The sequence below is a fragment of the Benincasa hispida genome, chromosome 11 (genome assembly GCF_027475165.1).
Source record: "Benincasa hispida cultivar pf3 chromosome 11, pf3_genome.v1.1, whole genome shotgun sequence".
NCBI classification, from domain to species: domain Eukaryota; kingdom Viridiplantae; phylum Streptophyta; class Magnoliopsida; order Cucurbitales; family Cucurbitaceae; genus Benincasa; species Benincasa hispida.
The window spans coordinates 273,371-345,459 of NC_143488.1; the positions used below are offsets into that span (position 1 = coordinate 273,371).

Below are 72,089 nucleotides of genomic sequence, written 5' to 3' on the forward strand. Positions count from 1 at the left end.
TCGACCTTAGCAGCACCCTGGAACTCCTCACCTTTCGCTACTTGGGAAGAAAGACATGAAAGAAAAGAATGAGCTTCAAGAAGCTCAGTGATTGGTAAGCAACTTCTAGAGTCTATTTCAATTCATAATAAAATAAGCATATCATAACTACGAGGTTAACATTCAAACCTCAGCCTTGAACGAGTCTGTTCTCAATTCTATCTACACGCATGGTAGATAGTTAAACCGATACTACTCATAATGAGTTTCTCAAACTCTACCTACACACACACTAGACAGTTAAACTAATACTAACGTTTACTCGCTTGCGTTCCCCATGTTTTCTATGTGCACATAGCTCCCCGCTTATAGGCTCAGAAGCTAGGCATGCCAGCCCTCTAACCATCCCATACGAGGTTCCTCCTACAGACTCAGGAACTAGTCCTCTCAATCCCCTGATCATCCCGTGAGGTTTCGCTCGGGGCTCAGGAATAAGGTCTATTGACCCCCTGATCATTCCGTTCACATATTCTCATTCTCATGATATTTACTCATCCACAATATAAGCATATACACATATACTCTAAAAGATATGCTTAAAGACTTGAAGGAAAATACCGCTCACCTTGGTAAGGTAGTGTCACACCCCGTCCCAGACCACCCTCTTAGCCTAGAGAAGGGCGTGACTACAGCAGTTATCAACCCTTTGGCTGACACTTACTGCCTAATAACTCTTGCGGAATAATTCTGATACCAAAATATAAACTACATACAGCGGGATGTCTTTAGGCCAATAATTTATTAATTTAGAAATATAACATATTTAGAGTCATTACAACACTAGATTTACAAGTCCCCAAAACCCAAAACTCTAGTCCCTATATGAACAACAGTAACATGTGCACAATATTAACAGTAACCACCTAAACAGACGGGTTACAAATCTCTTTATCCTTTAGTGGCGGAGCAGATGCATAGTTATCTTCAGAGGATTTGATCGCTACCTATGGGGGGGAAAGGAAAACATTTGAAAACGGGGTGAGCTTGCGCCCAGTGAGTGACTTAAGAAAGATAATTGATTCTCATGCAAAATCTCAATAAAGAGTTTAACTGAAATATAAGCTTCTACAGTACTTGTATTGCAGCATAAACATTTTCCAAGCATAAAACATATAAAGCTGTTTTAATCATAAAACAGTAAAACTATTTCTCAGTTGAGAATAACCCTTACTGTGAATAAAATAATCCCAACACCAACTGCTAGTCAAGAGAGAACCCTTTTGCTCAATCTCTGACTCTAACTACCTACGTGCACGTGGTCATATTAAGTACCGTCATACCTTGGGTACTTCTGTTCAGACACCTTCTCAAACGTCCTTCAGTATCTGGTTAGTTTGGTACCTTCTCAAACGTCCTTCAGTACCAATAAATACCTTCTCAAATGTTCTTCAGTATCTAGTTGGGCGGATACCTTCTTAAATGTCCTTCGGTATCGTGTTTTAAGTAAAATTAGTCATAAATGACTTTCTCTTTAAAGCATGTAAAGTATAACACATATAAAACATGGCTTTAAAGGTGCTAATGCATGCTGAGTATATTTAACAAATATAAATCGCTTTTCAACAATTTCTCACACATGCATGCGTTTAAAACATAGCTCATGGTTTGCTTAGAAATCACTTTGTAAAACTAGTTGGCATGAGAATAATTTTCTTTAAAACATACTTTCTATAACACATTGTAATCAAACATTTAAGCAAATATTTTAGTCAAAACGTTTTAGCCACTCACCTTGATTTCTTAGGAGCTTTTCACTCTAGTAGCTCCCTTTTCTACCTCGGGCTCCCTTTTCACCCTTAGAATCCAGATTCAATTTATAGCTTAGATTACTCATAGTTCTAAACCTTATTTTGAGATACTTCCTTCTAAAAACATGTTTTAAAATGTCTCAGGAAGCTTACCCTAACATTTTAGCTCATAATTCCTCGTGGTTTGGCCGGAATCACAGAATCTTCAAGACTGGCCCAAGCTTATCCGACAGCCTGACCCTTCTGTCTTCTTATCAGTTTCCAGCCCAATCCCTTCGAGCTTTTCTTCCGGCAGCCCTACCCTAAAAACTAGACTTTTAGAAATTTCATGTGGCTTTGGAATCACTCCAAACGCACGAGTAAATTGGGAGAACTTCTCGTCCCAAATTGATGCGTCCTCTTCAGACCTCATTGTCCAATGCGTCCTCTATGACTAACGTATGGATTTGGCTCCAAAGCAAGGCTTACTCAACTCTCCTACTCTTTTTACGGTATTTCTGAATTGTGATCTAAAAAGGAAGTCTCTTGGCTCTATTTATAAGCGTCCAAACCTTCTCCAGAGTTGACACCACCTACTTGGCTGCATGGCCAAGTGTCTCCTTCTCACCTCATCAACGCAATGTTGTGATCATCGCAAGCTAACTATCTTCCTCCCACGTTGCCAATGCATGAGCCTCCAATCTGATGCCACCACCTCAAATTCTTAAGGCTTAAGGCTTTCCTCCCAAGAAGACACATGGTTTTGATGATGTTCTCTTGCTGATCTCATCCTTTGTGTGCGTCCAACTCTTGGATGTTCAACACATAATCCATACTCAATGCATAGCCTATCATCAACGCATAGCAAACCAATTCACTCTCATTACAATTCAACTTAGTCATCGCAAGAAGTTAACCATCACTAACGCATAGGGTGACCGTCCATCCTCGACACATGGCTCACTAGGTAGCATCGCACGGCTTGCTTGGCATGGGCGCATGGTGCTGGCCACCAACGCATAGGCGCGCTGCATAGGCTGGTCGCTCGACGCATGGGTGTGCAGCATAGGCTGGCCATCGCTCACTCGCTCGGTGCATGGGCGTGCTTGGCCACATGGGCTGCATGCGACGCTTTGATGCTTGGTCGAGTGCTTTGGCACATGGGCGTGGCAGCTCGGCAAGCTCAACGCACGGACGTGGCCGTTCGTCGCATGGCAGGGGCGTCTGGCCGAGGCTGTTCGATGCATTGCAAGGGCACTGGCCAAGGCTGCTTGACGCATGGCAGGGGTGCTAGCCGAGGCTACTCGATGCATGGTAGGGGTGCTGGCCGAGGCTGCTCGACGCATTGCAAGGGCGCTGGCCGAGGTTTCTCGAAGCATGGGCTGCCTTCCAACGCATCACCTCCATCTTTCTTCATTCAGCCGCATGCCATCCCCAACCACTCTTCCAACACATCAACACCACCCTTCTAACGCATCAATACACAAAATTTATACTTAGCCAAATTTCCAAATTTTTCCCCAAAAGTTAAGCTTCCAAATTCCCTCTTTTCTTCAAATCTCCACTTTTTCTTCTACCATTCCACACTAGTTTCCACATCAACCTATTCATCACACTTGTCTTAGTAAGGAACATACTCAAGTAGAGAAATTAGGATTCGGGGTTCACAGGTAGGAACCTTTCTCTCTAGAAGTTCCTTGATTTCCTCGGGCTCCCTTTTGAACCCTAAATTCCATATTCAATTTCAATCTTAGATTACTCATATTTTTAAGCCTTATTTCGAGATACTTCCTTCTACAAACATGTTCTAAAATGTCTCAGGAAGCTTACTCTAAAATTTGAGCTCATAAATTCTCGTGGTTTTGCCGGAATCACAGAATTTTCAAGACTGGCCCAAGCTTATCCGACAGCCTGACCCTTTTGTCTTTTTATCAGTTTCCAGCCCGATCCCTTTGAGCTTTTCTTCTGACAGCCCTACCCTGAAAACTAGACTTTCAGAGCTTTCAGGTGGCTTTAAAATCACTCCAAACTCACGAGTAAATTGGGAGAACTCCTCGTCCTAAATTGATGCGTCCTCTTCAAACCTCACTCTCCAATGCGTCCTCTATGACTAACGTATGGATTTGGCTCCAACGCAGGGTTTGCTCAACTCTCCCACTCTTTTTACGGTATTTCTGAATTGTGATCTAAAAATGAAGTCTCTTGGCTCTATTTATAGGCGTCCAAACCTTCTCCAGAGTTAACACCACCTACTTGGCTGCATGGCCAAGTGTTTCCTTCTCACCCCATCAATGCAATGTTGTGATCATTGCAAGCTAAGTGTCTTCCTCCCACGTTGCCAACGCATAACCTCCAATCTGATGCCACCACCTCAAATTCTTAAGGCTTAAGGCTTTCCTCCCAAGAAGACATGGTTTTGATGATGTTCTCCTGCTGATCTCATCCTTTGTATGCGTCCAACTCTTGGATGTTCAATACATAATCCATACTCAATGCATAGCCTATCATCAATGCATAGCAAGCCCATTCAAATCTCATTAAAATTCAACTTAGCCATCGCAAGAAGCTAACCATCACCAATGCATAGGGTGACCGTCCATCCTTGACGCATGGCTCACTAGGTAGCATCCCACAGCTTGCTTGGCATGGGCACATGGTATTGGCCACCAACGCATTGGCGCGCTGCATATGCTAGTTGCTCGACACATGGGCGTGCTGCTTCGACGCATGAGCGTGCAACATAGGCTGGCCATCGCTCGCTCGGTGCATATGCGTGCTTGGCCGCATGGGCTGCGCGCGACGCTTTGATGCTTGGTTGGGTGCTTTGGCGCATGGGCGTGGCCGCTCGACAAGGGCTCAACGCATGGGCGTGGCCACTCGGCAGGGCACTCAACGCACGGGCATGGCCGCTCGGCGCATGGTAGGGGCATCTGGCCGAGGCTGTTTGATGCATTGCAAAGGCATTGGCCGAGGCTGCTCAACGCATTGCAAGGGCGCTGGCCGAGGCTTCTCGTCGCATGGGTTGCCTTCCAATGCATCACCTCCATCTTTCTTCCTTCAGCCGCATGCCATCCCCAACCACTCTTCCAACGCATCAACACCACCCTTCCAACGCATCAATACACAAAATTTATACTTAGCCAAATTTCCAAATTTTCCCCTAAAAGTTAAGCTTCCAAATTCCCTCTTTTCTTCAAATCTCCACTTTTTCCTCTACCATTCCACACTAGTTTCCACATAAACCTATTCATCATACTTGTCTTAGTAGGGAACATACTCAAGTAGAGAAATTAGGATTCGGGGTTCACAGGTAGGAACCTTTCTCTCTAGAAGTTCCTTGATTTCCTCGGGCTCCCTTTTGAACCTTAAATTCCATATTCAAATTCAAGCTTAGATTACTCATAGTTCCAAGCCTTATTTCGAGATATTTCTTCTACAAACATGTTCTAAAATGTCTCAGGAAGCTTACCTTAAAATCTTAGCTCAGAACTTCTCGTGGTTTGCCCGAAATCCTCAGATCATCAAGACTGGCCCAAGCTTACCCGAGAACTCGATCCTTCTGTCTTTTCCTTACTCTCCAGCCTGATTCCTTAAAGTTTCTTCTCGACTCTCATAGCTTTCAAGTGGCTTTGAAATCACTCAAAACACACGAGTAGTCTAGGAGAACTCCTCGTCCTAATTTGATGCTACTTCTATTCCTCAATGTTCGACAACATCTCCTCCTCTTGGAACCGCATAGCTTCCTTCGAATCTGCTCTCAAACACTATTCCTACTGTTCTTTGAAGAGAATTTGTGTTATGGACTAAAGACTAGACTTGTGGTGGTATTTATAGGTCAAAGGAACTGATCCTTCTCATTTCTTAAGGCTTCCAATGCAAAACACCTCCTACTTTAGCAACTTTTGGAGTGTTTGCACCAAGCTTTGCCACCACCTACTTCCTTGTCATTCACCTACTTCCATGCCATTCACCTACTTGCATGAAGTTGAGTTGCCTTCCTCATGCATAAATCTTCCTTGCATGAAACTCTATTCTTCCACCTCCTACTAACTAACTCAAGCTCAACCTTCTCTTGGTATAGCCATTTGTCCGGATGAAGCCTTCATCCTTGCGTACCGCAAGCCTCAGCAACGCATAAGCACTTGGCCCATCGTTTAGTCCATCGTGCAGCTCTTACACTTCATCGTATGGCTCCATCATTTAGTTAATCTCTCACTGTCTGTGAAACCCGGATTTCCATTTTTCCTACTTAAGCAGGTGTTAAAAGGAATTAACTAAGTGGAAGTTAAATCCTATGTTGAAGTGAAGGAAATTTCTAAGTGTTGAATAGATTTTCCTTGAGTAGTTTTGAGTTAAGTTTTAATTGATGAAATTTGGCTAAGTGTAAGGTCAAAAAGACCCATGCATTAAGAGTTAGGAGACATTAATGCATAAGTTGAAAAGGCAACCATGCGTTTGTAAGGTTAGACGCATGATTGGCCAAAATATTGGCAAGAGGCATTGCCAAGAGTTATCATGCGTTGGAAGCCAAGGAGGAAAATGGCCAAGTGTTAGACAATGCGTTGGTGTGGTGCCATGCGTTGACCATGAAGTTTTGAGAGGTTACTTGGGCATGGAGAGAGATTGAAGTATGGCCAAGAATAACACATGCGGCAGCCACTGTTTTTGGAGGTTAGATCAACGCATGGGGTGCGACGGCTGCGATGAACACGATGGATGCAATGGTTGCATTGGTAGCATGCGGCGATGGATGGCATGCAGTGATGGAGTATGCGGCCGATGGTTTGCGACCGAAGGGATGCACTGCGGCGATGGATGGCATACGGCGATGGGGGTATGCGTCGATGGTACACAGCAGCACTATGCGTTGGTGTCACACGGTGATGCTATGTGTTGATGTTATGCGGCAACGCTATATGTTGATGACATGCGGCGGTGCTATGCATTGATGACATGCGGCGGTGCTATGCGTTGATGACATGCGACGGTGCTATGCATTGATGTTATGCGACAGTGATATGCGTTGAAGGCATGCGGCCGAAGGAATGCATTGGTAGTATGCATTGGAGGCATGCGGTAGAAGGAATGCGTTGGAGGCATGCGGCCAAAGGAATGCATTGGTAGTATGCGATGGCATGCGGTGATGGATGCGATGGATACGATGGATGCGGGAGCCTTGCTAAGGTATGAGCTATGCGATGTAACGAGCTAAGGTGAACGCATAGTGATTTGTCCTTGCGTTGTTAAGGCTTACGGTAACAAGGTTAATGAGGTGGGTTGCGTTGGTCATAAGGGATGCATTAGAACCTAGGCGATGGTGAGCTATGCCTTGAAGTGTTAAGTTGAGAACCAAGTCGACCCAAAGGTTGCTATACGTTGGTGATGCGTTATGCGTTGGTGATGTGCTATGCATTGGTGATGTGCTATACGTTGGACATGTGCTATGCATTGGACATGTGCTATGCGTTGGACATCCAAGGGCATGTGGGCGCATAGGACAAGCTAGTAGTATGCATTGAAGGAGTGTTGGTCATTATCCTAGTTGAACGATATTAAGTTGGATGGACGCATTCAAGAACGTCATCCAGACATGTGGCTAGTTAGGAGGAAATCTTAAGCCTTAAGCAAATGAGGTGGATGCATAAGAAGATATGCAAAGTTGAAGGCTATGCGTTGGTAAAAGGGGAGCAAGACACCTTGGGTTGCGCTGATGCAAGATTGCGTTGATAGTATAAGGAAAAGACACTTGGACATGCGGCCAAGTAGGAGGTGTCGGCCTTAAAGAAATCTTGGACACCTATAAATAGGGCCAAGGACTTCAGCCTATAACTCAAATTCTCCTTAAAGGACATTCAGAAGAGTGTATGAAGGCTGATTAGAAAGAGACTATGCGTTGATAGAGGAACGCATGTGTTGGTAGCAAGACCATGTGTCGGTCATGAAGTTCCAAGAGAAGGAGATGCTGTTGGACAGGAAGGTCTGGAAGTAGCATCAACTTGGAATGAGGAGTTCTCCCAGAATACTCATGCGTTTGGAGTGATTTCAAAGCCACCTGAAAGCTACGGGAGTCTAGTTTTCATAGTAGGGCTGCCAAAGAAGAAGCTCCAAGGAATCGGGCTGGAGAATGAGGAAAATACAGAAGGGTTGATCTGTCGGGTGAGCTTGGGCCAGCCTTGATGTTTTGATGATTCTGGTCAAACCATGAGAATTTCTTAGCTAAGATTTTATGGTAATATTTCTGAGACATTTTAAAACATGTTTGAAGAAGGAAGTATCTTAAAATAAGGTCTGGAACTCTGAGTAATCTAAACTGATAATTGAATCTGAAATTTAGGGTTCGAAAGGGAACCAAGGAAACCTAAGGAACTTCGGAAAGGAAAGTTCCTAACCAACCAATGTGAGTGGTTATTGTATTGTCATATTGTTGATGTAAATTCTATATATAGGTAAATATATATAGGGTATAATGTTAAGTTGGCATGATCAGGAATATATGTTTATCTTATTACTATGCTTGTTAAGATATTGCTTGTATGTTTGTTTTGGAAACTGAAATTGTACCTGGGATGTATAGTTAGCATGCTTGAAAAGGTACTTGACGGGAAAATATAGTCGGCTTCGGTCAGCGGAAAATGATAGTCGGTGACGACCGGCGGGAGATATAGTCAAGTTACCTAAGCATAGCTAGCGGGAAAATAGTCGATGTGCACATTGGCAGGATAATAGGGTACAAAGAAAGTTTCCACGAGAATTGTTGATACATTGCTTTAAGGTACATGTGAAAGTACTAAGGAAAAAGTATGATCATGCCAGGGATAAACAATGGTAAAGCTAGGAATGTTTGCATTATGTGGTAACCAGCGATCAAGCTGGGGTTGATTGTATTAGCCAGCGGTAATTCTGAACTTGTGGTAATGTTCTTGTTGATTGTGTATTAATTTCCAAAAAGGTATATTTTTGAAGTCAAAGTTATTGTTTATTTAAAGGTACTATTCACTAGGCTTTATAGCTCATGTTTTCCAAATTTTTTTCTTTTCCCCCCCAGGTAGTGGAAAGGTGAGGAGTTCCAGGGTGCTGCTAAGGTCAAGGTCTGCCACATGCCACAGTTACACTTCCGGAGGGTTTTACAGTTGTTGTTGTAAACTTTGTTGTTAAGTCTTGGAGTTGTATGAACTTTATATTATTGTAGAAAAATGGGCCTACTTAATCCGTTGTTGTTTTCCTCCTTGACTTAATCAGTTGGTTGTTGAATTTGTTCATTGGTATCAGAGTTATTTTCGCAAGAGTTATTAGGTAGTAAATGTCAACAAAAAGGTTGATAACTGCTGCAGTCACATCATTTCCTAGGCTCAGAGGGTAGTCTGGGACAAGGTGTGACATTGTTGCTTAACATCTAGCCCTCCCGCTATAATTCATCATCCAACCCTCTCGCTGTTGTCAATCGTCTAGCGTCTGCGCCCATCGCATAGCACTTATGCCTCATCGCATAGCTCCATCATCTAGTGATCTCTCATTGCTAACGATCTCGCAATTGCTCATCGGGTACCTCTCGCTGTCGCTTATCGTGTAGCACTGACCCTATCGTCTAACGCATCACGCCCATCGTCTAGCGCTCATGCTTATCATGTAGCACCATCGTCTAGCGTTTATGCTAATATGTAGTCCTATCGTTTAGCGCATAGTTTAGCGTCGTATGTAGCTACAAAATTGTCTGCGCTCACAGCACTTCAACGCCCAATGCCTTGCGCTCATTTTCTAGCCCTCTTGCTCTCGCTCATGCAGTCTTTTATCATCCCAACGCATGAGCAACCTTTGGGCAGCGCCTCTTTACAATGCTTCGGCCAACACCTTTGCCATGCCAACGATTGGGCAAACTTCATAAACTCAATGCATGGTTGTCCTTAGCTTTAAGGTTTAATTTCTTTTAACCTCTACAAACTTAGCCTCATCTCATGCGTTAACGCTTTCTAACACCAAACGCATTTTTTTTACTTCACACTTAGCTAAATTTCACTAGTTAAGGCTTAACTCAAAGCTACTCAAGGAAGATCTATTCAACAGTTAGAAATTTTTCTTCTTTTTAACATAGGATTTAACTTATACTTAGTTAATTCCCTTAATTACCTGCTTAAGTAGGGAAATTGAGATCCGGGTTTCACATAAAGTGTAAGTGAAATGCCTAAAAGTTATCACTAATAGTATATTATCAGTGATAGAAGCTATTAACGATATTGATAACATGGTATTTGATGGTAAAAGAGAATGATAGAAGTTATCTCTGATAGTTTGTTATCAGTGATAGAAGTTGTCATCGATAACTATGATATAAGTGATATAAGTGATATTAGTTATAGAACTTAGGTCATATTCATATATCGATGATATTAGTGCTATAAAAGTCAATTCTATTTGATGAAAGTCTATCATTGATAGCCACTGCTAAAAGTTATCGGTGATAGCCATTGATTAAAGCTATCAGTTATATTTATATATCAGTGATATGACTTAAATATATATTAATAAAATGAATGATATTAATGATATTGACGATATGCCTTTGGTAAATATCAGAGATAGTTACTTATAGATCTCTTATTGATAGACTTCTATCACTTATAGTTTTAAATATTAATCTTTGAAAGATGATGGTTTCATATCAAAAGTTGATAACTACTTATAAAAGTCTATAATTGATATCCATTGATAGCCTTAGGTGTTAATATTTCAAGTTTGATTCAAATTGATCAAAGTGTATCGAGGATAGCCATTGAAAACTGATAGCAAATTGAAAGGTGATATTTCAAGTGTTATTATTTTAAAGTTGTATTAATTTTTTCTCAAATTGAAAGCTATCAGTGGTAGCAACTATTAGTAGCTAATCGTAGTTATCGCTGATAGCTGCTATCAGTGATAGTTTTCAATTTGAGAAAACCGGAAGAAGACGCGTGAAATAGTGTGTTGCATGTGAGTTTTTTTCGTCATTTACCTATATAGCTATCACTAATAGCCGCTATCAATGATAACTGTGAAGGAAACTCACTGAGAAAGAGAGATCCTTGAGCGGAAGCATGATCGTCTCAATTCCCATTTTTATTGAATGTAAGTTTTACAGTAAATCAAGAATAAGATATGCATTTACATAAATTATAGCATGCATTAATAAAGGAAAAACTTAGGGTTTCAGAAACTCTTACCTTTAAAGACTATTCTTCAAGAATCCCTCGAACAAGTCACAAACGGATCTTCTTCTCTAAAAAGGGCATCACCACTTGAGAACCCTTTGTATCCTCTTGGGACAAAAGATTCAAACAAAAGATTCAAGCAAGAGTTGTGGGCTTTGCTTGAATACTTGGAAGAGGGAAGGGAGATGGAGAGGAGGAGAGGGTAGAGCATAACTTTTCTTCTCTATTCGTCTTCTCTTGAGAGAACTATTCTCTCAAGGACAATTGAGGAAGAAGATGAATTCCAACCAACTCATTCTTTTTCAACTCACATAATTAAATGAGAGAAAATAGGGGGAGGAAGTTGTAACTCCTTCCCTTTAACAAATACAACATAACTTATAGATTTATTTTCTCTCAATAATACATGGCATTTAATATAAATCACATTTATATTAAATTCACTTATATGAATCTCATCCATATAATTAATATTTGAATCATATTCAAATATTTAATTCCTCTCAACATATTTATAGTATTTAACATAAATCATATTTATATTAAATTAATTACATGAATCTCATTCATATAATAAGTATTTGAATCATATTTAAATTCTTCTCATATTACCTTATACTATAATGTATCAAATACATTATATTAATTTAATTAATTATATCATATATAATTAATTACCTCAATTAATTTGAACACTTCAAATTAATCCAAAATTAATTCTCAATTAAGTCCCTGTTAAGCTACCAATGAGACCTTATGGACCTGTAGATTGAAGCTCCAACTGTACTCAGATAATTAATTAAACTCTTTAATTAAATTACCCAACATCCGTTAACTGCCAGTCATTTTACTAAAGACCGACAGTTGCACTCTTTGCAATGTAGATAATTTTTTGTGTCCATTGGATATAACCAATCAACAGTGCGATGACCATTTATAAATTGCTCGTAAGTAAAGCTAGGCCAAAATTATCGTTTTTCCCTATAGTTACATCTAACTCCTTAATTACCACTAATCTCTCTAACAAACAATAAGTCATAGTCCAACTATGACCAAGTCCCTCTCGAGCCAGGAGAGGGTGCGACCACTATATTCAAGCCCCAGAATCAACCCTTAAGGGAACAATTTATCTACTTGCCACTACACTGGGGAAAAAGTGAATTTCGTCTTATGTAGCTGTGTTTCCAGCTCCCCAGTGAGACGAATCCCCAAAATGGTAGACTTGTTGAGTCGACAATCTAGCCACTCTCACCCATACAAATCAAAAGACCGCCTTCATGAGCAAGAGTTCACAACTCACTCAGGATTCAGGTCATGTCACCTATGGTCATCCTAGTGAAATGTAAGTCTCTATTATTAACAGTGTTATATAAAGAGACTAATCATTTCATGATTCGGTCTTATACAATCTATTTGTATAGGATATCCACGCTCACATGTCTCTCCATGAATGATCAGGATCAAATCATTTGTAGCACTTTATAACTCTTGTAACACCTACAAAGTGGACCATATCCGTAGTGTCACCAGGATAAGGTACCCAATCTTATCCATCTACTATAGCCTTATCCATCTATTACAGACCGTTTAGGTTATTATTTAAATAAGATCCACTTGTATGTCTCTACATACTTGTTTGAATTACATGAAATAAACTCGGATCTTAATTTATTAGATTGAGTATATGCTGATAAACTAACATTTATTTTATTAACAATAATATGTTCATACAAAGTTTACAAACTACGAGATTAGAAAGAGATATAGGATACCAATCCCAACAAACCGATGCTAATTTTGTGTCATATCCCTAATATGTTTATCTTTTGTTTTTTTTTTTTTTTGGTCTAATTATTATTTGTGCAACTAGCTCATAAATATATCCATTGTTGATTTTTTTTTATTGGTTATTGAATATTCATATTTCAAAAAAAGAAAAGAAAATAAACAGACACCATTTGGTCTCTTTCTCTATGTCTCATTCAATTTGCTGTCAATACTTTTAATAAATAATTTATCGTGTTAATTTATAGTTAAGTTTTCAAAAAAAAAAAAAAAAAAAAAAAAAGAATTTATGAACACTCCTTTATAAAGTTTGTAAACACATTCACAGTTCTCTTTGTCCTTTTTTTTAAAACTAAAATATCAAAATTATTATTTGAATATTCTTCGATAAAAATTAACGTGAAAGAACTTAAATACAAGTACGAGAACTAAATTAAAAAAAAATTAACAATTGTGACCCATGTGTAAAATATGAACTTTAACAATACTATTATTATTATTATTATTATTTTGGGGAATAGCTTTAACGTTACTTGAACGTGCAAGCTTTCACACATATTATCTTAAAAAGCAATTGCTAAATCTAAAAACATTTAATTGATGTACGCAATATGAGCAGAAAATTTTAATTAAGCTTATTTTTCTATTAAATACAATACAAATTGAAAGATAAAAGTGTACCACATTACATGTGACAATCTTTCTGATCCATGTGTAAAATTCCCTAACAATAAGAGTTTTATTTAGTTGGGAATCAAAGCAACTTCACTAAGCACATATTTAGATTGACCAAAGAGAAAAAATATTTTTTGAAAAATCATTTTTATTTAAACTCTTTTGATTAAAAAAAAAAACTTAACATACACTTTAAAAATGCTTGATTCAAACATTTCAAATTTTTTTCAAAATGACTTATTTTCAAAATTAAATACTTGAAAAGTTAAACCCAACACAATTAGATGTTTATAACCTCTAAGTTTAGATTATAATCCTCACTCACATTTAGTGGTAAACTATCAAAAAGTATTGTACAAAAATGAAGTTTGAAATGAAATATTTTGTGATGTAAGCTAAATATGAATGAGATAAAAAAGCCATTTTTGGTCCTTAATGTTGGGTTTAATTTTCATTTAATCCCCATATATTTTAAAACGTTACATTGAGTTTATAAATATTTAGTCCCAATCAGAGGAGAAAAATGCACACCCAAAAACGTACGTACATACAAGAATTATAATGACATTAAGACCTGTAAATTATTCTTAAAAAAAAAAAAAGGCCTGTAAATTACCAAATTGGGAACTGATGGTCTACCAACTTTATCTCAAACTAAACAACCTTTAAAACCTTTCCTAAGGGCAGTTTCGTCCAAATTCTTTCCTATGAAAACCAACTTGTTTATCCTCTTTTCATCAGAGCCCCATGCTTTGCCCGGGGAGCCATCCAAGATAGAGTGCACTCCCTGAAAGATGAAACATGCAAAAGCAACCATTGATTAATTTTTGGAAAAATGTTTGGATCAAACTTTTGATTTCATCTAATTGAACCCTAAAAGTAAATAATCCCAAAATTAGTTAAGTTTCGTTGCACATATGATGAGATTGTTGTTATGCGTATTGACTATTGATTTTGGTGGTCAATTCAAGTATAGCTTAACTTAGTGGATAAGATATCAATTAATTTCGACGGTTTGATCTAACTGTATAATTGAAAAAAGTAATATAAGAAGAAATGAAGTACCTGAAAGACATAGCGCTGCTCGTAACCATTTACACTCAACACTCCTTTCATTCTATACAAGTCATCTCCTTTCTCTTCGATCAATCGTTCAAGCCAATCATCAACCTACAAGATGCATTTTAAGCATTGAATCACAACTAAAACAGTAAAAACCGCACCAATGAACTTCAATAGCAAAGCCGAAGTGATGACAGTAAAATTAGATCAATATCCGGAATAACAGTATTAAAAAAAAAGGTTGATTTAGCTAAGTAAACTATAAACGCCCTCCAAAATTTTCATGGTGTTTGGTTACAAAATAAAAGAAATGTTTTGAAAATTCTATAAGCATTTGAAAAGAATTTTAAAGAAAGCATTTAATTAGCGTTTCTCCAAAGAAAAAAAAAAGGATGTTCAAAACTTAAAAAGTCATACCAAACTCATCGAAACTCTAAGCTCAAGAATTCAGCAGTCCAAAAAAAAAAAAAACTGTCAAATAAAAGGTGTTAGATGGTCCAGATTAATTTTGTGAAATTTGAATGCCAATTATCATCAAGAAATCTCACAAGTGAAATGCGAAAACAGCATACAACAGTAATTAATAATATCAGTACCTCATCAAGGTCAAGTAATCCCTCAGAAACAATGCTGACACTAGACACGGCAGAATCATGTACATGATCGTGATGATGATGATGATGATCGTGTCCCTTATGGTGCTCTGCAAAATTGGCCAAATAATTAAATTATGAAATGTTTAAAAAAGAAATTTGTTCTTGTAATTTTACTCCTATCTTCCCCATGTTAATATTTTGAAAGTAACATATGTTACAGAACATCATACTAAAACAACAAAATACTTTTTGTGCTCTTTGTTCTTTTTTATTCTGAAAAATTGTTTCTAAAAATTATTCTGCCAAACAAGTTTTTATATACAAAAAATATTTTCAAACGTAACTTCCAAAATGCCCTTTATTTTCATGGGATTTTTTATGACAAGTTATTTGTGTTTCAGAAACACACTAGAGCAGAAGAAAACAGAAAAAAGAGCGCAAATGTACCATGTTCAGCTTCATGTTTGCGCTCTCCAGAACAAGAGTTGGCTTCAACATGAGAATCAATTCTGCACAACAAACACAAGGTTCAAAATATTTTTAGAATTGGATGTGTCGTAATACTTAAAATGGGAACAATAAGTAAGAAACAAGAAAACTTTGGCCAATCCCTGCAATTGTTGAACTCGAAAAAGTTTAGTCTCTAAACTTTGAGGTTTGTACCTTTTTAGTTCCTGAACTTTTAAATAATATTTGTAGGCCTAACACTTTAAATTTTCCCAACAATTTTTTAAAATTTTTATGAATTAATTGATCCCCCCAACACACACAAAAAAAAGGAAAGAAAAGGAAAAATCTGATGCAACCAGACTATGACCTGTCAAGATCATATCCACCCACTCCTAATACAAAGTCGATGTCAACAGATCCAAACTTAGTCAGCTTAACTTGGGCCATCGCATTTATTCGCTGCAAGATAGATATAACGTATACAATTTACAAATCATGAAGTCAGGATAAAAAATAGCACAAAATGCATTTTACATGATTTTAGATGTAACGAATATATCATCAACATGAACCTAAAGACATCAAATGAAGATAATTGATTTTTGTTTTTCCAGTGATGTTTTCTCATTGAATCCTAACCAGCTCCACTTGATCATATTTAATCTGTACATATTTACCAATGATTCAAATTATGATGTGCAATGATACCTTAATCTTCCGTGTCAGTTGCTCCAATTCTTCTGGACTTACAAGATCGATCTGCCAATACAATGTCGAAATAATAGCTAGGAGTTAAAAGGGTGGAGTTGGTTTGTAATTGGATTCTTTTAGAATAAAACTTATAATTGAAAGAAAAGTTAAGCCTGAGGGAAAAAAGTCCAGAAAGTAATTCATTACCTTGTTCATTATAATCCTATCAGCATATGCAACTTGTTCTACAGCCTCGTTCACCACAAATCTTGGTTTCACTTCATTCAAGTGTTGCATGGCATGTTTGGAGTCTACTAAAGTTACAACTCCATCTAGTTTGACATAACGTGAAACTAGTTCATCTGTACAAAATGTTTCTATAACTGGACCTGGCTTAGCAAGGCCTGCATCAATAATTCCAGTTTCCAATCATCAGTTCCTACAATTTATCATCAAAACCTATCTATCTGACCCATCAAAATAGATCACTGAACTTCCATGAAGGAAAGAGCCATAAATATTGTTGAAGTTTTTTTTGGCTATAACAAAGGTCCCTATTCTAACAGGGAACAAAAAAAATTATCAAAGAAACAACCAAATGAAAAAGTATGATGTTGCATTTCATCATTCAACTATTTCGGTATAAATTTTATCAATTGACATAAAGGGATTCACTTTCTTTGCTTTTTACTATCCACCTATAATCATCGGAATCTCCCATGTTTCCTTTCAATGCCCACAACTAAGGCCTTCAAGCCGTTCTAAACCGATTATCATCTCTCCCTCAAATGGCTCATTTCATGAGCTTTCTTCAATGCAAAATGTAACAATTTCCCAAAGGTATCCATAAAGAGAAGAGCAGACTGTTATTTGGTTGTTTGAATTTACATCAGTAAGTTTGTCGCATGTTCAAGATAGGCTTCACACTTGAGGAACCTGTCTTCGTATGTGTGAGTTTAATTCTAGCCATCTTTGAACCACTACTTTTCGTCAAGTCTCTCATAATACTTATACTCAGTGAAATAGCACTTACAAGCAACCAATTGGAATTAAATATTTCTTCTCATCGAAGATTGAAAAAGAGGGTTGTGGCTATAATATAAGTGAATGGGAAAAGGATCAATTACTTAGTAAATATGCGATAAACACAAATGCATCTTTCACCATTTTTTTTTTCAAATGACAAGCAAACTTAACAAATATACCTGTGGTTTCAATAACAATATGATCAAACTTGTCTCGTTTTTTCTTGACCAACTCCAAGAGCATTTTAACTAGATCACCTCGCACGGTGCAGCAAAGGCATCCATTATTAACCATAACAATTTCTTCAGCTACGGAAGAGTGACTGGCAACCAAAGATCCATCGATATCCACCTCACCAAACTGTAAAACAGTGATCGGAGCTTGAGCAATCTAATAGATGAATAAAATGCTAAACACAGCATAGTACCATCGTTGAAAAGTGCAGTATATACCTCATTTTCAATGACAGCAATTCGCTTGCCATGTTGAGATGTCAGAATATGATTGAGGAGAGTCGTCTGAAAATAAAGTAGCAAATCAAATCATATCAATCAGAAAAAACAATGAAAGTAGGCAAGTCACGAGCACAAACTTCACTTCTTCCTTCGCTTCTACACCAAAATAATGATAAGAATAAATAATCGATTGAACATTTCCCGTCAAGAACGAAATATTATGGTGAAAGTGTATCTGTATCATCATAGGGAAAATTAATCGCTCATCATTTGTATCAAAATACCTCAGCCCGAGAGACTGTTTGCCGACCGAGGAACTATTCGCAAACAAAATAATCAACTACAATTCTAGCAAGTACTGAAGTTGAAGAGATGCTCATACTTTGCATATCAACAATCACACAAAAAATTAGCGAACATAAGAAGAAAGAAAGAAATGCAACCTTTCCAGAACCGAGAAAGCCAGTGATCACAGTGGCGGGGACGCGAGTATCAGAACCGAGAACAGGGGAACCAGAATCTTCAGGAACAGAGACGAAGCTTCTGGAGTATAAAGGGAAAGAATTTGGACGACTACATGAAGTGGAATCTCGGAAAAGAAGAGAACAGAGGTTTCGGAGAAGCAGAGAAGAAGAAGAAGAAGAAGAAGAAGAAGAAGAATGGAGGCGAGGTTGAAAGAGGTATTTGGATGAAGTTCTGCGAACAAGAAAGGCAGTCGCCATTACTGGAGAAGGAAGTAATGGATACTGTTGGAGTTCATAAACCCTATGCTCTAAACCCCAATCTTAGGAGTTGGTAGAATAGAAAGCACATCACTGTTTGTCCATTTTTAAACCTCTCTCTTCTTTTTCTTTTATTTTAAATAGATATCAATTTTTTTTAGAGGTAATTGTTTTCGCTAAATTATACAAAAAAATATACCTAAACTTATTTGGTCTATATTACAAAAATATCCTTAAACTTCTCTTATCATATTTTGGATGGAAACCATTAATATTCATCTAAAAAATATCCTTGAACTTTTAAAAGTTGTATTAACATTTGTAGCCTTACAAAGAAAAAAAAAAGTTTAAAAATGCTCCTACCGTTAGTAGAGTAATCAATTTGTTTGAAGTTCTTTTGAGTTTAAAAAGAATCGATTTTAAAAAGATAACATAGATATCCTCTTTTTTTCCCTCAGTTTTCTCCCATTTGTCCAATTTTACACTGATTTTCTAACAACAAAATATATACCAAAACATCAAGTTAAAGCACAAAATCTCACAAAATTCTAAATTCAAATTATCCCCTTAAAACTTACCATAGTGATAAATAGCTAAATACAAGAGGAACATATATATATTTAGCTATTAGCACACACTCAACTACTAATGTATGACATTGTTAAAACATATAAGATCTAAGGTCTCCTTAGTATTTCTACTATTATTTTTCTTTTTGTTATAAATATATCTTAATTGAATGGGACAATTGTTTTTTGTAAAGATCAAAAAATTAATAAAAAGGAGAGCAAGAGAGAAATAGAGAAGTGTTAGGTCATAGATTGAAGGGAGCTAGAGGAAATGAATGAGAGAGGTAATGGGATGTTGATAAATGATATATATATATATAAATAATGGTACTAATGTAAATTTTTTAAAGTTTAGAGGTACTTTTGCAATAACATGTTACTGATTTTTGTTTATATATTATAAATAAGAGTTTTTTTTTTTAACTTTTCCGTAGATTCGAGGGTATTTTTTAAATTTTTGAAAGTTTAAGAGTATTTTTTAAACAAAACTTCAACAGTTTTCATAGTTTTCATCCAAAACTAGCGAGGGTATTTTTTAAAACTTTTGAGAATTAAAGGGCATTTTTTACACAAAGTGTAAAGCTCAAGGCATTTTTCGAAATTTATAATTATTTTAAATAGTAAAACTATTGAAAATATTTTCAAATTTAACAAATGTCTGGTTTATCAATGATAGACAATAATAAACACTAATAGACATATATCCGTGTTAATAGATATTGATAGGTGCCTATCAGTGTCGATAAACAGTGACATTTTTGCTATATTTATAAATAAGTGGACTCATTTTCTTATATTTGATAACGACCGTTTTTTTAGTGTTACTAAAAATAAATTAAAATGAAGTTTAAAAGTAGGCATACCTCAGTTAGCATAAAACTTGTAAATAAACGATTTTGAACGTGACAAAAAATGTTTTTAATAATTTTAAAACTAGTCTCAATTAATCTTTCTTTTTCAATTTCCAATTTTTGGTTAAAGAAAACAATTATATGATTGAAAGAAAGGGTTGTGATTTAGTCTCATCATCGGGCCCAAAGTTCAAAGGCCGATCCAAACGCAATCCAAGTTCGATCCAAGTCTAGCCCAAAGTCAACGATCGACCAACCCGACCCAATCCATCTCTTTCATAAATTGGATTGGATATGGATCTATCTTTTTTAAATTAGGCCAGCCAACAAGCCAACTAGTTTGAGTCGTATTTGGATTGACTCATGAAGCTGGTCCAAAAGTCCAATCCAATATAACAATATTTTCTTTTACATATAATAATGAATACTAATTAATAAATAATAATAATTTTAAATTAAAAAAAAATCAATTCAACCATTAACTAAATCTCATGTATACATGCATGAGGACTAAAAATAATAAATAGAAGATTAAATGCAAGGGTCGGTGAGAGTTGGAAAGTGAAAACCATTAAAAAAAGTGAAAGTTGCAAATATAGACATTAGACCTAAAATATTAGTAGATATAACAAAATGTAAAAAAAAAAATACAAATATGGCCAAATTTAAATAGTATATTATCATATTATTGGTAGGAGTCTATTAGTGATAGATCATATCACTAGTAAGAATCTATCAACATAGAAGTATATCGCTAATAGACTTGGGAGTTTATCAACGAAAGAAGTTATCGCTGATAGACTTGACTATATTTACATTTTTTTTTAAATGATGTTATACATTTGGTTATCATTCTTAAAAATACTACTGTTCATACGAGGTTTCCGGAAAAACGTGTTTCATGGAGTTGAACTTAAGTTGGTGTTGATGTTGGAGTTGATTTGATGCGATGTGGTTCGATCTCTAATACTTGATCCTCTGATTCTCTCTCAGTTGGGTGAATATGCTTGACTTGGAGAAGGAAAGCACCAAACGTTCTTGAAGTAGAAGTCTTGGAAGCTTGGAGTAGAAGTCTTGGAAGAGTATTTGTGTCTTCAAAGGTCTTCTGCCTTATAGGAGTGCAGCTTCAGGAGTCTTGGAAGCTTGAAGTAGAAGTCTTGGAAGAGTATTTGTGTCTTCGAAGGTCTTCTGCCTTATAGGAGTACAGCTTTAGGAGTCTTGGAAGCTTGAAGTAGAAGTCTTGGAAGAGTATTTATGTCTTCAAAGGTCTTCTGCCTTATAGGAGTGCAGCTTCAGGAGTCTTGGAAGCTTGAAGTAAAAGTCCTGGAAGAGTATTTGTGTCTTCAAAGGTCTTCTGCCTTATAGGAGTGCAGCTTTAGGAGTCTTGGAAGCTTGAAGTAGAAGTCTTAGAAGAGTATTTGTGTCTTCAAAGGTCTTCTGCCTTATAGGAGTGCAGCTTCAGGAGTCTTGAAAGCTTGAAGTAGAAGTCTTGGAAGAGTATTTGTGTCTTCAAAGGTCTTCTGCCTTATAGGAGTGTTTCTGCCTTATAGAAGTGTAGCTTCAGGAGTCTTAGGAGTCATCTGCTTGTTAGTGAATTCTCTCTGGGTCTTCTAAGTGTAGAAAATGTTGCTCTTACAAATGAAGAGAACTTCTCTATTTATAGAGTTCTCAAGTGGGCTTCGTGGGCTTGGTTGGTCCATGGACCTGACCCTTAGGCCCAAGTAGTTGATTTTGGGTCTGATCTAGAATTTGGGTCCAATTCAACATTTTTTTTTTTTTTGTAGTTTGGACTTTAAGCCCAAATAGTAATATCAAATTGGACCAATTTAATCTCATCTGATTCATCTGCGTGACGTCATCGAAACTTGTCTTCAATTCAATTCGGGACATGTGTCAACTTCTAATTGGACCCAAAGTCAATGATTTAGAAATTCGTCGTTAATTTAGCAAACGTTAATTTAGCAATCTCGAAAAAAAATGTAATTTGAGATCAAAGTATGATTTTTTGACTCATTTAATTTAATGCATCATCATGATCAAAATATGAGAATTTAGCTCAAAATTTTGATTTGAAATCTTGTTCGTTTGACACACTTTCGCTAAGTAAACTTTAATTTGAACTAAAGTAGAATTTATGTTCCACTTTAATTGCAAATTTAATTTAATTCGAATTCGGAATAGAATTTGGGGTGAAATTGAATCTTGATCAATTTTGGTTTGAGATAAAAAATTGGGATATGCTCAATTTTACTTGGAAATGAGTATAGAAACTAAGGTTGATTTAAATTCGAGATAAAATTTGGAATATAGCCAAATTTTGACTCGGCATTTTATTCACAACTCAATATCAAGGTTAACCATTCGAATATTGATAAAATTTGGGATATGGCCAAATTATAATTTGGGACGGATTTGACATTTATCTCACCCGATTTGGCTGGCTTGAATTTAGAATAAAAATTTAGATTAGAAGCTTTAGACTGAGATTTGGAATAACAGTTGATTTTAATTCCAATTTGAATGGAATATGAATTTAAACTTAAATGGAAGAGATTTTGGAGAGCCAATGTATTGGAAGACAACCCTACTAGCGAGATCAGGCATTACCAGCGATACCAAGTCATTACCAGCGAGATCGTGGGAGAGAGCGAGATCAGCGAGAGCATTTTCGAGCGAGATTGTGGGAGATAGCGACACCAGCGAGAGCGAGATTGTGGGAAAGAGCGACACTGGAAAGAGCGAGATCGTGGGAGAGAGCGAGATTGTGAGCGAGAGTGGAAAGAGCGAGATCGTGGGAGAGAGCGAGATTGTGAGCGAGAAAGTGGGAGAGAGCGAGATTTTGGAGAGAGTGACACTGGAGAGAGCGAAATCGGCGAGAGCATTTCGAGCGAGATTGTGGGAGAGAGCGACACCAGCAAGAGGATTTCGAGCGAGATTCTTCCATTTTATTATTATTATTATTATTATTTTATTAAGAATTTTTTTTTCTTTTTTTTTTTATCTCAGGCAGCCGTCTGTTTTGTGGCTAGCGATACAAGCCGTAGCGAGATTTCCTTCTCCATACTATTGGCTTATATGCCAGATTCTCTCAAATCTTAAGCTCAAAACTCCTCGCCGTTGAATCTGAGGATTCAAAACTCCACAGTGACCCCTAACTCAGGCAGCCTCCAATCGAGCATGATTATTTTTTGTTGACTCTTAACTAATTTCAACAAGAATCGAAGTTCCACAACAAAATAAACAGTATTCAGTTCGAGTAACCTGAGATTTTATCAGATTTCAACTGATTAGTAGGAAAAAAATCCCATCGAACTTAGCTATATAAATACTGGCAGGACGCATGCTCTTCTTCATCTTGTAGTGTGATCTCCTTCGTTCTTACGTCCTTTGTAGTTTAAATTGTGATTCTCTTTCGATCTTACATTCTTTACATCCTTTGTCAATCGGACTCGGATTGCAAATCACCCTTGAATTGCAATAGGAAGCTGTAAGTGAGAAGAAGGGAGAAAGAAGGAAAGATGGGGAATTAGAGCTTCCCTTCCTTTTTTGTTTTCATATATATATTTTTTTCTTTTTTTTATTTTGTTGACTTTTCTCTCTTTTTTTTTTTTCCAGAAGTTTCTTTTTTTTATTTATTTTTTTTTTTTTTTGTAGGAGTTACAGTGCAACCAAAGAAGCACAACAAAACAAGTTTTTTTTTTTTAATCTCATCGACCCGTCTTTGGTGCGCTCATGTATCCTGATCTTCATGGGAGGGGCCTTGCAAAGGCTTACAACTCTCCCATTCGATCACCCTAGGTGGATCCCGAAAAGGTCTACTTTGTAGCATCATTCGTACATCCTGATCGTCATGGGAGGGGCCCCGCAAAGGCTTACAACTCTCCCATTTGATCACTCTAAGGAGGATCTCAGAAAGGTCTACCTTGTAGCGCCGCTCGTGTATCCTGATCGTCATGGGAGGGGCCCCGCAAAGGCTTACAACTCTCCCATTCGATCACCCTAGGGAGGATCTCGGAAAGGTCTACCTTGTAGCGCCGCTCGTGTATCTTGATCGTTATGGATGGGGCCCCGCAAAGGCTTACAACTCTCCCATTCGATCACCCTCGGGAGGATCTCGGAAAGGTCTACCTTGTAGCGCCGCTCATGTATCATGATCTTCATGGGAAGGGGCCCCGCAAAGGCATACAACTCTCCTATTCGATCACCCTAGGGAGGATCCTTGAAAGGTTTGCCTTGTTATGTTACTCCTTGATCAAAATTTGAAGATAAGAAAAATATGCCATTGAGTATTTAAAGATGAGGCGGATATGCCATCAAAACTTGAAGATGAGAAGAATGTGCCATCAAGATTTTGAACGGAGTCAAGTTGGCTAGAGTCGATCTCGTGTACAAGGCGGAGCCAAACGGACCGGAGTTGTCCTTGCATATGAGGTGGAGCCGGATGGACTAGAGTCGTTCTCGCATATAAGGTAGAGCTAGACAAACCAAACTTGATCTCGCATATGAGGTAGAACCACACCCACATTTTTTAAGAGGAAGCGAAGCTACACAAATTTTGGAGAAGAGGTGAAGTTGTACCAATATTTTAGAGAGGAAACGAAACCGCACCACGAATTTGAAGATGGAGCGAAGTCGCGTCATCAGTTTGAAGATGAATGAAGCCACGCCACGACTTGGAGATGAAGCGAAGCTACGTCATGATTTTGTAGACCGAGTCATTGAAAGATGGAGCCGAGCCATGCACACCGACCTTGAACTTGAAGATGGAGCGGAGTCATGCACACCGACCTTTAACTTGAAGATGGAAGTGGGGCCATGCATGTCAATCTTGAATTTAAAGATGCCTCTGCACACCGACCTTTAACTTGAAGATGGAAGTGGGGCCATGCATGTCAATCTTGAATTTAAAGATGGAGAGGCATCAACGAAGCCTTTGAACTTAAAGATGGAGAAGCATCGATGAAGCCTTTGAACTTAAATATAGAGAAGCGTCGACGAGACTTTCGCACTTGAGTTTGACAAAGCATCGATAAATTCTTCGCATTTGAGTTTGATGAAGCATGAAGCTTTGGCTGTAGGCTTGACTTTGTGGCTTTGAGCATGAAGATGAAGCATCGATGGAGCCTCTAAACTTGAAGATGGAGGAGCGTATAAGTTTACTTTTAAAGAGGAAGTGAAGCGCATTCCACATGTGTGCCTTTTATTTACTGTGTTGGGTCCTTACGAGGGATGTCTTCAACCCATTGTGTTGCCCCCAATAGGGATGAACATCTTTAATCTGAAGTGTCATTTTTTGACAGGGATGATCAACATCAATCTTGTAGTATTATACTTAGGTGATTGTGGTACCTCTTCTGATGGACTAAACTTAAATTTCTTTAAGTTTCCTTCGTACCTTTAAAGAAAGGGATCGAATCATGAAGTAGTTCAAGTTTTTTTTTTAACTGGACTAAACTTGAAGTTTCTTTCAAGCTGCCTACATACCCTTCTTAATGATAGGGATCAAGTCATAATATAGTTCGAAGAGAATTTTTTTTTCTTTTTATGCACGACTGAACTTAAATTTCTTTAAGTTGCCTACCCTTTATAATGAAAGGGATCAAGTCATAACGTAGTTCATAATTTTTTTTTGGGCTGTTCACATTTTAAGCTCATGCGGGCTAGGAGCATCATGCAGTTTAGGCTCGTGCGATGAAGAGCTTTTTCATTTAAACTTTAGAAGCTCTTATTTCATCATGGTTTTGATTATCCTCTTCATTTGTAGGATTCATCAATATGATGAGTTTTGGCTTTACTATCAAGGAACCTTCTATACTTATGTCAACAGAAAATTTCCTCTTCATGCGTGAAGGGACATGACTGTGAATCTTTTCGTCGTTGTTTTCTTCATGGAATGGCGTTGGCTTCAAGATTTTCATCCTTCCTTTACGTTGATTGTTTGTTGTCTTGAGACGATCGAAAGCAGATGCTGGAGGTTGATCTTTCTTTGATGTGGATATACTTAGCCTTTTGAAGGCTAAAGTTCGAGCAGAAGTAGTCGTTGGACATTGGTCTTCTTCTCCTACCGTGACCATACTCAATCTTTGAAAGACTGAAGATCGAGCACTTAAAGGCTTAATATGATCGAAGATAGAAGTTCTTTGCTTCATTTCTTCTGAGTCTTTGACTTCTTCAGCAGTCACATGATTGTTGTCAACTTCTATTATGCCGACAATGTGACATGCAATAACTTCTGATACTTTCTCTGGATGATTATTGAGAAAGCTTATTGGGAGAAATTCTGCCGAAGTTGCCAGCCGTCGGAATTAAGGGAAGTCCTTGTCTTCTTTCTTAGCAGGCTTAGGCTTCCATGTCATCTTTTTGCCTTTCGTTTTATGAGTCTTGTTTCTTTTTCTATAGTTTCGATAGGAACGCGACTCTGTTTGGGTGGAGTTTGGTTGTCTTCTCTTTCGATGAGTCACTACTATCCACCCTTCGTTGTCATCTTCAACAAGTTCATCTTTCTTTTCGAAATTTTCTGTTTGAATCTCTTGTTGGAACCGAATAACTATAGGCTTGAATTCTCCAAACTAGATCGGGCTTCTTTTTTAGCATGGGACACAAACAGTATTGGAACATTTGAAGTTTTCGCTACTGTAGCGTGATTTGTCTGAGCTACTTCATCCAAATCTAGCTCAATCTTCTTTTCACGAGCCAACTTCATAATTCGTTCCTTCAGCACGAAGCACCTTTCAACTAGGTGACTAATGACCCGATGATACTTGTAGTAGTTAGGATCATCTATTTTTCCTTCTTGTTCCGGCTGTTTACATTTCGGTAGCTGAATAAGTTGCTTCTCTAGTAGCTGCTCCAACATATCTGCCACATCAGAGTCAAGGAATGGATAAACCTTCTCTTGTCATTTTTTAAGAGTTGGACGATGCTTCTTGCCCTCATTGTGTCTTCTTTCAAATTTTGTTTGTTTTCCTTTGGAGAAAAATTTCAGCGGGGTCACATGAACGATCATAGATTCTTTTGTGGCACTACCCACGATCTTTTCAGTGCTCTTGGCATCATTTTTATATTTTCTCCCTTCAGAGACTAGGAAATATTTAGTTCCCCTATTGGCAATGCTCAGCTCCATATCATGAGCGCGTGTTGCCAGCTTTTCAAACGTACGAGGTTTTATCCCTTGTAGGATGTAGAGAAGCTCCCAGTGCATGCCTTGAGTGCATATCTCCACTGCAGATAATTCAGTAAGTCTATCTTTGCAATCCAGACTTAAAGCTCTCCATCGGTTGATGTAATCGATGACTGTCTCTCCCTTCCACTGTTTGGTGTTTGTCAGCTCCATCATGCTAACAATATGCCTTGTACTATAGAAGCGGTTCAGGAACTCCTTTTCTAGTTGTTCCCAACTGTCAATCACTTCTGGCTCCAAATCAGTATACCAATCGAAAGCATTTCCTTTCAAGGTACGGATGAACTGCTTGACTAGCTGGTCTCCTCTGGTTCCTGCATTTTCACAGGTTTCAATGAAGTGTGCAACATGTTGTTTTGGATTGCCCTTTCCATCGAACTGCTGGAACTTTGGAGGTTGATACCTAGCTGGCATTCTCATGTTGTCGATTCTCTTGGTGTATGGCTTGGAGTACATAAAAGAGCTTTGCAACGGTCCTTCGTACTGAGCTCTTATAGAGTTTGTGATCATATCCTAGAGCTGTTGAACTGACAAGGAGGCAACAGAGGTGGATTGTGGTGGCTGACTTTCCTGCAAGACAGTCTTTCCTTTGTCATTGGCTTTTGTAGCTGGGGATTGACTTGATTCAGCAGTATTTCGAAGCTGTATCTGATCTCTTAAAGCAGCGATTTCATGATCTCGCTCCTCTACAGCCTTCATTAGGAGATTTATCTTTACCTCCATCTCTGCCATGGTCGACTCAGTCGTTACGTTAGTCATCATGACAAACACTACATCAAAATGTGATTATTTCTCTGATAGATTAGTAACAGAAGCATAGTTTTCAAACAAGGGATTTTCTTTGATGATGATCCCGCCTTTAGGAAATTCCATCAGCTGGCCCCAAATTTCCTCCGTGATGACAGAGCTTATGTAAGTGTTGCTTGCGACGGTAGCTTTGGATGCAACTTTCTTTGGTGCCATCTGTAGATTTCTTGACTCGGATGACGAGAGAGAGATGAGAGGTAGAGAGGTCCCACTGGGCGTGCCAATTTGTTCACACGAGGTTTCTGGAGAAACGTGTTTCGTGGAGTTGAACTGAAGTTGGTGTTGATGTTGGAGCTGATTTGATGCGATGTGGTTCGATCTCTAATACTTGATCCTCTGATTCTCTCTCAGTTGGGTGAATATGCTTGACTTGGAGAAGGAAAGCACCGAACGTTCTTGAAGTAGAAGTCTTGGAAGCTTGGAGTAGAAGTCTTGGAAGAGTATTTGTGTCTTCAAAGGTCTTCTGCCTTATATGAGTGCAGCTTCAGGAGTCTTGAAAGCTTGAAGTAGAAGTCTTGGAAGAGTATTTGTGTCTTCGAAGGTCTTCTGCCTTATAGGAGTGCAGCTTCAAGAGTCTTGGAAGCTTGAAGTAGAAGTCTTGGAAGAGTATTTGTGTCTTCAAAAGTCTTCTACCTTATAGGAGTGTAGCTTCAGGAGTCTTGAAAGCTTGAAGTAGAAGTCTTGGAAGAGTATTTATGTCTTCAAAGGTCTTCTGCCTTATAGGAGTGCAGCTTCAAGAGTTTTAGAAGCTTGAAGTAGAAGTCTTGGAAGAGTATTTGTGTCTTCAAAGGTCTTCTGCCTTATAGGAGTGCAGCTTCAGGAGTCTTGGAAGCTTGAAGTAGAAGTCTTGGAAGAGTATTTGTGTCTTCAAAGGTCTTCTACCTTATAGGAGTGCAGCTTCAGGAGTCTTGGAAGTCCTCTGCTTGTTAGTGAATGAACTTCTCTATTTATAGAGTTCTTAGGTGGGCTTCGTGGGCTTGGTTGGTCCATGGGCCTGACCCTTAGGCCTGATCTGGAATTTGGGTCTAATTCAACTTTTTTTTTTTTTTTTTTTTTTGTAGTTTGGACTTTAAGCCCAAATAGTAATATCAAATTGGACCAATTTAATATTCATCCGTGACGTCATCGAAACTTGTCTTCAATTCAATTCGAGACATGTGTCAACTTCTAATGGACCCAAAGTCAATGATTTAGAAATTCATTGTTAATTTAGCAAACGACATGGTGATTTGTGATTGGTCCAAAATTTCTCATTCAACAACTATCAATTGTAATTATCCCAAAAAAATCATTTTATTCTTATTCCACATTAGAAAAATGGAAGAATGAGGAGGGTTGCATTCTCTATAAATTAGTCTCAAATCTTCAAGGCTAATTTTAAAATTTAGAATAAAAGTTAATAATATAATATATTTGTAATTTTAGTTTATTGTTTTTTTTTTCTTTTTCTAGTTTAACATTAAGTAGGAACGGAAATTCAAACATTCGATCTTAAAAGAGAGCATTGGTATATTAATGGTTGAATGTCAAGTTAGCTTTTAAATATCACTCTTTTAAGCGACATTTCATTTCGAGTTTAAAAAAAAAGGATGAATTACCTATTTTCTATATTACACCTCGTAATAATCTCTCGATATTTCTTTAAAATTTGTGGTGAGATTAAATAAAATATCCGGTAATAAACTACATTATTACATCATCCTCCAAGCAAATATTTTATCGGTCTAATTCTTTTTTCTCATGATTTCAAGTGGGCTAATCTCAAGATGAGAAGTTATATGATTACAACCTGTACCTTTTTTTTTTCCATATATCAAATGGTTATGAAAGCGTTAGCCACAGTAAATGATCGTTCTTTTAACTATTTTTAAGCAACCATTTGTTTTTAAGACTCGTACATGACACATCTAAAATATAAATGATGAATAATTAAGATAATTAGTAAATGAGATATTAGTAATTGCACTTAATAATTGAGGTTACAAAAACCAGAGAAAACGAATATATTTTGATTTAAGGCTTAAAATTAGATCAAAGTTTACTATATAAAATTTATTTTGTATCATCCAAATTCCCTTTATATATGTACTTTCGGGAAAAGGAAACATATAGTATTCAATTTCATTATAAACATAATCAACTAAACCCTATTCCTTCAAATCCTGAATATACCAATAATTGTGGTAATTCATTATGGCGTCTTTCTCCTATCAATTAGTACTAGGTGAAGAAATAGAATTTTTCACTTTTTTTTTTTGTGAAAATGTGGGGAAAAATATAAGAAATGTCCCTTTGAAATAAAATTAAGTTATGTTATTTATTCTCTTTCACAGGAAAGGATCATATAGAAGAAATATATATATAAAACCAACTACTACAGTGAGTCCAGAGACAACTGAAGGAAAGTATCATTCATAAGAATCTATCCTAGCAAAAACAAATGGAATGGCAAATATCTTGCATTCCTTTGAAGTAACCACAAGAATCTCAACATCTGTCTCAAAATTTGAGATTATTGTAAAAATACATGCTTCTAAAGGGTTGAGGAGAATATGTTTACAACAAATGAAAACTACATTGCTAAGAGTGAGATCTACTAGGAAAGTTTTGAGATCAATTAAGTGAGTGCTCTAACAAGAATGTAAATACAATGAAAGTGAAGCTGACACTTTCAGAGCAGCAACAACTAAACAACAGGTCAGTTTGAAGATTAAAATAAAAGAAATGCTAATCAGTAACGTTATCAGGTGGTGGTTTTTGCAATTGAATATAGTTAGAAAGAGAGAACTTGGGAGGAAGAACTATCAATGGTTCATCACCTCCCATTCTTCTCACTGCCAATCCAAGGGAATAACCCAATGCCCGGGAAACTGATACAGCGACTGCGTTCCCGACTTGACGGTATCTGCAGCATTGGAGAGACTTCAAGATCCGATAAAAAAGATTGATTATACAATTTAGTCTCTAAAAATATCTAACAATTCTCAAAGAACCAAAAATTCAAAAACTAAATGGTCATTTAAAAAAATAAAAAGCTGAGTCTTCCGTCTTTAGAAATTTGACTGGGATGAAGAAAGTACTTCCAAAAACAGCTAGAGATCTATAAGCTGTTAGTAAATCAATCAAGGTGAAAAAAACAATCTAGGTGAAGAAAACACCCTTGTCCCTAGAGCTTTATCAAAGTAACAATTTAGTCTTTAAATTTTAGTTGGTAACGATTTAGTCTTTGTATTTTCAAATTTTTAACAATTTAGTCCATGAACCTTGATAAGTACAATTTAGTCTTTGTACTTTACAATATGTAGAAATTTAGTTCCTATTGTAAAAGAATTCATCAAAATTATGTGTCAATTTTTATTACATGTGACTTAGTCTTTATAGTTTATAGATAGACTTGATTATTTGTCAGCTTTCATTAATCTGATAGACCTCCCATATTTAGGAGGTATGAAAGAAAGGCCAAAAAGAAGAGTGGGGAGAAGGGCACAAATGTAACTGTGGATGAGAATAAAATTAGTTAGAGTGGGGACCACCAAAATCTATAACAAATTCGGTTAGTAGTGGGGGAATTCTATTAGTAGGGAGAGATGACTATTTGCTATAAAGATAGGAATGTAAAGGCAGGGGAGGGTATGAATCTTTTTATTTCAGAATCTATGCTTGTTGAGCTTGTAACCAGGAGGGGGGTCTCGACCTTCCTAGGCTATTTTTGAGCCAAAACAGTAAATATATAATTGAGACACTATCAATCTGGTATCAAAGCCATCCGATTCGTGGGAAAGGGTATAGTGAAAAAGATGGAGGCAAGACTATCAGCTGTGGAGGAACAACTCACCTTACTTCAAGTTGGAATGGAAAATAGGATGGATCAAAGGTTTGGAGAGATGCAGCAGATCACGAAGAGCATGATGACTGCAAAAATCGAAGCATTGGGAGAGTCGATGGAGCAGAAGATCTGGTCGAAGAAATCAGAAACGGCCAAGGAGAAGGAATCGGGGACATCAGAAAGAACAGTGACTGACAGGGGAAAGCAACTGACGAGAGAAGAAAGCGGCAAAAGAAGGGAGGTACCGTTGTTCGATATGCGACTGAGAAAACTGGAAATACCGATATTCAAAGGAGAACCAGGTGAGGATCTGATGGGATAGTTTCACAGAGTTGAAAGGTACTTTGTTGTGAACAGGTTATCGGAGAAGGACAAAATCGAGGCTGCGATCTTGTGTTTGGAAGGGGAGGCTTTAGAGTGGCACCAATGGGAGGAAGAGAGGACGCCGATGGACACATGGGCCAAATTTAAAGAACAACTCCTGCTACGATTCCTACCAGTCAAAGAGGAAGATTGGAGAGCACAGTTTCTCACCTTGAAGCAGGACGGTAGTGTGCGAGCATTCCAGCAGCGATTCGAGCAACTCTAGGGCCGTTGAAGGACCTATCCGATGAAACGCTAGAAAGCAAGTTCGTTAGTGGGCTGAAAGAAGATATTCAAATCGAAATGAGAATGTTCAAATTGATTGGGCTGAAGGAGAAAATGAGGATGGCCCAAATAATAGAAGATACAGAGGAGGCCCGAAGAAAAAAATGGGGCAACCCGAATCTAACAAAATCAACAAGCGTGTCTTCAAACTCGGGGCCCAACTCGACCACGGGTCAACTCGGCTCTAACTCAAGTCAGAACACGCATTCAACTGCCCAAACGATCTCTCTCAACCCAACCCGCACGTCAGGTACGTCTTCAAACTCTGTTACTTTAAAAGACGTCAACGGAAAACCGTTCACGACCGGAGCTTTCAAGCGACTGTCCGACAGTGAGATGCAAATCCAGAGGGATAAGGGACTCTGTTATCGTTGTGAGAAGAAGTATACACCAGGGCACCGATGTAAAAAGGAGGAGCTAAGTATTCTGCTATACCACGATGAGGAGAAAGAAGATGAGACTAAGGAAACAAAGGACGAACCAGTGGAGGCCGAGATGCCCATGACGACTACATTAGAATCCATGGTGGTGGAGGCTAGCGAGCAAAAGGCAGCAGAGCTGTCCCTAAATTCTCTCACAGGGATCGATTCACCCCGAACGATTAAAATCAGGGGAGCTATAGGAGATAGGGACGTGATTGTTCTCATTGACAGTGGTGCCTCACACAACTTCATCGACAACGAACTAGTATCAACCCTGAAACTGCCACAGACACCAACGATAAGTTATGGGATAATGCTGGGAACAGGGACATCAGTGAGGACGACGGGCATTTGCAAAGGGATAATTCTTAATCTCCCTAACTTAACTATTATCAATGACTTCTTTCCCTTGCCCCTGGGCAATGCTGATGTGGTATTGGGAGTGCAATGGCTGATGACTTTAGGACGAGTCGAATGCGATTGGGGAACATCCGAGATGGAATTTCAGGTAGGCGACTGGAGGATACACTTGCAAGGAGAATGCAACCTGATGAAAGCACAAATCTCATTAAAGTTAATGATGAAATTGATAAAAGGAGGGCACCAAGGAATCCTTTTCGAGCTAAACTCGCTCATGACTTCTGAAAAAGATGAAGAGGCGCAATCGATAGTAGAGCTACAACTGGAAATACAAGAGATTCTAGAGAAATACCAAGCCGTTTTCAGATCAGTGGAGGGGCTACCTCCAATGAGGCATCATGAACATCACATTAAACTCAAGCCAAGGGCAGGGCCAGTGAATGTTAGGCCATATAGATACCCACAATTCCAGAAGGACGAGATTGAGAAGCTGGTTGAAGAGATGCTCACTGCCGGGATCATTCAGCCCAGTGTAAGCCCTTTCTCAAGCCCGGTGTTATTAGTAAAGAAGAAGGACGGAAGCTGGCAGTTTTGTGTCGATTATAGGGCGTTAAATCAAGTCACAGTGCCAGACAACTTCCCCATCCCGATGGTTGAACTCCTTGATGAATTGGCCGGTGCACGGATATTCTCAAAGATTGACTTGAAGTTAGGATACCATCAAATCCGAGTGGCCCCCTCAGACATACACAAGATGACATTCCGCACTCATGAAGGCCATTATGAGTTTTTAGTCATGCCATTCGGGTTGAGAAACGCTCCATCTACATTCCAATCGGTAATGAATGATCTCTTGCACCCATACTTAAGAAAATTTGTGTTAGTGTTTTTCGATGATATCTTAATCTACCGCTCTTCTTTATGTGATCATGTGCATCATCTATCCGTGGTGTTGCATGCTTTGGAGGACAACCAATTTATGGCCTATCTTAAGTAGTGTACGTTTGGGGCAAAGCAAATAGATTATTTGGGGCATATCATATCAGAGCAGGGAGTGGCGACAGACCCTTCAAAGGTGGAAGCTATGCTCCAATGGCCGACACCAACAACAGTCAAGCAACTCAGGGGATTCCTTGGGTTAACGAGTTACTACCACAAGTTTGTGTCTCATTATGGTTCGCTGGCTTTCCCTCTAACACAGCAACTCAAGAAGGATAAACCACAGTGGAACAAGGATACTTAGGAGGCCTTCGAGATCTTGAAGCAATGCATAGCCCAACTACCCACCCTCAAGCTCCCTAATCGAAACAGATGCCTCCGGGGTAGGAGTTGGAGTAGTACTAATGAAAGAAAGAAGACCGGTGGCATACTTCAGCAAGGCCCTCCCACCCGTACATCGACTCAAGGCTGCCTACGAACGAGAACTTGCTATAGTCATGGCTATACAGAAGTGGCCCCTATCTATTGAGAAGAAGGTTCATTGTACGAACAGATCAGAAAAGTCTCAAATTCTTATTAGAACAGCGTATCATAGCAGGTGAATACCAGAAATGGGTGGCTAAATTAATAGGATATGAGTTCGAGATAAAGTATAAGAAAGGGATGGAAAACTCAGCCACAGATGCATTGTCTAGGCTGCCTACCACGATGGAAATGACCATGATCAGTGTACTGCACGCCCTCAATTAGGAAGTATTCACGAGTCAAATTGAGCAAGATCCGGAACTAAGAGCAATCAGGGATAACATCAGAGCAGAGCAACCACACCCCCAGGGATATACACTTCAGGGAGAGCTCCTATTATATAAGGAGCGTATTGTACTTCCATCTCAGTACCATTCCATTACTCCTACAAGAATTCCACAACAATCCAATTGGGGGGCACAAGGGGGTAGTGAAAATGTACCAACGATTAAAAAAGGAGTTCTTCTGGACAGGGATGAAGGCAAGGGTAAGGACTTTTGTAGGGGATTGCTCTTTCTGCCAACAAGCCAAGTATTTGGCCTTAGCCCCTGCTAGACTACTCCAACCTCTGCCAATACCCGAGCTCACTTGGCAAGATATCAGCATGGACTTTGTAGAGGGACTGCCGAAATCCGAGGGATATAACTCAATCTTGATAGTGGTTGATAGGCTATCCAAATATGCACACTTCATTGCTCTTCGCCATCCCTACACCGCAGCAACAGTAGCCACTTTGTTCATGAAGGAAGTTGTACGATTACATGGAGTACCAAGAAGCATCATATCTGACAGAGATAAAGTGTTTACTAGCTTATTTTGGGAAGAATTGTTTAAATTGATGGGAACACAACTCAAGAGGAGCTCATCCTATCACCTACAAACGGATGGACAAACGGAAGTGGTCAACCGAGGCTTAGAAACATATCTCCGATGCTTTACCATGGAGACTCCTTCGCAATGGCACAAATGGCTAGCAATGGCTGAATATAATTACAACACATCTTACCACACAGCCATCAAATGTACACCCTACGAGGTATTGTATGGCATACCAACACCTACACTCATCGATTACACACAAGGGAAGGCCACAGTAGGAGAAGTAGACGTCCTACTTAAAAACAGAAATGAGATGCTCAAACAGTTGAAGAAAACATTGGAAGCAATACAACAAAGAATGAAGGCCCTAGCAGATTCAAAACGAAGAGAAGTAAACTTTGAAGTCTCGGATTGGGTGTACATCAAGCTCAAGCCTTACCGCCAAGGATCACTATTGGTGCACAAGCACCCAAAACTAGCATCACACTACATTGGACCTTTTCAGATAACCCAAAAGGTCGGACTAGTGGCATATAAGCTTGATCTATCTTACAATGTCACCATACATCCAGTAATACACGTTTCACAATTAAGGAAGGCCGAGGGAACCATACTACCACGATTCTCTTCACCAACGGTGGGACCATTTGGAAAACAACTAAAACCATTGTTAGTTTTGGGAGTTAGGAAGATTGGTTCAACGATATCATCACCTAATGATTTTGAAGTACTCATACAGTGGGAAGATTTACCAGTAGAAGATCCAACATGGGAAGGAGGAGAACAAATAGCTGAACAATTCCCTAACTTTCACCTTGAGGACAAGGTGGTGCTTTTGGGGGAGGGTAATGATAGACCTCCCATATTTAGGAGGTATGAAAGAAAGGCCAAAAAGAAGAGTGGGGAGAAGGGCACAAATGTAACTGTGGATGAGAATAAAATTAGTTAGAGTGGGGACCACCAAAATCTATAACAAATTCGGTTAGTAGTGGGGGAATTCTGTTAGTAGGGAGAGATGACTATTTGCTATAAAGATAGGAATGTAGAAGCAGAGGAGGGTATGAACTTTTTATTTCAGGGTCTAAGCTTGTTGAGCTTGTAACCAGGAAGGGGGTCTCGACCTTCCTAGGCTATTTTTGAGCCAAAACAGTAAATATATAATTGAGACACTATCATAATCATACTAATATTTTTCAGAATAGAAAGTAAATGGTTGCTTATTGAAGTTTAGGGACTAGTTACAATTTGAAAATATATGGACTCAATCATTAGTAAACTAAAATTTAGGGACTAAGTCACTTTCACGAAAGTTCAGGGGTTAAAAGTAGTGTTTTTTAACCAATCATCTAACTTCTTAGGAAACACAATATTGTTTATCACATAAAAACAAAAGAATGTTTAGGAAAAAAACTTGGTTGATCAAATTTTGTGGTACACTTTTGAGAGGAAGAACATCTGGTCACTCATTCCAAAGTTTAGAGAGTAACAAACAACAAAATGTAGAGAAGAATACTAACCTCTCTTTGACAGACCCAGAGAATCTATAATAATCAGGAAACCCTTGCAATCTTGCATATTCTCTTATGGTGAGGATTCGATCTTGTTCTGGGTGTAATGCTACCTATAATATAAACTAGCAAACACTTAGAACAAGAATCATCTAACGAGATTTAAGAACTCTAGGCTAAATTAACAACGTTTTACTTCTTTTATTTTTTCCCCTTTTTTAATCAAAAATGTTGATTTTTTTTAATTAAATTATAGTTAATATTATTCTCTCTTTCTTTATAATTAAAGAAGAAATAAGAAGTGGATTGATAATCGCTCTCCATTCGTTTTTCTTTGTTATTTTGAGACAAAATAAATAAATTTATTCTTCTTGGAAATTGTATTGAATGATTGAACATTACATGAGTGGTTCGTTTTACCATATTAATATATAAGCTAAAAAGAGGACAAAAGCCAACAATTATAGTTTTAAATATTATTTTAGTCTCCATACTTTTGGATCTAATTTATTTGGGTTCATGTAGTTGAAATATTCACTTTGGTCCACATATTTTTTACTATTGTTCATTTTGGCCTTTATACATTCAAAATATCTATTACTTTTAAAAAGTTATCATCTTAGTCCATTCATTTTCATTTTTCTCTTTTTTTTTAAAATAAAAAATTTAGCTTTAACACTCCCCTAAATTTCTTTAAATATAGCCATCAATCTGTTTTGTTTAATTTAAAATTTTGCAAATATGGATAAGAAAATGTCATTTTTTAAAGAGGTAGTTGCAAATACAACAATCAAATCAAAATTATTAGTAAACATAGCACATTGCAAAAGAATTTACAGATATAGCAAAATTTAGCTCCAGTTTTGGTAGTCTATTAATGATAGTCTCTATGAGCGATAGAGACTATGATTGGTAGGCCTTGCTATGTTTGCAATTCTTTTAAAATGTTGCTATACACTTAATTATTAACCTTAAAAGTGTTACCTATTGTAATTATTGGGACCAAAATCAACATTTTGAATGTATAAAGATCAAAGATGAATAAAAGTTGAAAGTACAAGGACTAAAATAAACATTTCAGCAATCCAGGGACCAAAAAGGGCCAAAACTGAAAGTATGAGACCAAAGTAGCATTAAAACCATAGCATTTCGAAACTTTTCACATATGACAAGCGTAAAAACCATCGACAGAAAGAAGAAACAGAAAAAAAGAAGACAAATGTTATCACATGAACTGTTCAAGAATGGCAATTAGGAGAAGATGAAACCTGATTGTGACAACTTGGGAAAGTCACTACTGTGGGCACCGTTTCATCCCACCACAACCTGCCAAATGGTCTGTGCACGACCAGAATATGAGAGAGAGAGAGATATAGAATCCATAGGAAATATGAGCAGGTACTAGACTGAAAGATAACAAACCTTCTAGACTTCCCTTGTTCAAAAGTGAAAGCATAGTCTGGTACCTGTTTTTTATTTTTAAAAAAACATGGCGGTCAGTTGTTTGGAAGGACTGATATTACAACATCCAAACATAAAGGTGACATTTATAATTATAAAATCCTGTTTCAATCTGCATAAATTTTGTTTACAACCAGCCGTTTCACGTCCACCAAGCCAAAATACAACTTCTATGGTTTTTAAAAAGATTAATTGAATTTGGACCTTAAGTTCTAGTTTCATTCTATTGAATCCCCAATCAATTTAAATTTCTATTTTTAACAATTTGTAGCTAGCTAGGAACATTGGTTTTTGTGATTAAACAAGACTATTTTTATAAACTTTGGTTCTTCTGATTGTGTTCGAGTATTTTTATGATTTTACTGGTTAAACTTTGTGTAATTGATTGGCTGTATTTTCTAGAAAATGCAAATAAGTACGTTTCTAGAAAGTGCTCTGATGAAAGGAGGCAATTGCTTACTCTAGAGTTTCATTAACAGCAGGGAGGTAATAGACTATAAGGCCCATTTGATAGGCAATCTGAAAACAAGGGATTCAATAAAAATAGAATTGTTTTTCATGTTTTCATATATGTATTTGATAGCATATTCGGAAATTAAATTCTAATTTAAAAAATTTTTCAAACTGTGATTGAAAATATATTTAGATATTCACTAAATACTAGGTTGAATATAAACCATTACTAATTAATTTCTGAACTTGTTTTATATCAAAATTTTTGTATAAATTATTATTTTATAATAGCATATAATATATTACATATTTTAAATCTAATAAAAGAATTGAGTTTTTAACATGAAATAGTATAAATGTTATTATTTTTTTTATATTTTTAGTATAATTCTGCATTTTAAAATTTTGAATTCAAAATCTAGATACCCTGAAAATATTAAAAAATTATTTTCAAAATTTGGACTGTTTGGATCACATAATCTAAAAACAGTTGTTGAAAACAGAATTTAAGCTGCCAACCAAACGCATTTTCACTGACCTTAATGAATCTGAAAACATTAAACAAAATCTGAATTGCTTGTTAAATAGGTCCTAAACAACTTGGGAAATTTCACAGTGAATTTAGAGCACTAACCATCGATTTTCCAGATGGTAGTAGTACTTCGTTTTCTGGATCTCTCCGGACAACATTGTCACTCCCCACAATTACACCAGGAAGATCCCTGAAATTTGCCCCCTATATACAATCTTGGTGTAAGAAGGAAGAAGAGCTGAATGATAAATTCAACTGTAAAAATTGTATTCGATTACCTTTCTCTTTGGAATGTTACAAACTCGCAAGTAGTCGTCTTCGCTTAATAAGTGTGGGTGATGGTCATAAAGTGAATCTGTACTTTTGCTGTCTGTTTCACATCCTGTCATCTCTGTTCAAACAATTAAAAACATCAGAAAGAAGAGAAGGAAAGAAATAAGTATCAGTACTTAGTTGTATTTCTGCATGCATATACGGGTTGCAGAAAATGCATCTTTTTTTTGTTTCTTCAATTAATCTTCTTTTTATATCTGTGAGTGTCCGAGCTGCATCTTGACAGGTAGGTGGTTTGGATTGAACCCATGACCTTCTAGTCATTTATCAAGATCATACTCCCTATATATTGCTAGGCCAACTCGCAATGGTTTAACCTTCCTTTTCTTATAAAAACATATATACGGGTTCATTCATTCTCCGAGTTGTTAACAAGGAGTAAGACTTTGAAAATGAAGAAATCAGTTATTTGAATGAAACCCTTCCGGATAGATTATAGTAATTGAAAGGATTGTCCTAGAAAGATAATGATATTATCACCATATTTAGACGATCTTATATATCTTTGGAATTCTGTTTCAGGCGGCTTTTGATATGGCATTTTTTCCCGAGACTCTGAATTCAAGACCTGCAGAAATTAACCAAACGGAATATCAAAATGATCCTTTTGATTAGATGATAAAGGAATAGAATTTAAAGTCCAAAATAGTTAAAGTACTGCTGGGAGATCAGAGATGGCGTCTTGAAGAAGAACAGCTTTTTCAAGTTCACGGGGCTGGTCCTCATCATAAGCAACCGTATTTCGCTGCAAATATGGGCCAAAAAAGTACAAATATCAAATTAAAGTAAATGGAAAAATCACATATTCACTTGCTCCAACAAAGATTACCTCAAACTCAGGTGGGGGCCAATATCTAACAATTACTTCATGCGTCGGAAGTGGAAATTGAGGCAATTTCTACATGTGACAAATGAAACTTAGTGAAAAGAATGTGTAGAGAATTCGAATTAGATAAAGATCATAAGTTCCTGACTAGATTCGACCTAACTATCACAATGGAAAGAGTAAATTTCACCTCACTAGGATGGGCACCCCAAAGGAAAACACGCAACCGAAACTGTGGGAGGCCGAAACATCCAGCAGCTATTGTTCCAAGTCTTGCTTGGTAATTCATATGTACCAAACGACTCACTGCATATCGTCCAAGAGAAGCTTGATTGAATCTCAAAATGTCAGTCACATTTTCCATCAATACATATTTAGGCTTTAAAAACTTCACTATATCCATGAAGATAACTATCTGGCGATTTCGTTCATCATCCATGGGACAGTCGACATTTCTAAAGCGATTATAGCCACTGATCCCTTGGCAAGGAGGACCTCCACAAATAACATCAACATCTCCCTGACATAACTCACTCATTAGAGTCGAATGAAAAAATCATACTTAATAGTACTGTAGAAAATTATTCCCACTTACAAAGTAAATAGGACTACTTACAGGGAGTGGCAAAATTTTTTGTCTCAAACCTCTTTTCACAAAATCCCGAATTGCTTCCTGGCAGTTGCTGCAGAAGACAAATGATGAGGGGAAATACAGATAAAATGGTTGGTAAAATAAATGTGAAAATCAATAAAGAATAAAAATGGGTATCAACCTTAAACCTTCAATTGGTTCCCATGTATCTTCACTTCGACCATAGCCTTTCCAATGCACCTGATGAAATACAGAATATTTGATGAATGTAAGAAAACTACCAAAATAACAAACACAGATTCACACCTCCCAATAACAAATGAATCATCATATCTTCTAAATCAGTTTGAACAAGTTAATGTGCTTAAAAGGTGGAGTTTAGAAGTGGCAGTTTATGAATTTATTCAATTGAAAATGTACTTCAAATAGCAGACATAAATCACTCTACGATATATACAATTGAGAACTAGAAGCAATATATTCAATGACTCTTCTAATGAGCCAGAATTTGGAAGACTGGAAAAAGGAACACAGGAAGAAAAATTGAGGACTAAGTAGAGAAGAAGAAAAGTGGACAAATTCACCATTATGTTCCAATAGAAAGAGGTATATCATTTACCATAAATTTTAATCCACGCTTGCCTGTTCTGGTTGGATCACCATAACAAATGTCAACTAAGCTCGAGACCTCAAACTCAGAAGTTGGAAGTTCATCTTCATCATTGGGGGACGTCAAATTATTATCAGGTTTTGACCTTAATTGTCGTGATCTCTCTGATTCATTTGCCTTATAACGTTTACATAGTTTTTCCCACTCCTTTAATAAGTCCAGAAAATCCTCAGCAGTTTCATTTCTGACCTATTACAAAACAAAGTTCCATTTTAAATATCTAAAATAACCAAGGAAACAATTTTCTAAAATTCAATACATAATGATCCATACTCACATGTGTTTCTGGATGATTCAGTCTCAAGCTCTCACATGCAGCCTTACGGTTATCAACAGCCCATCTCTAAGACAAGGATAAATCTTAAAATTGAATGAAGTTGAATGTGCTGAAGACAGAAAAAGTTTTAACTGCCCAGAATATAAAAAGAAAGCATAAGATGGCTACCGTAATGAGGTCAACAGAAGAATGTTTGGCACCAAGGCATAGTCCAGTCGACATTCCCCCACATCCCGCAAAGAGATCTAATAATTCTAACTCCGCCTTCTTGGGAATATTCTCCAAAATGTTCAATGAGGATGATACATGAGAAGTTTCAATGCGGTTGGTTGGTGCTGTGTCAATATTCTTAAGGGATTCATCTAATGGAAAATAAAACATGCAGAACTCTACTTATCAGATAAGACAATTCAACATAAAACTGTGCACTAAAAGTAAAAATAAAAATTGCACAAATGAGATAACTGTTGAATGAAGATTTTTAAATAGAACTAAAGAAAGAGAAAAAATTCACAGCTGTCATGAAAAAAAAGAAAAACATAGAAAACCAGCACTCTATACTTTCTACCATCCTTGGTCTACAAACAAAAACCATTCCCAACCCTTTGCAGTACTCAATCTTTTGACTTCATAAAATTTGTAACTTGGGTTGCCACCAGATTTATTACTCCATTGGTAACAGAAGTAAGAAATTTGGCAAAGAAAAAATTATTGAACTGACTTTAGAGGGGGAAAAAACACAGAAAAGTTGAGTATGGAGACCAAATTGAAGCATTCCAAGTGTAAAATTTAAATCTCATTTTAAAAGTATCCATTAATAGTTAAGAATCAAGAAGCGCCACTTATTTCAACCAAATGATATTATATGCCCAATAATAAATACACTCACCATCTTTCAAGGTGCGAAAAGCCGAATAGTCTACGCAGTATTCCATGTCATAATAGAAATCAAATGAAGATGCAGAGTTTGATTTCTGACCTACCTGCAACAAGTGCACGTCAGTTCTGAAGGGGATAAGCCCTTACATGCCTACAACAATGTTCAAAAATAGTGGTGGCACTGTCAAATAAAATCAAGTTTGAGATAGAGGGATCGTGAAGCATGCATACCCTGGGTTTTACACGTTTAATATTAACTTTTGAAACAATACAATCTAATGGATTGTCATTCATAACCGTTGAATAAAATAAACGCCTTGGGTCATGAAAAGCACCCTCTTCCTGTATAACCTGAGAAATGAATTAAGATTACTTTAAGATACACCTAGGAACAGTTGAATAATTAGTTATTAATACTCCTAGGAAATTTTACTCACTGTATCTTCTACTCTATAAAACCATTGTCCTCTGAAATAATTTTCCCCATCTGTTGTCTTGAAAAATTCTATAATCGTCCCAACATGATTTTTTTCTCCTTCACCCTGTAGCCAAAGCTTAGCATTGAGCATTATCATATGAAATACAAGATGATCTATCGTCGAGAGAGAACTCAAAAACTCTCCTCATGCAACATTTGTCATCTGATCCTCAACATGATTTAGCAATGAAATAATATACCAAATTTAAGGGGAAAAACAACAAGATAGAGATATCCTTTTCTCCTCATGAGAAGGATAACGTCAATTTGATTGCGAATTAAGATTATACAAACTTATATTTCATACTGAATGCAATGCTCAACATGTTTCAACAATGAAACAAAATGCTCATGGAAGTGCAAAAACCAGTATTGAAATAGAGGTCATTTACCTTGATGTATACACAATCTCCAAGACTGAAAACAGTATTTCCAATATTAGCTTGAGTATAATGGCAATCCACATTAACCACAATCATATCTTCATCATCATCACTGTAAAACATGGTAATATGAAATGATTGGCTGAAGTGAAACACAATTCTTAATTAAAAAAGAACTCAAATATTATAAAACCACTTAAAGGATAGGCTTAAGAACTAATTATGCCTCACCTTTCTCTCACCTTTCGCTCCTTAGAAATTTGATTCTGCATGTTCCAGAACAATTATGATCAGGATACAAATTTGACGGGTAGTGCAAAGCACATTGGATAGAACTATATAAAACAAACTTTCCAATTAATGAGATACATTAATGCAAAAATCAGATCAGGAATATTACTACGAAGATAGTATGAAAGACAAAACACAAAAAGCAAGCCATAAAATGGCAATTCAAATTAACCAAATGATTATCACAAAGGCATTATGGGAACAAAAAGAACACGACTCCAAAAGTATTTTTATCACATACTATAAGAATTAATATTCACGATTAGAGATTTAAAAGAAGTGAACTGTTTTATTGAAATACTTAGTATTAAAATAACTCATACCAAAGAAAAGCATTTCAACTTTGTTTTCAAGGAACAGATATCAAAGACTCCACAAAGTGTGGTTCTTAGATTTCTGATTACCAAAATGAAATATTAGTACGGGTAGGCAAGCTGTAGATTGTAAATAAACAGACAATTACCTTCATTTCATAGCGCCATTTCCATCTCTGTTGAGCCTCATCAGCAGGAACCGGATCTCCAACAAAGAAAGAAGCCATTTTGCGTATGTTATTTTTCTTGTCAGCACCAGAAGAATTCCTAATTTTCTCCAGAGGATACTCTATCCCCGACTCTAGAAGTTCAGAGGAAGAATATCTGATTTTACTAGTTTCAGTCCCACATGCAAACGTGGACATTTGATTATCTAAGGACTTGGATTGCTCATTGCCACATGAAGATAATGAAGGTCTTGGAGATCTACTTAATGGCTTGTCACTACAATAATCAACATTGCAATTACATTTAAAGTCCGAGGAAAGCCTTGGAGACCTTCTTAAAAGCTTCTCAGCAACTAAATGAGAGTTGCAACTGAAGACTTTAGGTTCTTCTTTGTGATTTCTACACAGTAAGCAAAGTGATGGTTCGTCATCTATCTTGTGACAAAATCCTCCTTCGAGATTTGAAGTTCCCAACATCGAAGAAATTAGTGCTTCATTAATCTCTTCTTGCTTTAAGAAAGATAATTCTTCTGTGTCTAATTTTCTTGATGAATTCATTTCAGCGTAGACTGTCAATGATAATGCATCAAAGCTGTCTTTCTTGGGAGATTTAAGCTTTCTTGAGGAAATCTTCTTCGATGAAGATATATTACATCCAAGTTCATTTTCTACTTGATTAGATGAAAATCTTGGAGATCTCTTAGTGGACTTCTGTTCCATGCCCACCACATTTTTAACTACATTCTTCCCCGCTCTTTGTCAACAAGATGCAAAATTCAATTAGAAATGAAATTTAGATTCAGCTGCATTGATCCAATACTAACCCCAAATAAAAGTTTGTAGATCACTCACTTATAGGTCAAGCATTTTTCAGTAGCCTTTTCACCCTGTAAAATTTAGTTTTCCAATTCAGCAGTAAAACAAATCCGTTCAATAAGCTCGTCACCAAGAAACAGATGATAAAGTAACTCGCAACGCTTGTAGGCCATACAGTAACAGTAGCAGCATCAACAAGAAGTTCAGACTTCAAGAATTGCCGGAATACCTTTTAATCATAATTGAAATAAATTGCTGGATTACTCTATTAAACAATTATATTTCTTTCACCAACATTGATTTATTTTCAGAGGCATTGAACAAATAATCTATTTAAAAAGACATATTTTCATTTCACTAGACTACCATTCAGAGTGTTAGTTTAACAAATGATGACGTAATAACTTGTTGTAACTAATTAAAATTAATTTGTCTTTGAACTTACTGACTTCTATTATTTTTTATACTGCGTGAAAGAAATATTCAACTGACCTTCACAATTGGCGGCTTATTGTTATTAAGTGTAGTAAGTAGCTGTATATTTTACCGCTGGCTTATAATTTTAATATTAAGGTCATTCAGTGACTATTGTTCTTTAGTTGTTGGTTATAAAAAAAAATTAAGTTTCGAAATGCTACTCTCACTTTGTGTTTTTTTTTTTTTTTCCTCTTTTTGACCCAAAGAATATTTCAAAATCTAAACTAAGTTATAAAAAATTGAAGGGAAAAAAAAAACAATTTTAAAAAACTTGTTTGTCGTTTTAAAATTTGTCCCACAATTTAAAAGTTTTTTAAAAAATGTGAAAAGTTTTAGTTAAATAATAATGATGAAAAAAACACATCACTTATCAAGCGGACATTTACAACAAAATTTTGAAATGTCTTGTCAATTAATCAGCAAAAATAAAATGATGTGATTATTGTTACTTACACATTATTTTTATAATTAATATGTTTGACCTATAATTATTTCAATTAAACTATATTCAATTTAAACCATCTATTAAAGTTATCTCTAAGAAATGTCAATGCATCAATTTTATATATGTTTAGACTTTTTCAAATGTGATTAGAATTGATGTATAAATAATTTTATTAAAAAAAATCAGAACCAAAAGTCCAAATTGATTCTCATATAAAAATTTAGAAACTTAATTTAAGTGGTTTATTCAATGTAAGAAAAGTTAAAAATAATAACAAACGTTCGAATTTTAAATTTATACAATTATTAGTTTAAGGTTTGCAATTTCCAACTTTAAGAATATTTCTCTCTTAATCTTTTTTATTAAGAAACACACAAAACTATTAGAAAACAACTATAGTTTTTAACAAGTCAGTCTACAGCCGGTAATGCCATGTGTCTTGTTCATGATTGGATATGGATACCAATTAAAAGGATAACCTTTTAAAGGGAAAAAAAATAAAACTTTCCTCAGGAAATTTCTTCAATAATGATTCGATTTTCCCGCTGAGTATCTACCGATACGAAAACGCTATTCGTACTCTTAATAAATCCTTTCGAAACCGTCAAGTTCGTCAGAAGAATACTTAGCATGAAATCATCGCATGTGGGAGGGGGGGAAATGCATGAGTAAATTTTAAATTCTAGAAATCTGCGCTGTTACCAAATTGAAACAGTTCTCGAAGAGAACGCTTCCTATATTTCAAAATCCAAAATAAGGAAAATTCGGAAGCCAGCTAAATCCCGAATACAGCTTTTATTAGGGTTTCGCGTTCAATTTGGACGTCATACGTTCAATTTGATTTAATTGGTCAAAATCAGGACGAGAAAATGCAATAATAAAGGAAGAAAACAGTATTTGGCACCTGATTGAAGCCGCATTTCCTCTCCTCGACGTTAATTGAGTCGAATCGAGGAGAGCGTCTCAAGGATCTCAGCTCGGCTGATTCCGTTGCAAATCTTCCTGAATCGCTGATCTTCCTCCTCTTCTTCGACGTCGTTCTTGCAGACAACTCCTCCATTTTCTCTCCATTCCCGCTCCCGGACACGTTGAACCGTGGCGACCTTCTCAAACTACCAGCATCCATCGACAACAATTTGCATTTCTTTAGAGGTAGCTTACCAGCTCCATCTCCATTTCCACTAGCCAATCCGGGATGTAGCCTCGGTGACCTCCTCTGGCAACTCTCATTCACTAACAATCCAACATGCAGATCAGGAGAAGAGCCAGAACGAGCTCTTTTACCGCTATTTCTAGCCACATTCTGCGGACGAACATCCACAGGACTAAGACTAAACCTTGGTGACCTTCTGAAACCAGCCGCCATCGAAATCTTAGGGTTAAGAACAGCCAGCGGCACCGGAGTGTGATCGGCGACGGCATTGTTCTCGTACGGCACAAGCTGCAGAGATCTGAACTTCGAAGTAGCTAATTCCGAGTTCGATTTGGATTTCGATCTGGATTTTAACGGCGACGGCATTGTACACTGTAAAACTGAAGAACCGCAGGTCTAGTCTGAGAAATTCACGGAAACGAGAGAAGAAGAGTGGTTAGAGAAGCGGCCGGCGGGGGCCGGAGGAGGATGAGGAGGACGATGGGACTGAGTCACAGTTCGCTTACTGAAATTCTGAAAATAGCGAAAGAAAGTGGAATCACGGTTTTTTATGTGAAGTACTTGTTGAATTCAAACGAAAGAGATGATCCTATGTGGCCGGGTCTATCTTAATGAAACCTGTGCACTGACTTTCTGATGTAAAATTAAATAGGGGAAGTTACAATAGGCTCCGTCAACGGATTTCGCAATTAAATGACGAAACAATATACAAACGAATCATTTTTTTCCCTCTCTCTCAATAGAAAACTACCATTTTGATACCTCTAATTTAGACGGGGAATATGCTTTCTTTTTTCTTTTCCTTTTCTTTTGCTTCTTTCTCTTTCTTAAAATAGATTTTCGGTTTCTAGATTTTGCTCGTTTAGTTTTTATTTTATCCCTAAATTTTGATATATTATTAGTTTGATTTCGATTTAGTTTATAAATTTTAAAATAATACCATTTTACTTTTATAATAAAATATTAATTTTCTTTAAATTCTTTTAATAAAAATTATTAAAAATAAGTTTTGAAACTGACTATTTTGAGTGGTTGTCAAGCATTACAATTTTTTTTTAAATAACTTATTTTCAAAATTAAATCATTGAAAAGTTGAACGCACCTTTAATTTTGTTATTTTTATTAAATACTCACTTTGCATATTTAGTTTTAATGTCTATAATTTAAAAGATATAAAATAATTATATTTAATTAAGTTTTACGGTTTTTCATCACTATTAAAATTAAATTTAAAATTTCACTTCATTCTTATTTTAAATTAATTAATAAACAAAAAGAAATGAGTATTTAATGAAAAGTCAATATTAAAAATATAAATCTTGAAACTCTATTAACCACCTTAAAACTAATTCAAATCTCAACTTGAAAATTGTAATATTTTTTAAATTAATTAAATTGTAATCAAATTAAAATTTTAATAACTAAAATATTTTAAAACTTATTAAACCAAATAGAAATAAGACCTGGAATCTAGGGAAAAAAAATTGTTCACTTATATATAAGACTTGGTTACACGTTCCCAAAAACTTGTTCTTCAATTTTAGTCCTTTTTTTTTTTTTTTTTGATTAATTGCTCAAAATACTCATCTCAAAGGTTCAACATGTCAAATGATCTAGTTTTTTGAAAAATTGTCAAATGTCCCTTTACTGATGTCATGACCATTTGAGTTACATTGTACATCTTCTTCTTCAAAGTTACATTATATAGCTTTGATGTAACCAACTATAGTGAGCAAGAGATGAGAGAGAGGAGTGATTTTGCGAGTGATGAAACGAAGAGAGAGCGAGACAAGCTAGACGAGAGACGTAGTGATTTATGAATGGAAAAAAAAGAAAGAAAGAAGAAGAGAGAGCGAGAAATATAGTGATTCGTGAGTGAAAAAGAAGAGAAAGTTGATACTACTTTACATGTGCACCGAGTATATTTTGATAATTTCACTCGAATTTGACGTCAGCAAAGGATCCTTCGGCATTTTTTTTTTCAAAAATCGGTTCATTTCACAATTTTTTCCCTACTTTTTGGGTCATTTTCTAAATTTCAATTTTGCACTTTCCATTCTCAATAAACCATCAAATTATTTCATAGAGTTAGTTTCTGATTAACTTTTACTAAAAAGATACTCATTTTGATTAGTCTTCCTTTAAAAATTTAAGAAAAATATGAATATTGTATATTTTCATCGAGTTTTTTTTTATTGTTGGATAAAAATTAGTTTTAGATCGGACTAATTTTAAAATTTATTAAAATATAAAAACTAAAAGCCCATTTGGTAACCTTTTAAATTTTTTTATTGTTTTTGAAAATTAAGCCTATAGACAATATTTTTTTCACCTTCAAATTTTCTTTTCTTATCTACTTTTTACCAACGATTTAAAAAAAAATCAAGCAAAAAATTGAAAACTAAGAAAAAATAGTTTTTAAAATTTACTTTTATTTTTTTAATTTGATTAAAAATTCAACCGTTACTTAATAAATATGCAAATCATGCTAAAAAAATTAGGAAGAAATGGGCTTAATTTTCAAAAACTACAAATAAAAAACGAAATGGTTATCAAGAGGGGCCTAAATTTGAATGATATAAACAACAAATTTAAAATTTTTATCTGGACCTATGTTATGTTTTACCAAATTACAATTTTGTGTATTCTTTTTTTATATTTTGCTAAATTACAACATTCTAACACAAAATGAGCATAATTCAATTGGTTTAGTTCTTGTACTATCAATTCTAAAGTCATGAGTTCTATTCTCCTATCCTACATATTGTAAAAATAAATAAAATAATATATAATTCATTTGACCAAACATGCCCTTCTAAGTCACACCCACAATCGTTAGTAGTTTTATCATCGATGAAAGAAAATATTATTTTATTGGAACATGATGTAAAATTCTATGAGCACTCCCAACAACTAAGATCCTTATTGGAGTGACTTATCAAGTTCTTAAAATTAGGAAGCAGAATATGTTCAAAATAAACCACAATACAACTTTCTTTCGATAGAGCAGTTGGATTATGGAAATAATTAGGGCGGTGATTGTGTCATGAAAGCTTTAGCTCCCACATACCGCATTGGATTAGTGAATATGGGGATTTTTCATAGTTTAAGATGTGATTACATGTTTACTAAAAAAAGTTATTATATGGGATTCTTTTTTTCCATAGTTGATGAGCTTGATATGGAAATTTAATCTTTAATTGCTGGCTTAACATGCAAGTTAATGGGCCACTTTGATGGAAGAATGCCCCATCGGGCTCATTGGACTTTAAGGAAGAATACTCCACTTGCTTCTCTATCAATTTTGATTTTATTATTATTATTATTGTTTTAAGTTTTAGTTTATACTTCAAACAAAAGGGAAAAAAAAGTATTTTTAGTATAATTAGGGGTATGCAAATTCCAACAAACAACACTATATGGTTATTAGTACGCTCGTATGTCAATTGAACTTTACTCGTTTAGACAAAAAAAGAGTCTATTTGAACTTTTTTTTTTTCATTTGACCAATATGTAAAGATTAAAAATGTTTGTAATTTGGTGCTGGCTTCGTTGAAATGAGTTGATTCATATGTGGAGATACTCGAGAGGTTTTCGCTTTGATTAACGAGGCTCAAGCAAGCCATGAGGGAGGTTTTTCAAAAATTTTAGATTGAATCTGGTTCACAATCCCTTGTTAGTGTCAATCATGCTAATGACTTAATTATTCTCTTCAAAGCATTATTTTGAAATAAATTAGAAGGTAGATTAAAATTCATAGGATTGAAAATTGTATGACCTATAAGTTAGCTAGGTGGGCAATCTCAAATGTTCATGGGGGCGTGGGTTGATAATCCACCCTTGGTTTCGGTCTATTATCGACATTGATATTCAACATTGTAACCGTGTGGATATTATATCATCTTAATGAAGTTGTTGTTTGTCAAAAAAAAAAGTAAAAAAAGAAAAAAAAAGAAAAAGAAAAAGAAAGAAAAGAAAAGAAAAGAAAACTAATTTTAAATTTTTGGTTAAATTACTAGCTTCAATCTACAAAATTTTGGAATGTTAAAAAATTATTTGATTTAATACATATAAATTGATTTTTATGTCTAATCAACACTTGAATGCTCAATTTTTTGTTTAACATAAAAAAAATTCTATGACGAAGTTAGTAATTCTGAAAGTTTAGAAAATGAATACACACAAATTTAAATGTTTAGGTCTCGTTTGATAACGATTTGATTTTTTAAAAATTTTTTAAACTTCAAGCCTATAAACATTTCATCAAGTACTAAATCTTTTTGAATTGTTATCTACTTTTTATAAGGGGCGTTTGGGACATAGAGTTGATTATTATAGTCCTAAGTTATTATAGTTGGATTAAAATAATTTGTGTTTGGGATGTAGATTATTTTAGTTTGGGTTGTAATAGTATATGTTTAAGATGTAAATTATTTTAGCTTAAGGAAATACTAAACACTATAACAAAGAATAAAAAAAATTATGAATATAAAATAGTAAATACTGTAACAACTTGGGGTTTTGAAATGGCTGTAGCTAGAGATGACAACGGGGTGGGACGGGATGCACTCCCCATCCCCGTCCTCGTCGGAATTTTTAATTCCTGTCACTGTCCCATTCCTCATTTTGGGAGTCGAGATCGGGGTCGGAGAATCCTCGAACGGATCCACGCGGAGAAAAATCCCCATTTTTATTTTATTATTTAAAATTAACTAAAATTAGTATTTATATTGAAATTGTAACTTTTATATAATAAATTAGTATTATTGTTACATATATTTGTTTAAATTAACAATTAAAAAATATTTTAATGTTTTTTATTATATTAAAAAATTAAAATTAAAAAAAAAAACTAATTGAAACACTAGCTTCAAGCTACTGTTTTAGTATATAATAATAATAATAAAATTAGAAAAAAATTATAATTAAAAGTAGTTTTTATAGCTACCATTTCAGTTTTTTTTTCTAATTATTATTATTATTATTATTATTATTATTATTATATATATATATATATATATGTTAATAATTAAAAAAATCGGGGCGGGGTGGGAATTGAGTTCGGGGTCGGGGATGGAGCAGAGATCCCTCCCCGACTAGGGACCTGATTTGACCCCATACCCAGTCAAACCGGAGATTTCCTGCCTCGATCGGGTCGGGGACGTGCAAGAAATTTTGCCATTGTAGCTAATTGAGGAATACAAAATAGTATTTACTGTAATAAAATGTGGTTATTAGCCTTAAAATAATTCTTGCCCAAACACATGTGTTTTAAACAAACCAAGGCAAATATTGAACAAAAAAAAAAAAAAAAAAGAAACTTGTTTTGTTTATTGAATTTGACTAATAATTAAATACTCGTATGCAATTCACGGTTAGAAACTAGGAGGAAATAAACTTACGTTTCAAAAAGCAAAAATAAAAAATGAAATGGTTGCCAAGCAGACCTTAAAACTAAATTTACTAGTTAAACCTAAAATTTATTGAACATAGAGATTTTTACATAAAACATTTTTTTAGGTCATATATTTAAAAAATGTCTTTAAATTGGAATTTGTTCGAGAAAAGTTTTTAGTGTTATTTTTGGACCAATTTACATTTTTTATTATTTTTATGCCCGATTTTTATATATATTTTCCTATTTACGTAGCTCTCTTACTGATGAAGAAAGAGAATGTATTTAATATGATTTTTTGTCATTTTCAATTGGAGAGAAAAAAATGTATTTAATATTATTTTTTCCCATTTTTAGTTGGAGAGAGAAAATGCATTTTATCGTTTGATTTTTTATATTATGTGATATATTCCATTGTTTATTTTGAGTACTATTTGTTTTCATGTAATATATTCTATTGTTTATTTGGTATATATCTGAGATATTATGATATGTATGTACTTCTAATTAGGTATCACTTGTGTGTTTGTATTATATTCCTCGACGTGTGATATATATGTCATTCTAATGTAATTTTTCTTATGTTGGTCGGTCTTATTTATTTTGAGTTTGTTTATATTTTGCATTATTATCTTATATATAACATAGTTTAAATTCATGGTTATTTTTACATATACGTTAGAACATCTGTCTTAATGTTTGTAAATATTTTAATCAATATATGAAATAAAGTAGTAAGATTGACTAAAAATATATTTAAGTAAATTCAATAGAAGCTCACTAACATAAATCATTAATTCTCAATTAATGTGACTGATTCAAATTCAATTTAAAATCTCATGATTTTCAAATAAACAAAACTATCTTCCACAGTATATAAATCACAAATGAACTTATTGTTCAATATATAAAGTCTCAATAAAAATTGAAGATATATATCACAGTATATATCGAAAAATCACCCTTAGAAATATATATATCACAGTATATATTGAATATCCTACCGATTTTCGAAAAATCGAAAAAGGAGAAGAACGACATATATTATAGTATATATGGAAAATCCTATACAAGCTCCAGAAAATCGAAGAATGAAAGTACATATGTCACAGTATATAAACAAAATCCTACAAAAGCTCCGATAAATTAAAGAAGAAGTACATTTATCTCAATATATATTGAAAAATCTTATAAAAGCTCTGAAAAATCAAAACATCATATGTTGTCTATCATATCCAACACTTACGACATTCTTAATCCAATCTACCCATTTGCCCATATGTGCGTTTGTATGTGTTCTTGACCACCTTTGGCCATGAAAACCTCGTTTGACTTCATCCCGATCTGCTTGTGGCGCCCAGATTTGCATGGGTTATCTTATTATTTGAAATAAACCCGAATATATATGGATTATTTCAAATATACCCAAGTATATCTAACGACCAAATCAAGATCCATCGTGGACAACCATCTGCACGCACCGTCATCCGTTTGCAACCTTAGATTCGGCTTTATCATGCACTTCCTAGATCCTTTGTCCATCCGCGGAGCCTTCCAACCTCAGATCTGGTGCCGTCCACTAGTTCTAGTATTGCCCAACCAAGATTCAGTGTGGATCAACCCATATCCACCATGGACATCCGTTCTTGGATCTTTGCAACCTTAGTTCCAACTTCGTCTGTTTGTTGGCCGGATTCAACTAGCTTTACAACCTCTTTTGCTCACCGATTTCAGAGGATGGGGAGATGATTCTATAATTTGAGGAAGCCATGAATGAAGAAGATGAAAAGGAGAGTGGGGAAGAATAAGAGAAAGAGAAGATGAATAAATTTGAGAAATCTTGGGGGAAAGTGAGAAAAAGAGGGATTTAAAAAATTTTCGTTTTCTAAAAAAATTTTAAAAAAGGATTTAATGGTTGCATGGATACACAAAACCCTAGGCTACGCACGGAGGGGGGAGATACACAAAACCTAGGCTTTTTTTTTAATTTAATTTTTTTAATCAAAATAGTAGATGAGGGTCTTAATGGTAAATGCACCACAACATTTGTAAAAATTTGTAATTCGTTGGATTACTTATGTAATAAATGGAGTGCAGAAAACAATTGTGTAATATAGGCCTACAATTAAGGCCTTCTCTATAGAAAACCCTTGAAAATATGACATTTAAGGGGCGCTTGACGAGCGATAAAAATAGATGGTTGAGTTAAGTTGGTAATTATTATCTAGAGAGTTAAATTGTCTGTGTTTGGGGTGTAAAGTTGAGTTGAGTTGGTGATTATTGTTTGTGTTTTGGGTGCTGAATTGAGTTGAGTTGAGTAGAAAGTTTGTGTTTGGGATGCAGAGTTGAGTTGAGTTGAGTTGGGGTATCTGGTACAATTTTTGTAAATGGGATTGGTTCTCTTTTTTTGTTTGTTTGTTTGTTTTTTATTTGTTTTGCTAATATTGATTAATTTTCAACTATACACCTATTTTCTTAACCTTCTTATGACAAAAATTGTAATAACTCTAATTTTTTTTAATTTTTAAAACATAACAGATTCTTTTCAATGCGTTCTTTTCAAAGAACTCTAATTCTTTTCACTTTGTAAAACATACCATCAAAATACATGTTATATTGCAATAAAATGGAACATTCTTCCTTCTATCTAACAATGATTTTTAACCCGTAATTACTTATGAATTGGTTTATATATATATATATATATGCTAAATCTTGCTAACTTAATATTATTATAAAAAAATTAACATGTTATACATATAAACATTGAATAATTCGATAACTTAACGGTTTATGTTTATATAATATGGATTGTCTACGACAAACTGAAATTTTGCTTAGAATATTTACCAACTTCATAATGATGCTCAGAATGTGATAATATAGTAAAGTTACATTCTTTTGAACATCAAAAATAATATCAAAGGACCGAACATGGCCATTCCAAAAAATAAGTTCACAAAATATATATTTTTGGGTTGAAATATTAGGTGGTCAATCAAATGGGTCTGAGCAAGTAAGCGGATGCATTACCATTTTTGTGCCTCTTCTGGTACAGCGAGGAAGAGGTTCGCCTTTTTTATGTCCGTGTCAATGATATCAATTAGGCCGCGTCTATCATCCTCAATCAGCCCCTCAATACCAAATATGATCTAAATTACCTCATTCCGATGTCCAAATTCCAGCTCGTATTTCTTCGATTGCTAGCAACAAATCTGCCCATGTGCGCTGATTGTATATCAATAGTTGGTCGCATAATGTCGATCATCTCATTCTGGAATGGCAATCGTTTCCTCTTATTCCCTCTGAATGGCTCTGCTGATGCACTTACTTTGCCTGTGGAGATATCTGGTACACCTACTCTCATCGTGGACAAATCTACCTGATCTTCTTCCATTGCATTATGAGGTAATTGGGTTTGTTCATTATCTGGGGTAGGGTATTCCTGTGATCCTAGCCAAATCTCGTCCTCAATTTTTCTGAACAAATTGGATGCCATCACCACTAGGGGCTCGCAGGACTTCTTGGTTTCCATGTCCTTCCCAAATACATTTGATAGTTCATCGTAATGAGGGAATGACTTATTCCACAATCCCTTCGCGTTGGGACAACTCTATATTGGTACATAGAAGCAATATTAGAGTTTATATGAAAACAGGTATGGTATAGATTGTTCAATTTTTTGTAACTTACCCAAACCCAGATGTCAAAGATCTCCCTATCCACCTGAACGCACTTGAACCCCTCGTTCCATCTGAACCCTGATTGATTTAATATCTTTGTTACTGCCGAGTATTATTTCTTCAAACTCCTTGTTGAGTTTAATGCCCTAAATCTCGTAGGATTCTATAGTTTGTAATTGTATTGTACAAACATTTATTTATTTAATAAAATATAAGATGTTTTATTTCACATTTAGTAGCATTAAACCCAAAAACCAATAAACTAACATCCAAGGTTATCATTACTTTAAACATATATGTAGAGACATACAGAATCATGTTTAAGTGATAACCTAAATGGTCTGTAGTAGATGGATAAGGCTGGATACCTTATCCTGGTGACACTATGATTACGAGCCACTTTGTAGATGTTACAACTGTTGTAGAGTACTACAAATGACCCGATCCTGATCATTCATGTGGAGACATGTGAGCAGGGTATTCTATACAAAGAAGTTATAGGTCCATGAGGTCCCTTCTATAGCTTAACAGGGATTAAATGAGAATAAATTTTGGATTAATTTGAATTGTTCAAATTAATTGAGGGAATTAATTATATGTGATATAATTAATTTAATTTAATTATATATGATATAATTAATATAATGTATTTGATACATTATAATATAATGTTTATTTGAGAGAAAATAAATATTTGAATATGATTCATGATTCATATAATTAAATTTAGTATAAATGTGATTTATATTAAATTCCATATACTATTGAGATAATTCAAACTATAGGTTATATTGTATTTGATATGTTGTAAACTATAGGTTATATGTTATATTGGATATAACATGTAGTATAATATATATATTGAAGGAACCCTTGTGAGGGAATCATTGAGCGGAAGCAGATCTACCCAAATCCTATTTTTACAAAATTGTAAATTTTACAAAGGAAAAAAATGAATTAGCATTTATAGAGAAAATATAAATACAACAAGCTAATTTACAAATAAAATAAATAGGGCTTAGAAAACCCTTACCTTTGAAGACTTTCTTCACGAATCCTTCTCCTTTGTGTAAACCACGAATAAAAACCAATAATGGACCAATTGGATACTACCACTTAGAAACCTCAGTATTCTCTGGTGAGAATCCAGGAGGTGTGGGCTCTGGTGATTTTGGTGAGGGAAGGGAGAACTGAGAGAAGAGGGGAGAAAGAAAAAAAAAAAACACTCACCAAATTCCTCTGAGATTTTTTTTCTTGCAAAGTACTGAGAATTGTTCTGCCTATACCTCTTTCTCTGTTTTGCAGGATCAAGAAGAAGACCCATCTGAACCAATTGCCCACTTACATGGGTGGAGAGAGAAATGGGGAGGGAAGTTATTTCCCTCACCTTAATTCAAATTAAATTAAATAAAAAAAATTAATTTAAATTAATAATATATATATATATATATCACATATAACATATACCCTATAGTTTCTATATTGTATCACACACAATATGACCTATAGTTTCTTTTTACTCACAAATGACATTTAATATAATTCACATTTACTTTAACTTTAACTATATGAATCCAATTTATATAATTAATATATGAATCATTCAAATATTTATTTCCTCTCATAAATAATATAATGTATCGAATACATTACAGAAGTTATATCATATATAATAAAAAATAAATTAATTATATCATATATAATTAATTCACTCAATTAATTTGAACAATTCAAATTTGTAACATCCCGAGTGTTTGTAAATTAAATTAAGCATTTTTGTAATAACTGAGGACATTTTTTGTGATTTTGAAATTTAGCTAGTTTAAAGGAAAATTTAGTTTTCATGTCACATTAATTAATTTTGGAGTTAATGTTAAAAATTGAGATTTTATTGGGAGAGTTGTTTTATTTGAAATTTGAGTTTTGAAGAGAAGAAGGAAGGAGTATATATATATATATATATTGTGTTTTAAGGGAAGGAAAATAAAAAGGGGATAGAATAAAATGAAATAAAATATAATATAATTTTTGCTATAGAGTCTGTAATTCATTGTTTTGAGTCGCTCGTGCTGTTCCCAGGGAACTTCAAAGAATAAAAGAAGAAGACAAAGTAGTTTTACAAGATCGTGTAGCTACAGCTACACAATCACACAAAAAGTTTGCTACACGATCATTACAGAGAGTTTGTTGAAATGCGGTTCGATTTCGAGCGGTTCAAGGCCTGATTCACCTATTTAGAATCGGATGATTTTTTCTCATGTAATAGTTAGCCTTTTAAATTTTTATTTTAGGTGTCCTATCCCGATCATTTAACTATTTATATTAAATATACATGTGATGTATGTTTTATCTTATATGTCATATAGTTTTAAAACCCACCATAGGTTATGCATTTATATTCGTGCATCATTTTATATTATAAGTGTTGTAATATATATGAATATGCATGATTTAAAGTATTTAGCATGCTCATGCATCATATAGTATAAATGTTATAGTATATGTATTCATGCACTATAGCATATCCATGCATCATTTATATTATAATTGTTATAATATATTGTGAACCCCGAATCCTAACTTCTCTACTTGAGTATATTCCCTACTAAGACTAGTGTGATGAGTAGGTTGATGTGGAAACTAGTGTGGAATGGTAGAGGAAAAAGTGGAGATTTGAAGAAAAGAGGTAATTTGGAAGTTTAACTTTTGGGAAAATTTGGAAAATTGGCTAAGTATAAATTTTGTGTGTTGATGCATTGGAAGGGTGCTGTTGATGTGTTGGAAGAGTAGTTGAGGATGGCATGCGACTGAAGGAAGAAAGATGGTGGTGATGCGTTGGAAGGCAACCCATGTGTCGAGCAGCCTCGGCCAGCACCCCTGCCATGTGTCGAGCAGCCTCGGCCAGCGCCCATGCCATGCGTCGAGCAGCCTCGGCCAGACGCCCTGCCCATGCATCGAGTAGCCTCGGCCGGACGCCCTGCCAATGCATCGAGCGGGTACGCCCATGCGTTTAGCGCTCTGCCGAGCAGCCATGCCGTGCGTCGAGGTGCCCTGCCATGCAGCCAAGCGCGCAGCCCATGCGACCGAGCGAGCGAGCGATGGCAAGCATACACCGCACGCCCATGCGTCGAAGCAACACGCCTATGTGCCGAAGCACCCGACCAAGCATTAAGGTGCCGCGCACAGCCCATGTGGCCAAGCACGCCTAATGCGTCGAGCGGCTAGCGTGCCCATGCGTCGAGTGACCAGCTTATGCAACGTGCCTATGCGTTGGTGGCCAGCACCATGCACCCATGCCAAACAAGCTGTGCGTTGCTACCTAGTGAGCCATGCGTCGAGGATGGACGGTCACCCTATGCATTGGTGATGGTTAGCTTCTTGCGATGGCTAAGTTGAATTGTAATGAGAGTGAATTGGCTTGCTATGCGTTGATGATAGGCTATGCATTGAGTATGGATTATGTGTTGAACATCTAAGAGTTGGACGCATACAAAAGATGAGATCAACAGGAAAACATCATCAAAATCATGTGTCTTCTTGGGAGGAAAGCCTTAAGCCTTAAGAATTTGAGGTGGTGGCATCAGATTGAAGGCTCTGCGTTGGCAACGTGAGAGGAAGACACTTAGCTTGCGATGATCACAACATTGTGTTGATGGGGTGAGAAGGAGACACTTGGCCATGCAGCCAAGTAGGCGGTGTCAACTCTGGAGAAGGTTTGAATGCCTATAAATAGGGCCAAAAGACTTCATTTTCAGATCACAATTCAGAAATATCGTAAAAAGAGTGGGAGAGTTGAGCAAACCTCGTTGGAGCCAAATCCATACGTTAGTCATAGAGGACGCATTGGACAGTGAGGTCTGAAGAGGACGCATCAACTTGGGACGAGGAGTTCTCCCAATTTACTCGTGCATTTGGAGTGATTCTAAATCCACATGAAAGCTCTGAAAGTCTAGTTTTTAGGGTAGGGCTGTTGGAAGAAAATCTCGAAGGGATCGGGCTAGAAACGGAGAAGAAGACAGAAGAATCAGGCTATCGAATCAGCTTGGGCCAGTCTTGAAGATTCTGTGATTCCGACCAAACCACGAGGAGTTCTAAGCTCAAATTTTAGGGTAAGCTTTCTAAGATATTTTAGAATATGTTTGTAGACGGAAGTATCTCAAAATAATATTATAGAACTATGAGTAATTTGAGCTGTAAGTTGAATATGAATTCTAAGGTTGAAAAGGGAGCCCGAGGTAGAAAAGGGAGCTACTAGAGTGAAAAGCTCCTAAGCAATCAAGGTGAGTGGCTAAAACGTTTTGACTAAAACATTTGCTAAATTTTTTTTATTACAACGTGTTATAGAAAGCATGTTTTAAAGAAGATTATTCTCATGCCAGCTAGTTTTACCAAGTGATTCCAAGCAAATCATGAGTTATGTTTTAAACGCATGCATGTGTGAGAAATTGTTGAAAAGCAATTTATATGTGTTAAATATACTCAGCATGTGTTAGTACCTTTAAAGCCATGTTTTTATATGTGTTATACTTTACATGCTTTAAAGAGAAAGTCATTTATGACTAGTTTTACTTAAAACGCGATACCGAAGGACATTTGAGAAGGTATCTATTGGTACTGAAGGACGTTTGAGAAGGTACCAAACCAACCAGATACTGAAGAACGTTTGAGAAGGTATCTGAACAGAAGTACCTAAGGTATGACGGTACTTAGTATGGCCACGTGCACGTAGGTAGTTAGAGTCAGAGATTGAGCAAACGGGTTCTTTCTTGACTAGCAGTTGGTGTTGGGATTGTTTTATCCACAGTAAGGGTTATTCTCAAATGAGAAATAGTTTTACTGTTTTATGATTAAAACAACTTTATATGTTTTATGCTTGGAAAATGTTTATACTGCAGTACAAGTCTGTAGAAGCTTATATTTCAGTTAAACTCTTTATTGAGATTTGCATGAGAATCAATTACTTTTCTTAAGTCACTCACTATGCGTAAGCTCACCCCGTTTTCAAATGTTTTCTCCCCCCCAGGTAGCGGTTAAATCCTTTGAAGATAGCTCTGCATCTGCTCTGCCACTAAAGGAATAAGAGATTTGTAACCCGTCGGTTTAGGTGGTTACTATTAATATTGTACACATCTTACTGTTGTTCATATAGGGACTCGGGTTTTTGGGTTTTGGGACTTGTGAATCTATTATTGTAATGACTCTAAATATGTTATGTTTCTGAATTAATAAATTTTGGCCTAAAGGCAATCTACTGTATATGAGTTTTATATTGGTATCAGAGTTATTCCGCAACAGTTAGTAGGCAGTAAGTGTCAGCCACAGGGTTGATAACTCCTACAGTCATGCCCTTTCCTAGGCTAAGAGGGTAGTTTGGGGCGGGGTGTGACATATATGGTTGAATGTACGTATGGAAGTATGCTATAGTATGATTCATTACCTAGTTATATAATTGTTATATATATTAGTAATGAATGGAGATTGCATGAAGCATGACATTACCTTAGGTTAATTTGTAAATGTTGATATTCCAAATTTCACTTCTTTTATAGTCGTGGTACATTTTCTGCATTTGCATTTAAGTGTTAAATGCGTTTGTGGATGGCATTGATGAATATTTACGGGTTAATTGCCTCTGTTTAAAGCTTACCATCTTGATTTTTAGCAACGATCGTAGTAGACGATTGCGATGGAGGTACGTGATAGCCTAAAAACATGCGACCAGTTCGACCAGCCCATCGCAATCGAGAAATCAACCCGCTGCAAAGAAGGATGCGATCACAGATGATGCGGGCAATAGAGCATTTGGGAGTTGTATCTTTCTTTGACTCTTTTATTCCAAATTTGCACTTCATCGCATCTCACTTTAATATTGCTAAAATTTTATTATCGCATCCTCTTTAGTTTGACACAATCATTGAATTTAGATTACTTTATTTAGTCACCGCATTCTTCCTCGTACCAATTATGATTTCAATGATGAAACTCATGCCTTTATTTCTGTCCGCATGTACTAGAATCAACTTAATTTCTGAACGGTTAATTCATGAAACATTTCTAAGCGTTAGCGGTCCATCAGCTTTCTTTCAAAACGATTTTTATGAAATTTCCTAAGAGCATCGCATGAGATATTTCAGTCTATCAGCAATGAGGACATTGCTGTGTTTAAATTTGGGGGTGCCAGTATTTATTTTCAAGCTTGCTAGAGATATTTTTGAAAAAAAAAATTCATAACATTGAGATCGGATCCTACTCGTAGTTGGATGTTCGCATGACACCCGTGGGAGCAAGCCAAAACGAAGATGGGAATCGCGATCAACGCATAAATCAAGTGATCGCAACTCTGCTGCCAAGTAAAATGGACATGAGTTTAGACTGAGAAAGAGCGCCTTGCTCGTAGTTGGATACTCGCATGACACTTGTAGGGGCAAGCTAAAACGAAGGCTAGGCACTTGGATCAGCACAAGGTCACAAAAAGAATATCTAAACCGCGCAAGGATAAAAATCATTTGGAAACACCCCGGTTGAAAAAAGTTTTGAAATAAATCATTCGATGTCCTGGAAACAAGTAAAGTCTTTTTGAAGGTTAAAAATTGTGGTCCCTAAGTATTAGAAATATTTTAGGAAAAGGCCAAGATAGAAATTAAGAAGATTTTGGTTCAAAAAATTTGAATAAGGCACCTTGAGAAATCTAGGTAGGGAAAAGACGGTTGACTCTTTAAAGAAAATCTCTAGTTTATGCTTGAGGAAAAGCATTGTTTTAAATTTGGGGGTATGATAACGGGTAAAAATGCACGTTATTATAACGCAAATAAGTAAAACAATGAGGGAATGCGACAGTAAAAATAAACAATATCATGTCCAAAAGTGTTAAACTGAGAAAATTGTGATCGCATGCGCCCATTGCATAAAAGCAGTTAATTTACTTATTTTGTACAGGAAATATGCGTTTGCGTAAGTAAAATTGCGATCCAAGGAATTAGGCGTCCGTGCGCATTGAAAGATTGCGATCGCAAAGTCATGCGATCGTATGCGATCGTGAGAAGTTACTCAAGAAGATGGCCGCATAAAGACTGTGCATCAAGGTGACAGCATAATAAATCATGATGGGACGGAAAGCTGATGACGGTCGAATCGAAATTTAGTTGACAATCCGTTAAAACCACACTGTACCAAGTACACTAAACTTTCAGTGACCATTAATCGGCGCTTCAGAGCAGGAGATTTAATGATTGCCCATCGTTGAATAAATTTTAATTGCAATTGCGGTGGACGGAACGAATGCATAATGCGATGTAATGTAATGCCGCCGCAAAGAATGGGAAGAAATGGAAAATGGATGGTGGTGAAAATGGTGGATGAAGTGGATGATGAGATGTGGATGATGTGCATGCGCTTCTCGATAATAAATGTGATCTTACGTCTAAACTAATGTAGGCGATGCTGCTGATATGCGTTCGTAGTATGCGTTCCTGTAGTACGCGCGTGTCACAAGTTTTCTTGCGCTGGAACCAAGTATAATTCCAATGAAGTTTCTCAGAGTGATCTGAGGTCGAACACGGGGATTGCGATGATCAATGCAATAGTAATGTGATATATGCAATCGAAAACAAAATAATAATGAATTGGGTTGGGAAAGTAAAATGCGATAATAAAATATAATGCGATGATAAAGTAAAATGCGGTGACAAAATAAAGTGCAGTGATAAAATAAAATGCGTTGAAAAATAAATAAATAAACAAATATATGAGCTGTCTGTGAAGATGGGCAAATATCTGATGGAATGCGATGGCAAGTCTTGTGAAATGTTTCAGAAAGAGAATGGGTTGGGGGAAAGGACATCACAAGTTCGTCAATCCTGTTGAGGACGCAACTAAGGTTCCGCTTTCCCTTGGCTTACACCTCTCAATGATCGGCCGCATTCCCATATCTATGGTGAATCAGGGATGAACGTTGTAATTGCAAGGTTGTTTCCATCTCTGAAAGTACTTCTTGCTTTAGTTAACGCATTCTTCCAACCTTCTTTCGAGAGGTGGATTAACATCTTTACTTCTGCTCTCACAGGTGAATCCTTCCCCCTCACCCTGGGATTAGTTACACATGATGAGAGAGATGGACGATGAATGTATGGTGGAGAATAGAGAAATGACGATGAATATGATAATGATATTAAACGATAAAGATAAGCGTTTGTTACAGATAATGAATGAAAGATAAGAGATGAACAACAATTGATGAATATAAAGTGAGAACAAATAAGGAAAGTGTGTCAATGTCTTGACACGGATCCCGATCGAAGATGATTTGTTTACCGGCGTGTAGGAGGAGTGTGGTGGAAAACTTCCTTCTCAGGCTAGTTTCCCAGGTCGAAATGATCTTTGCACAGAGCTTCTCTCGGGATTTTCTCTAATTGTCTCTTCAGACTAGCCTCATCTATTTGGAAATGATATAACTATTTATAGACCTTAGCAACTCCTTTGTCAATGGTCCCGCTCTAAAAAGCTGCTTTTTTTGCCACGACTTAGTGGAAACGTCCGCTCTGTTCCCCGCGAATGCGTCGCTATTTTCATCTACGATCGATTGCCGTTTCCGGTGCAAATGCGTTGGTCTTTTTATCGATCGTCGCATGCTGTGCAAATACGTTGCTCGTTTGCGTCCATGATCGACCATCGCATTCGATGCGAATGCGTTGCTCTTTTGCGTCATAATCGACCGTCGCATTCGGTGCGAATGCGTTGTTCTTTTTGTCCTCGAGCGATCGTCGCATGCGGTGACCTGTTTCCTGCAAAACAAAGACTTAGACATTCTATTTTTCTATCGCAATGGGGTTAGTAGGTGTGCTTCCGACACTTTACAACTTTTCCATTTCAGGCAATTTCTATACGTTCGACGTAACTTTTTCCTTCTTTTTGTCGCATATTCTAAATAAGATGGTATAAATAACTTGTATTTCTACAAGTTATCACACCCCTAAATTTAGATATATGCTTGTCCTCAAGCATATCCTCTACTAAGGCAATTCAGCCAAATCCTATCCTAACTTTGCGTCAATCGGCTACTCTGAATGATCCACCTCTACATAATTTCTCAAAATTACAAATTCCTTCTATCCTTTGAACGTTTCTTCAGCATGCTCTACTTTATTCTTACCTAAGACAAACCTCTGCTCAAAGTTCTCTTCTTGTTTTGAAAAGAATGTTTTTCCTATTCTTGTGAAAACAATGAAGTGCACCGTTTATGCGGTGGCCTGGTTTGCATCTTCCTATAGAAAGCGTTGATCATGGTTACACCCATCATTTTGGCTTGCTCCCACGGGTGTCATGCGAGCATCCAACTTCGGTTGTGTACTAAGCTCAACTTCAACCATGATCCTTAGCCAAGCTTTAACTTTAGCTGGTCAGTGGAGTTGTCTCTTTTATTCTTATTTTCTTTTTGTATTGCATCGATCCTGGTAACCTACCTTCGTTTTGGCTTGCTCCAATGGGTGTCATGCAAACATCTAACTACGAGCAGGTTTCTTTCATGGCTTAACTCTTATCAGGTTGGGATTTTCCCTTGCGCTGATAGTGGAGGTTTTTTTTTTTTTTTTTTTTTTTTTTTTTTTACGATGAACGCATTTGCCTGATATGGATGCATCCGCTTGATCGCATCTGCTCAGACCTTTCCCACCTCCAAATTTAGAGAGTCGTAAGGTCCTCATTGAGGTTTTTTGGACAAAAACGGCAAAACTCTTAGTCAAAATTTTGAAAAGAAGGTTTGAGCAGAGTCTTGTAATAGAGAAGGTAAAGTAGAGCTATTGCGATGAATTGTCTAACTGTTTGGCAGAAAATGCAATGTATAAAGAAATTGCGCTAAGGTTACACATAATACTTGTCATGGCAATGCAAATAAACAACGCAAACGAAAAGAAAGGAATTACCGCAATAAATTGACAAAGGATGATATAAATAAAGAGGCCAAGACGTAAGGAAATCATAATCACTCAATTATATAAAAATTTTCTAAGTATACAAAGAATTATAATGATTGTAAACACAAAATTGTAAGCATGTACAGAAGAATACAAAGGTATAGCTATATATAAAAAAATTAGAATGACCGCGAAAAGAATTCAAAATTATGAAGGAGAAGATGGTACACCCCCAAATTTAACTTTGCGGCGGGAGCTCTTGGTGAGGAGGGCGTTGTGGAGGAGCTCCTTGCGGCGCTTCTTGAAAGAACAGAGGCTGCTATAGATGTTGAGACACCACGGGACCATACAAGTATGGGTCAAGAAATTGAAGTACTTATGGTTGCATTCGACCATCTGTCTTTGATTCAGGTGAAGGGTAAAAATGTTGCATTGAATGTTTATCATCGCCTGATGCAACTTTGGGTTGCTCTCTCGCAACTCCATCAATGACTGGCAGAAGAAGGATAGCTCTTGAGACAAAAAGCCTCGCATATCTTCAAGGGCAGCGGCTATGGATGCGGTGGGAGCTGGCACCGTCGATGTCTCAACTGCATCGGTTTGGGGCTGAGTGGAAAGGTGTCATACCCTGTCCCAGACTACTCTCTTAGCCTAGGAAAGGATATGACTACAGCAGGTATCAACCCTTTTGTTGACACTTATTGCCTACTAAATTTGGCGGAAAATAACTCGGATACCAATGTATAAACTCATATACAACGGATGCCTCTTAGGCCAAAATTTATTAATTCAGAAGCACAACATATTTAAAGTAATTACATTACTAGTTTCACAAGTCCCGATGCCCAAAACCTTAGTCCCTATATGAACAACTGTAACATGTGTACAATATTTACAGTAACCACCTAACAGACGGGTTACAATATCTTTGTCCTTTAGTGGCAGAGCAGATGCAGAGCTTATGAAACCCAGATTTCTATTTTTCCTACTTAAGCAGGTGGTTGAGGAATTTAACTAAGTGAAAGTTAAACCCTATGTTGAAGTGAAGGAAATTTCTAAGTGTTGAATAGATTTTCCTTGGGTAGTTTTGAGTTAAGCTTTAATTGATGAAATTTGGCTGTGTAAGGTCAAAAGGACCCATGCGTTAAGAGTTAGAAGACATTAACGCATAAGTTGAAAAGGCAACCATGCGTTTGTAAGGTTGGACGCATGATTGGCCGAAGTATTGGCAAGAAGCATTGCCAAGAGTTGCTCATGTGTTGGCCTTGTTCAGTTTAGAGGTTTTTTGGGAGGTTAGTAGTGCATGCAGCAGCAAATGTCTTGAAGAGGTTAGAAAACGCATGCGGCAGCCTCAAGTTGCGCATCCAAGGGCACTGGACGTTGGACACGATGGATGCGATGGATAGAGGCATGCTACGATGGAGGAAGACGTGATGGATGGCATGCGGTGATGCGAGAGTATGTGGTGCAAGGGTATGCAATGATGCGAGGGCATGAGGTGTAAGAGTATGCAGTGATGTGAGGGCATGCGGTGATACGGTCGATGGTATGCGCATATGCGACCGAAGAAATGCATTGGTAGTATGCGATGGAGGCATGCAGTCGAAGGAATACGTTCGTAGTATGCGATGGAGGCATGCGGCCGAAGGAATGCATTGGTAGTATGCGATGGAGGCATGCGGCCAAAGGAATGCGTTGGTAGTATGCGATGGAGGCATGCGGCCTAAGGAATGCATTGGTGGTATGCGATGGAGGGATGCGGCCGAAGGAATATGTTGGAGGCATGCGGCAGAAGGAATGTGTTGGTAGTATGCGATGGCATGCAGCGATGGATGCGATGGATACAATGGATGAGGCGGCCTTTCTAAGGTATAATCTATGTGATGGAATGGGCTAAGGTAAACACATGATGATTTGTCCTTGCGTTACTAAGGTTTGCGGTAACAAGGTTAATAAGGTGGGTTGCGTTGGTCATAAGAGATGTGTTAGCAAGGACCTAGGCGATGGTGAGCTATGCCTTGATGTGTTGAGTTGATAACCAAGTCGACCCAAAGGTTACTATGTGTTGGTGATGTGCTGTGCGTTGGTGATGTTCTATGCGTTGAACATCCGAGAGCATGTGGGCACATTTGTGGTGGATGGACGCATATGAAGGATGGACGCATTCAAGGACGTCATCCGGACATGTGGCTTGTTGGGGAGAAATATTAAGCCTTAAGAAAATGAGGTGGATGCATATGAAGACATGCAAAGTTGAGGGCTATGCGTTGGTAAAAGGGGAGCAAGACACCTTGGGTTGTGCTGATGCAAGATTGCGGTAATAGTGTAAGGAAGAGACACTTGGATATGCGGCCAAGTAGGTGGTGTTGGCCTTAGAGAAGTCTTGGACGCCTATAATTAGGGCCAAGTAATTCAGATGAGAACTTAAATTCTCTTCAAAGAACATAAAGAAGAGTGTATTGGGAGGAGACTATGCATTGATAGCAAGACCATGCGTTGGTCAAGTGGTTCCAAGAGGGGAGATGCTGTCAGACAAAAAAGACAGGAAGAAGCATCAACTTGAGATGAGGAGTTCTCCTAGAATACTCATGCGTTTGGAGTGATTACAAAGCCACCTGAAAGCTATGAGAGCCTAGTTTTCAGGTTAGGGCTGCCGGGAAGAAGCTCCAAGGAATCGGGCTGGAGAATGAAGACAAGACAGAGGGGTCGAGCTGTCAGGTAAGCTAGGCCAGTCTTAGTTTTTTTATGCTTCCGACCAAAACACAAGAAGTTTTGAGCTAAGATTTTATGGTAAGCTTCTTGAGACATTTTAGAACATGTTTGCAGAAGGAAGTATCTTAAAATAAGGTTTGGAACTCTGAGTAATCTAAGCTGATAATTGAATCTAGAATTTAGGGTTCAAAAGGGATTCAAGGAAATCTAAGGAACTTTGGAAAGGAAAGTTCCTAACCAACCAAGGTGAGTGGTTATTGTGTTGTTGTATTGTTGACGTAATTTCTATATATAGGTAAATATATATAGAGGATAATGTTAAATTGGCATGATCAGGGATATATGTTTGTCTGTTTATTATGCTTGTTAAGATATTGCTTGTATGTTTGTGTTGGAAACTGAAATTGTACCTAGGATATATAGTTAGCATGCTTGAAAAGGTACTTGGGGGGAAAATATAGTTGGCTTCGGTCGGCCGGAAATTATAGTCGGTGAAGACCGACGAAAAATATAGTCGAGTTACCTAAGCATAGCTAGTGGGAAAATAGTCGATGTGCACATTGGTGGGATAATAGTGTACAGGGAAAGTTTCCACAGGAATTGTTGTTGCCTTAGTATACGTGTGAAAGTGCTGGGGAAAATGTAGGACCATGCCAAGGATAACCAGTGGTAAAGTTGGGAATGTTTACATTATGTGATAACCAACGGTCAAGCTGGGGTTGATTATTTTAACCAGCAGTTGAGTTGGGGATAATCCAGCTGTTAGGCTGGAAGAATTAATATTGAACTTGTGGTAATGTTCTTATTGACTATGTATTGATTTCCAAAAAGTATATTTCTGAAGTCAAAGTTATTTGTTTATCTAAAGACACCATTCACTGGGCTTTATAGCTCATGTTTTCCATGTTTTATGTTTTACCCTCCCAGGTAGCGGAAAGTGAAAAGTTCCAGGGTGTTGCTAAGGTCAAGGTCTGCCACATGTCACAGTTACACTTCCGGAGGGTTTTACAGTTGGTTGTTATAATCTTTGTTGTTAAGTCTTGAAGTTGTATAAACAATACATTGTTGTAATATAAAATGGGCCTACTTAATCAGCTGTTGTCTATCTTCTTGATTGAATCAGTTGGTTGTTGAATTTGTTCATTGGTATCAGAGTTATTTCCGCAAGAGTTATTAGGCAGTTAGTGTCAACAAAAGGGTTAATAACTGTTGCAGTCATGTCCTTTTCTAGGCTTAGAGAGTAGTCTGGGACGGGGTGTGACAGAGCTATCTCCTGAGGATTTGACCACTATCTGGGGGGAAAGGAAAACATTTGAAAATGGGATGAGCTTGCTAACCCAGTGAGTGACTTAAGAAAGAAAACTGATTCTCATGCAATAGTCTCAATAAAGAGATTAAACTGAAATATAAACTTCTACAGTAACCTTGTACTGCAGTATAAACATTTTCCAAGTATAAAACATATAAAGCTGTTTTTATCAGAAAACATTAAAACTGTTTCTTAGTTGAGAATAACCCTGCTGTGGTTAAATCCCAACATCAACTGCTAGTCAAGAGAGAACCCTTTTGCTCAATCTCTGACCTTAACTCCCTACGTGCACGGGGCCATACTAAGTACTGTCATATTTTTGGGTACTTATGCTCAGATACCTTATCTAACCTTGTCCTTCAGTATTGAGCTGCTCGGATACCTTCTCAACTATCCTTCGGTATCGCGTTTCAAGTAGAACTAGTCATAAATGACTTTCTCTTTAAAACATGTAAAGCAATCCGTATAGAAAACATGTCTTTAAAGATACTAACGCATGCTGGGAGTATTTAAACACACATAAATTGTTTTTCGATAAACTTTCATACATGCATGCATTTGAAATATAACTCATGGTTTGCTTGGAAATTACTTTGTAAAACTAGCTGGCATGAGAATAATCTTTCTTTAAAACATTGTAAATATTTAGCCAAATATTTTAGTCACTCACCTTGATCGTCTAGGAACTTTTCTCTCTAGAAGTTCTTTGTTTACCTCGGGCTCCCTTTTGAACCCCTAAAATCCAGTTTCAATTTAAAACTCAGATTATCATAGTTCTAAGCCTTATCTTAAGACACTTCCTTCTACAAACATGCTTTAAAATATCTAAGGAAGATTACCCTAAAATCTGAGCTTAGAATTCCTCGTGGTTTGGCTGGAATCACAAAATCTTCAAGATTGGCTCAAGCTTACCCGACAGCTTGACCCTTCTGTCTTTTTCTCAGTTTCCAGCCCGATTCCTTGGAGCTTCTTCTCCGGCAGCCCTACCCTAAAAACTAAACTCGCGTAGCTTCTTCTCCGACAGCCCTACCCTGAAAACTAGACTCACGGAGTTTTTAGGTGATTTTAAAATCTCTCCAAATGCACGATTATACTGGGAGAACTCCTCGTCCCAAGTTGATGCTATTTCCAGACTTCACTGTCTAACTGCGTCTCCTCTTGAAGCTTTATGACCGACACATAGATTTGCTATCAACGCATAGTTTAATCAGCTTTCACACTCTTCTTAATGTCTTTTGAATTATGATCTGAAGAGAAATCCTTGGCCCTATTTATAGGCGTCCAAAATCTCTCCAAGGCCGACATCTCCTACTTGGCCGCATGTCCAAGTGTCTTTTCCCCGTACTATCAACGCAACCCTCAATTCACCGCAATCTAAGGTGTCTTCCTTTTCATTTAGCCAACACACAATGCTCAAATTTGCATGTCCTCTTGTGCAACCACCTCATTTGCTTAAGGCTTAAGATTTCTTCCCAACAAGCCACATGTTTGGATGACGTTCTTGCATGCGTCTATCCAATCTCATATGCGGTCATCTAACCACACATGCACCCATCCAATTGCCGCAACCTTCCTATGTCCGGACACCATCAATCGGCGCATGCGTCCATTCAATCTTTCCTTGTGCATCTAATTGACGCAACTTGGTCACATATGCTAGATGCTCGCAAAG

The 72,089-nt window shown here is 36.5% G+C and overlaps 2 protein-coding genes and 1 pseudogene across 3 annotated transcripts; all 3 read right to left on the reverse strand.

The window, feature by feature from the left end:
* Nucleotides 1-13,830: 13,830 nt before the first annotated feature.
* LOC120069460 (uncharacterized) lies at nucleotides 13,831-18,518 on the reverse strand. Its single transcript, XM_039021226.2, has 10 exons — nucleotides 18,131-18,518; nucleotides 17,685-17,750; nucleotides 17,412-17,592; nucleotides 16,414-16,610; nucleotides 16,225-16,275; nucleotides 15,884-15,975; nucleotides 15,514-15,575; nucleotides 15,067-15,173; nucleotides 14,474-14,578; nucleotides 13,831-14,195 (listed from the first exon to the last, which is right to left on the reverse strand). Exons 1-10 carry the CDS (start codon nucleotides 18,407-18,409, stop codon nucleotides 14,058-14,060), a joined length of 1,278 nt encoding a protein of 425 aa, XP_038877154.2. The 5' UTR covers nucleotides 18,410-18,518; the 3' UTR covers nucleotides 13,831-14,057.
* Nucleotides 18,519-26,376: 7,858 nt separating this feature from the next.
* On the reverse strand, nucleotides 26,377-27,972 carry LOC150032292 (uncharacterized; annotated as a pseudogene).
* A 2,287-nt stretch (nucleotides 27,973-30,259) lies between these two features.
* LOC120069462 (DNA (cytosine-5)-methyltransferase CMT3-like) lies at nucleotides 30,260-47,944 on the reverse strand. Of its 2 annotated transcripts, none has more exons than XM_039021228.2 (23): nucleotides 47,162-47,944; nucleotides 45,372-45,406; nucleotides 44,502-45,273; nucleotides 43,979-44,013; nucleotides 43,757-43,859; nucleotides 43,324-43,428; nucleotides 43,118-43,237; nucleotides 42,897-42,990; nucleotides 42,176-42,369; nucleotides 42,008-42,073; nucleotides 41,680-41,919; nucleotides 41,242-41,300; nucleotides 41,085-41,151; nucleotides 40,659-40,988; nucleotides 40,472-40,540; nucleotides 40,301-40,387; nucleotides 40,123-40,210; nucleotides 39,588-39,700; nucleotides 39,412-39,513; nucleotides 38,286-38,329; nucleotides 38,132-38,201; nucleotides 36,873-36,976; nucleotides 30,260-30,721 (listed from the first exon to the last, which is right to left on the reverse strand). In XM_039021228.2, the coding sequence occupies exons 1-23, from the start codon at nucleotides 47,774-47,776 to the stop codon at nucleotides 30,544-30,546; spliced, it is 3,690 nt and encodes a 1,229-aa protein (XP_038877156.1). In that variant the 5' UTR covers nucleotides 47,777-47,944; the 3' UTR covers nucleotides 30,260-30,543. The 2 variants fall into 2 exon arrangements, with proteins under 2 accessions (XP_038877156.1, XP_090163649.1); XM_090307523.1 differs by having other exon boundaries at nucleotides 42,176-42,396.
* Between the last annotated feature and the right edge of the window lie 24,145 nt (nucleotides 47,945-72,089).

What these genes read in the sequence shown, in the direction of transcription:
- LOC120069460 (XM_039021226.2), bottom strand. Translation starts at nt 18,409, where the DNA reads ATGGCGACTGCCTTTCTTGTTCGCAGAACTTCATCCAAATACCTCTTT. An exon ending in GATTACTTGACCTTGATGAG is followed by an intron (nt 14,579 to 15,066) that starts GTACTGATATTA and finishes TGCATCTTGTAG; the next exon opens with GTTGATGATTGGCTTGAACG. An exon ending in AGCAGCGCTATGTCTTTCAG is followed by an intron (nt 14,196 to 14,473) that starts GTACTTCATTTC and finishes TTCATCTTTCAG; the next exon opens with GGAGTGCACTCTATCTTGGA.
- LOC120069462 (XM_090307523.1), bottom strand. Translation starts at nt 47,776, where the DNA reads ATGCCGTCGCCGTTAAAATCCAGATCGAAATCCAAATCGAACTCGGAA. An exon ending in GGGGTGCCCATCCTAGTGAG is followed by an intron (nt 40,541 to 40,658) that starts GTGAAATTTACT and finishes TGTCACATGTAG; the next exon opens with AAATTGCCTCAATTTCCACT. An exon ending in TACCATCTGGAAAATCGATG is followed by an intron (nt 38,330 to 39,411) that starts GTTAGTGCTCTA and finishes AATAAAAAACAG; the next exon opens with GTACCAGACTATGCTTTCAC.